General features: G+C 32.6%; 5 protein-coding genes across 5 annotated transcripts; 2 read left to right on the top strand and 3 right to left on the bottom strand.

Annotated features, from left to right (window-relative positions):
- The first annotated feature begins 13,557 nt into the window (after nt 1–13,557).
- Nucleotides 13,558–15,450, top strand: LOC8275132 (2-methylpropanoate--CoA ligase CCL4). The gene has a single exon (XM_025157910.2). It carries the CDS (start codon nt 13,608–13,610, stop codon nt 15,270–15,272), a length of 1,665 nt encoding a protein of 554 aa, XP_025013678.2. The 5' UTR covers nt 13,558–13,607; the 3' UTR covers nt 15,273–15,450.
- A 3,415-nt stretch (nt 15,451–18,865) lies between these two features.
- Nucleotides 18,866–20,842, bottom strand: LOC125370627. Its single transcript, XM_048376917.1, has one exon. The coding sequence runs from the start codon at nt 20,840–20,842 to the stop codon at nt 18,866–18,868; it is 1,977 nt and encodes a 658-aa protein (XP_048232874.1).
- A 5,780-nt stretch (nt 20,843–26,622) lies between these two features.
- Nucleotides 26,623–30,491, top strand: LOC125370626. The gene is made up of 4 exons (XM_048376916.1): nt 26,623–26,679; nt 28,173–28,782; nt 28,983–29,424; nt 30,308–30,491. The coding sequence occupies exons 1-4, from the start codon at nt 26,623–26,625 to the stop codon at nt 30,489–30,491; spliced, it is 1,293 nt and encodes a 430-aa protein (XP_048232873.1).
- Nucleotides 30,492–39,667: 9,176 nt separating this feature from the next.
- Nucleotides 39,668–41,392, bottom strand: LOC112535339 (terpene synthase 10-like). The gene is given in 5 exon segments (XM_048376915.1): nt 39,668–39,730; nt 40,523–40,771; nt 40,892–41,030; nt 41,126–41,261; nt 41,264–41,392. Coding segments are annotated over 5 exon segments (612 nt in total). The 5' UTR covers nt 41,289–41,392.
- An 11,049-nt stretch (nt 41,393–52,441) lies between these two features.
- On the bottom strand, nt 52,442–57,944 carry LOC8275136 (cytochrome P450 71B10). The gene is made up of 2 exons (XM_025157908.2): nt 56,961–57,944; nt 52,442–53,164 (listed from the first exon to the last, which is right to left on the bottom strand). Exons 1-2 carry the CDS (start codon nt 57,897–57,899, stop codon nt 52,541–52,543), a joined length of 1,563 nt encoding a protein of 520 aa, XP_025013676.2. The 5' UTR covers nt 57,900–57,944; the 3' UTR covers nt 52,442–52,540.
- Between the last annotated feature and the right edge of the window lie 14,145 nt (nt 57,945–72,089).

Here is a 72,089-nt window from a genome sequence, read left to right as displayed (position 1 = left end):
CAGGAAACAAATGAAGGTGAGAGTTGTATAGTAACACTTGATCCCTGACTTAAAACTCCTTATGTCCACGAATCCTTTGATCATGCCACTTCTTCGTCCTTGCTTTATAAGTTAACGAGTTTTCATACGCCTGCTGGCGCCACTCATCTAGCTCACTCAACTGCCACTGTCGCTCCTTACCTACAGAATCAATATCAAAGTTACAAGTCCTAAGGCCCCAAAGTGCCCTATGCTCTAACTGAACAAGCAAATGACATGACTTTCCATAAATAAGGTCATATGGCGTAAAACCTATAGATGTCCTAAAAGTAGTCCTAAACGCCTACAATGCATCATCCAACTTAAGAGCCCAATCTTTCCTACTAGTACTAACGGTTCTTTCTAAAATACGCTTAATACCCCTATTAGTTACCTCAACCTGCCCACTAGTCTGGGGGTGATAGGGAGTAGAGAACCGCTGAGTAACCTCATACCGCTTAAGTACCTTCTTTAATTGGGCATTGCAGAAGTGTGCTCCTCTATTACTAATAAGCACCCTAGGTGTGCCAAATCTAGCAAACAATCGCTTAAGGAATCTGCAAACAACCCTAGCATCACCAGTGGCCACAGCCTGAGCTTCAGGCCACTTAGAGAAGTATTCAACGACAACTAGAATATACTTATTACAATATGAAGAGGGAAAGGGTCCCATGAAGTCGATGCCGTAAACATCAAAAATCTCAACAACTTGCACACTAGTTTGGGGCATCTCATCACGAGAAGAGATATTACCTGCGCGTTGACAAGCATTACAAACCTGAACGAATTCTTGTGCGTCTTGGAAGAGCATAGGCCAATAGAATCCTGCCTCTAGCACCTTCCTCACTGTATGGTTTGCAGCTTGATGACCTCCAGTGGGTTCCTCATGGCAGTGCCTCAATATTTGGAGGGTCTTTTCGCTATAAACACAACGACGAATCACCTGATCTGCACACACTCTAAACATAAAAGGATCTTCCCAAATGTAGTATTTCAAATCAGCAAAGAATTTCTTCTTTTGCTGATAAGTCATATCCTTTGGTAGAACCCTAACAACTAAATAGTTAACATAATCTGAAAATTAGGGAGTATTAGTGTATACCTGAGTGACATATAAATGCTCCTTTGGAAATCGATCGTCTATGGCAATCTCATCAAGTGCATCCAAGTGAGGATTCTCCAATCTCGATAAATGGTCCGCTGCTAGATTTTCCGCGCCTTTCTTATCCTTGATCTTGACATCAAATTCCTACAACAAAAGAATCCACCGAATTAATCTCGCTTTCGCATCATTTTTCAAGAATAAATGCCTTAATGCCGAGTGGTCCGTGAAGATAATGGTCTTGGAGAGAACGAGGTATGATCTAAACTTGTCGAAAGCATAAACAACAGCCAACAACTCCTTCTCTATGGTGGTGTAGTGCTCCTGGGCTCCTGTCAAAGTCTTGCTAGCATAATAAATGGGTTGGAACTTCTTTTCAATCCTTTGTCCAAGCACAACTCCAACTGCATAATCACTAGCATCACATATTAGCTCAAAAGGCAGCCCTCAATCAGGTGAAACCATGATTGGGGCTGTAGTCATAAATTTCTTAAGTAACTCAAAAGTAGCCAAGCATGTATCATAAAAAATAAAATGTACATCCTTAACTAACAACTGAGTAAGAGGCCTAGCAATCTTAGAGAAATCTCTAATAAATCTCCTATAAAACCCTGCATGGCCTAGAAAACTCCTAACTGCCTTAAAAGAACTAGGAGGAGGTAGCTTAGATATAACCTCTATCTTAGCTCTGTCCACCTCTATCCTAGCCTAAGAGATCTTATGCCCTAACATAATCCCCTCTCTCACCATAAAATGACATTTTTCCCAGTTCAATACCAAGTTAGCCTCAATACACTTAGCTAACATGCGCTCAAGATTTGTCAAACAAAGATAGAAAGAATCACAAAAAACAGAGAAGTCATCCATAAATACCTCCATAGACTCCTCAATCATGTCCTCAAAAATAACCATCATGCACCGTTGAAATGTAGCCGGTGCATTACACAGTCCGAATCTATTCGTCTATAAGCAAACGTCCCATAGGGGCAGGTGAAAGTAGTCTTCTCTTGGTCCTCATGTGCAATAGGAATCTGGAAGTAACCTGAAAAACTATGAAGAAAATAATAAAACACGTGACCTGCCAAACGCTCAATCATCTGATCAATGAAAGGAAGATGGAAATGATCCTTTCGAGTTGCATCATTAAGCCTCCTATAATCAATGCAAACTCGGAAGCCTGTTACCATCCGAGTCGGGATCAACTCATCCTTCTCATTCCTTACCACCATCATGCCTCCTTTCTTAGGCACAACCTGCACAGGACTCACCTATGAACTGTTAGAAATGGGATATATCAAACCTGCATTAAGAAGTTTAATTACCTCATTCTTCACCATTTCTTTCATGTTCGGGTTAAGTCATCTCTGAGGCTGAACAACTGGCTTAAAACTATCTTCGAACAAGATCTTATGAGAGCAAAAACTTGGATTTATGCCTGGGATGTCAGCTATCTTGAAGGCAAAGGCCTTCTTGTACTTCTTTAGAACTTCCTATCAGATTATTACAGATTAGCATTAAGCGTGACTTAGATCTATTAAGAGTTGTTAATTCTTAATCCGGTGAGTAAATTAACCTTATCTCTAAGTGTTAACTACCAGTTCTTACTATTCAAATTCCAATTGTAACAAGCATTTCTCAATGTCAAGAAACAATCCAAAAGACAATTAATTCAACGTCTCAAATTAATTGAATCAAACTTTATTACTGAATAGCAAGAAGATTACAAGAATGGCAAATACAAATATAATAACTAAGCACAATCCATCAACAATAAAGACCTCAATGGGTTCGAAAGATCTAACTACTCATGTTCACAGTTAAAGCAAAGTAAGGAACAAATAAGGAAAAGAAAATTGAAGGCATGTACACCCTTCTCTTTCAAGTTGGATGAGAAACCCTAATTTGCCAATTCAAAATATCAAACCCTAAGTTGCCTCTTGAATGCTCCCAAATCTTATTTTGATCTTTAAATCGATGTTGAAACAAGTGTAATCCTCCTTCAATTGATGAATTTGATCTCCCAAAGTCGACAATGGAGGTCTAGAAAATAAGTGAATTTAGTGTGTGTATTGGAATTAGGTCAGAAAAATCAAGCCACCATTCCCCAATCGAATTTTGGTTATATAGTCTCTTGACACCGTGGTCAAGCTTCTTTGGTCGGCCGCAGAAGTGAGTCCGGGCCGTCTTGAACCTAGGATTCCGTTGTGTTGACCTCTTCCAAGCCTTGCCCAAGCCGGTGCTGAGCCACCACTGGCCGTGGTGGCTACGAAAACCATGCCAAAAGGCACTCTTGGAGGGCAGCTAGTTGGCAATTCAGCACGGCCAGAGTCCAGGCCGTGCTCAACCCTCGGGGTGCTAGTCCTCGTCCAATTTGATGGATTATGGTCCGTAATCACGCGTATTTCCCTGGATTGTTGATAGTGTCCTTCGAAAATGATTTGAAACGTGAAAGGAAACAAAAGACAAATGATTCTAGCATAAAACGAGATAATCATGCACAAGAATGTAAACAATTGGGCATGAAAACATAAGTAGTATGATGCAAATCACAATAATATCCATATCTCGAATCAATAAGAAAAGATATCGATAATAATTTAAAGTCTAATATAAAATCAAGAAAAATATAAAAAAATAAATAGTTCAATAGAAACCAATATAAACTAATAGATGTATCCTACTGATTCCTAGCAAATTTGGATGCTTAGACGTCTCACCTGTGTAAATCCTAAAGTGCAATCCTAATCATACACGCACAGACAGATATGCCCCCGAAAGGCAACCACCTAGCACATGCCTCAAAGGTAATGTATATATTAAGTGTTGTCCCAAAAATAATATATATTTACTAAGATATATGTACTAATTTTTATTTTATATATAAAATCCATTTTAATCTTTGTATACAACTCTCTTTTTCTCTTTATGATTTTCTCTATCATGTCATTGTTTCTCTCTCTTCTTTTCTTCCTCCTCCAGTCACCTTAGTCTTCTATTTTTTGTTTTATCGGAAATGGCCTAAATTTGACAAATTGGCAACATAAGGATTTAGGCCTTATTCCTCTCTCGTTGCCATCATCCGTTCAGCCATCTGCCGGCTTCTTTCGTCAAATTCGACGTCGAAAATGAATTCCATGCCCCAATAAATTTTTGAGCAAGTCACAATAGTACTTGACGTCATTATTTAAAACCCAACAAAAGTAAAAATGTGAAATAAGTACTTTTAAAAACAATAGTGGGTAATTTTAAAAAGTTAAAATATAAGAATGTATTTATAATTATTTCTAGAAATTAAATAAATGATACAATTTCCTCTAGAAAAATTATGGTATTATCTTATCTTATTTTAGTCATTTTTTAATCATTTAGTAGCCATTATTTCTTTCTATAAAATGAAATGTGAGCCCTGAGGCTACAAGGAAGCTTTAAGATGCATTTATTATGCTTTAAGATGCAGTTATATTTGATAGAAATTTATAAAATAATTTATTTTATTTAAAAAGAAAATATAAAAAATAAAGCAAAATAGAAATGATTAAATTGAAAAAGATTTTTTTGTATTATAAAATATATTGACTTACTAACATAGAATTCATTTAAAAATTATACTTATTTTATTAGAATTTAATTTAGCTATAGTCAATTCTACATAAATTTAATTATATAGAACTTTTGTTTTATTCAAAGTATATAAATTTTAGATTTACAAATAAATTTTATAAATTTAATAGATTTCAACCAAACACAATTTAAATATTTTTTCCTTTTCAACTCCATGCAACTCCAAATGGAATTTAAATATTTACGTTTATTTTTTTTTTAATACTTTTTCATTTTTCTTTCATTTTTAATTATGACATTTATTTTTTCATGTGATCGATTTTATTTTATTTCATATAAGAATCAATTTAAGGTAATGAAGTTCAATTTATGTTATAACTGAAATGTAAGTTTTTCTCTCGTAATTTTAGTATTAAAAAAATTTAAGTCTTTATTAAAAAAGTTCAATTTATGTTATAGTAACAAATTTCATTTCTTTTGCCATGGCAAAATTCAATTATTCTGGTAATAAGTTTTGTTCTATGTCATTCATGCCTTGTAAGACTGGATATATAGATTGATTAGTTCTCTTACTGTCTGAATATATATAAAGAGTTTGATCTTTTCTTAATGAATTAAAACGTGTTCCTATTAAGATTATCAGAATATGAGAATTTTATTTGGTATAGTATAATTAGCATTACAACTAAGGCATCAGTTTGTACCTATTAATAAAATGGGATAATCTTTTTAAAATAAGATTGTGGGTCCAAATTTGGCCAACATTACTATCATATCATTCATCTTAGGTAGTTGACTTAGATTAAGGTACTAGCACAAGCAGAAAATGATTAATTTTTTTTTTTAAACAATAAAATCTGGAGAAAAAAAACAAATTTTAGATAACAGATAAAATAAAATGGAGGAAATAAATAAATATTATATATAGCAAAATATTGAAAAAAAAAAAAAAAGAAGAAGAAAAAGCTTGACATGCGTACAGGAATAATAATCTTCGAAGTATATAATTTGTCAGCAGAGAAAAGAAGTGCCTGGTACGAGTCGCAGAATATATATATATATATATATATATATATATATAAATGCCTGATGGACATTCCTAAGGGCCATCAAATAGAGCATAGAAGCATATAATTATTTGATTAAATTGAACAAATATGAAGTACTAAAGTGAGTATATTTCCAAACATGAAGTACTAAAGCTATAATTTTTTCTTTATATATAAGAAAAAAGATTATTTACATTTAAGAAATAAATTGTAATCTTAATAAGTTTTTTTGTTAATAAGGACTTAGCAAGAACTTCAGAGATGCACGGCACCTTCTTAGCACCATACCACAAAGCTTGCTAAAAATAATATTAATACCAAAGAAAATACAAAAGAAAAAAAGAGAGAAAGGACTAAAGAAATCTATAATTCTCCCTTCCATTAACATCAAGAGGGAGAGAATTAGTAGAAAAAGCAAGGCACGAGGCCACTAACAAATCAAGCTAGCTAACACTGCCTTCCTAGCAAGACAATTTGTAGGTAAGTTCCCTTCTCTAAAACACGAGACACTACAAAATCCATAAAAGAAATCTAGTTTAAACATCTAGACCATTCTGCAAGTAAGAACCAAGGAACATATAGGCTCTTAGCTTTAAATAAATTCACCACGTAAGTAGAATCACTCTCAAGCCAAATCTTATTCCAACCAAAGTTGTAAGCTTTATCAATACCATATATAGCAGCCTTTATTTCAGCCACGAAAGCATAAGTTGTTGAGAGAGGGACAATAAAGCATCCCTTAACAACACCTCGACAATTTCTGAATAAACCTCCCACCCCCGTCGTGCCCGGAGCACCACGAGTTGCCCCATTTGAATTCAGCTTTATCCAAGATGGTGGTGGAGGATGCCATTTTATAGTAAATATCTTAGGCATGAACCGTATATTTAGACTTTTGAGAATTAACAACTCAATTATGAATTAAAAGTTGCTCCTATTTTGAAAATTTGACACTCCTTAACTGCTCGAAATATGGTTCGTAATGAGCTGGAAAGGGTAATAGCCTCATCATCGAATGCTCTTTCGTTCTCTTCTTTCTTTTTGATTTTCACTTGGTTGGCAGGGTCAGGGCCTCGATTCCTAACATACGAAAGGCACCAGAAAGTCGTGCAAATTGCTGTAAAGAAAATAGAGGCTTTATCTGTGAGCTAAACTTCTTTTTTATGAGAGCTTGAAACCAGCCAAGCGGAGAAGGAACAACTTGGCATACGAACCTGAAAAGTTTCACCTACTGCCATCCATAGCTGCTGAGCATAAATACATCTAATAAAAAGGTGATCATCCGATTCAAAATCATGACCACATAATCTACAAGCCAAGACCATGACTTGGCCATATAGATGCAGCTTCTCATCAGTGGGTAATTTCTTATTGAATAATCTCCAACAAAGAATCGAACGTCCGACATCAATCCTTACTAGGAGCCTTACACCTGATAGATTGATAACCTCTTTGCAAGTAATAACCCCTTAGTTGAACTAATCCATACCATTTTATCCTCGTCTAAACAAGAAGAGACAGAGTCATATATTTCCCGAGTAACACTAGGAAAAGCAATGTGCAGATAATCCGGCAAATGCCAAGCACCATCATAAAAGAAACCTGACACAATTCTTGCTAAGAATTTCCGGCGGTGAATGGTTAGATGATATAGCGGAAGCTTTAATAAAAAATATATCACGGAAAATTAAAGTTCAACCTTCTATTAGTCTGTGATTCATACAGGAATACCAGAGAAATAGACATTAAAATTTATTAATTCAATAGAATATCGAAAATTGGAGAATAAAGAGGAATCTATCTCTTAAAGAATTTTATTAATCTCAATAATAACTTAATACACTAGTTTGCTTACATATGCATTTATAGGATATATAAAATAACTTTGACATTTAAAGTTAATAAATTAAAGTAAAACTTAAAAAATAAATAACACTTACCATAAGTTAACTTTACAAAAATTTAAAATTTTTTACGATTTCTTTATCAAGTTTAATAACCTCCACTGCTAATAACTATTAGGTTGTAACCTTTATGTTTATTGCCTCTTATCCCATTATTCTAAGAATTCTAAGGCTTTTTGCTTTGCATCAGTCCCTCCTAGATAGACAAGATTCATCCTCGAATTGTTAGCTGCATCATCATCTGAAGAATCACCATGGAAGGGAACTAAATGTTTCACATTAAACACATCTATAGTGCCAAGAAGACTAGGTAGTTTAAGTCGATAAGCATTGGAGTTTATTTTTTCAATAATTTCCAGAAGGCCAATCTTCTTTGCTGACAACTTATTATAATATTCAACTGAGAAGCAATCCTTGGTCAGAACTTCTCACACAAGATCACCCACCTTAAATTCCACATGCTTGTGTTTCTAATTTGCATGTTGCTTATACTGAGTTGGCTAAAAACAAATTCTCATACACTGCCTTTCGAATACTCTGCAAACCATCCACAAAATCTGCTGCTTTGCCATGAATATTTATTTTGCTTGGTAAAGCTATAAAGTCAAATGGTCTTCTAGGCTGCTGAATAAACCACTTGAAAAGGACTGAAATCCATATTGCAGTTAGCAACATGATTATGAGCAAACTCTGCCTAACATAGTTTCTAATCCCAACTCTTGACATGTTCTCTAACCAAATAACGCAATAGATTGCCAAGAGACCTGTTAACAACCTTAGTTTGCCCATCCATTTGAGGATGATATGCACTACTAAAATTCAATTATATATTGATCATCTTCCACAAGTTGCCCCAAAAGTGACTAAGAAACCTGGTGTCTTTATGAGAAATAATAGATGTAAGCAACCCATGTAGACGATATACCTCATGAATTTGATTACCAGTCATTCCTAGGCCTAACACGAATTTGATAATACCCACTTTTTAAATATAGTTTAGTAAACATGTACCTAAAAATAATTTTTAAATAGAAAACATGTACTTGAAAATAATTTTATTGATAGCTATCTACACAAATACGCTAGGAACTATCTTTTTTTGGTGTCAAGAGAGCAGATACAACACACGAGCTCATACTTTCTCTGATATGCCTTTTAGCTAGCAACTCCTCAAAATTGTAAGTATTGGCTCGCCCATTGTGAACTACCTTTTTATTATACTGCCAAGGTCTTCCTAATAGCAAGTGGCGTACATCCATAGCCACATCACACCAAACAACATATTTATATTTCATACCAATAGAAAATGAAACAAGAGCAGGTTTTGAAACTATTACCTCACCACCCTTCTTAAGCCAAGCTAGCTTGTAAGGTTTAGGGTGCTTCTCTGTCTTAATGTTCAATTTGTGCACCACCTCCTCTAAAACTATATTCTCATAACTTTCTGCCTCAATCACAAAACAACATACCTTAACCGAGACGGTATATGTAGATTGAAAAATATTTCTCCTCAGCCAACCATCTATTAAAAACACATATAGCAGCGCAGTGGAAGCATTAAATATTTCATATTTCATAGAAATTAAGGTTACAAGCTGTAATTGAGGATTTAAGTTGAAAAAGGAAATAACTAATCTTTTATGAACATGAAAAATACTACAACCTTTGAAGAGCAGAACTCGATTCTTAATTGTTGATGATGTTTCTATTAGAGAATCAAATAGAGATTCGTAATTGTAAATCCTTTAGATTATCTCACACAATAAACCTCAAGCAAAGCTATTCAATCTTTGAGGATGAAGAACTTCTTCTCCTGTTTCAGATTTTCTACTATGATAACCTTGTTACTATAGTAAGTATGTTGATAATGATAATAGGAGTAAGAAACTCTATTATATAGTTTTAAGAATTAATAATCCTTAAAACAATTGTACAAACACATGTCATTATAAAATTCTTTTATGATAACATGTGTCAAGCAGTATTAATACATGTCATCATAAAACTCTTTTATGATGACATATATCAAGCTATATTGATACATGTCATCATAAAACTCTTTTATGATGACACATGTCAAGCTGCTGTTTTAACACATGTCATCATAAAAACTATTTTGATGACACGTGTCAAGCTACTTTCTTCATCGTAAAATCCTTTTTGTGATGACACGTGTCAAGCTGTTGTACAAACACATGTCATTACAAACTCTTTTGTGATGATGTGCTAAGCTTCTTCAGTATATAACACTTATATATTATATATTATCATTAATTAGATATTTATGGACTTTAACTTCAGAAGATGCTAATGTTCCTACTTGAGCTATAAGTCAAGTCTATCGCCATGCTTGAGTTGACCTTAACGTGTGTGACTTTCTAGGTTTATTATTAATTGACAATGGAAATATAATATTAAACTCTTTAATATTAATTAAAACACAATCAACTAACAGAATAATTAATCAATTGCCTCTTAATCGTTTCCGTAAATTATAAGCGACTCTGACAACATATTATAATTACCTAATTAATTATAAAGATATTGATTATCCATGTATCCTTTATTTATGGTTACCATGTAATTAAATCCTTCCATTGAACAATATCCTCATCAAGTAAGGATCATGGAGTAGTCAAATCCACTAACTCGATTCTATGACCAAATCCAAGAAACATCTTGACTAAATATGATTAATGTGTAAACACTTTTTTTCCACTAATAGTAATTACCTCGGCCAAGGATTTTTTAGTCAAGATGTTATCATACCGCATAAGATATTCTCCTTGTTTACTCAAGATAATGAATTCTTTATTGATGAACACCTGCCTCCATGCATATACAACTGGAGCCACTATCTACAAGTACCCATTCTAGTTATGGACGGATACCTAAAGCATAAGCAAATTCCAATTACATATACATGAGACAACTTTATCACCTTTGGTTAAAGGATTAGTTACACCATCATAACTTAATAATGAATCAATGACTTAAGTAAATCATCCATATAATTTATTATTTCTTCAAGTCATGTTCAGTCTACATGTCTCACAACTAATCCATGATGATAACATAATAACTCATACTAAATGGTGTGAGACTCACCATCCAACAAATATTAGTATCTCATACTAATTATAAGATTAAACACATATGTTGGTCTTTCGAATTAAAGATGTTCAATATTTAATCCTAGAAACCAAGAACTATTTATAATATTTATACTAAAGATCATTTATCACTTATTCTCAATTCTTAAGAAAAGAGTCTTTAATAAATATTATTGGACGCATTCAATAATTATATTACTACAAAAATGAATGAAACATAATCACCATTGCTATGCAACCATTGGCAAGATGTCTTTTTCTAAGTAACACACAAAATCTACCACCAACAACTTTTCAAGTAGTTGGCAATTACATTAGCAATCAAAAAAATTTTGTCACAGGAGAAGCAACAGGAAATCATGCTGATTGAAATATGAATATGTACTAGTCACCCTATTGAATGTAAATAGGGTTTGCATTGAATAATATTTTGTACTTTGTAGCATTTGGTGCCTTAGTTGTTTAGGTTTAAAAATGATACAATATTTTGTACTTTGTGGTACTAGGTGCCTTAGCTGTTTAGGTTTAATTATTAAACAATATTTTATATTTTGTGGCATTTAATACCTTACCTGTCTAGGTATAAAATTTAGTGCATTTTGGTTTCTGCATAAGCAGTGTGGCAAAATATTTTTTGAAACTAAGAATTTTTATGTATCTAATTTTGTTTGACTCAAGATCTTCTCATTTCATTCAGTTAAATAAGCATCACACAATAGGAAATCCCAAATTGTTTTTCTTTTGCCTACCAAGTAAACATGTAAAAATTATAATTGCAAGAAACACAAACACACAATGAAGTAAGGTAATTTTCTTTTTCATTTGGGCACATTTTTGAATCAATCTTTTATTTTCCAATTAAAAATTCATGATCTTCATCTTCAAAATTGCATTATTTTTCAAAATCCTTTTCAAGCTCCACTGAGATAGCATGATGCTCTTCTTCATTAAATTCTAGCTTTTTCTCTAGCAAATCATTCTGACGAGTTTGAATCTTTAGAGTTTCTTCCAAATATTTCTTCTTCGTCAAAAGATCAATAAGCATCTCCTTCACCATTCCATTGTAAGGTCCCTCAATCCATCGAAAGAAATTATAGTCACTTGTTGTTTGCCTTAAAGGACATTTGAAAAATCTCCAAAAAGGATTATCAAGGCTCCATGAAGTTAGCAAATCTGTTAGACCATGTCTGCACCTTGGTGTAGCCATGTAATTCACGGAATTATAACTCCCGTTAGTGTTTTGACTTGCCATTTTCTTTTTTTAATATGAGGATTTCTATATGGAGATAAGAAGAAGAAGACTATTTGTAAAATGAAATAAACCTTCAAAAACCCTTGGTTATAACTTGAAACTGTGTGTTCTGATTCAAACACTAAAACACAGTATTTTGCTTAATGGCCATGTCAATTTATCATTTTGCTTAGGTGGCTTGTGTTTTCTTTTGGTTTATTGTATGTTAATCGACTCTGGTGCCACATCAGCTACTCTCACCAAATTATCAATTTAAAACTGTCGGAATCCTATAATAGAAGAAAAATTGAAACCTTATGAGTTGCTATGGAATTTTTGAAAAGATTGGATAAATTAGAAAAAAAAATGCTCAAAGTTCAAGTTTTTTTTAGGTAATTAGGCCAAACAAATAAAAGATAATAAGTAAAAGAATATTAAATTTACTATCTTAATTAGATACTAAACTAACTTGTATTAAAAATAACATTTTATTTTAATTTGATAATAAAATTAATTTTGTACAAGTTTGATATTTAATAATAAATTTATATATCAAATTATAATCTTAAATTATCAGTTTAGTCCTTCAACTAATACGGAATGGGATAATAGTTAGTTTTATTAAAACTCAAGTGGGTTTTGATATAATAAAAAATGCAGGAACCGACTTATGTATTAAACCAAATCTCAAAGGATAAATAATATTAACTTTAATGTTAAAATAACTTCATAAATTCTATAAATATAAACATAAGCAAAATTAGTATATCAAATTATTATTAAGATTAATAAGTTTTTTTTAAAAAAATTGATTTCTTTTTATTATACAATTTTCAATATTTTTTGAATCTAACAAATTTTAATATTTATTTATCTAATATTCATATTTGAATCAAAAAACTAATAAAAATATGAACTTTAATTTGTATGTAATATCTTTTCATTAAATCTTTTGCTATATCAGTTTTTCTTTTGAATAATGCATAAGTTATACTTTGAGGGGTCTGCTATTATGAATATTGCATAAGTTAATATTCCATTGGTGCTTTAGCTATGAACTTGGCTTTTTTCTTAGGTCATCCTTCCAATTAAGCACAAGCTGTTCAGAGTCTTCAGAAGGTAGACGAAAAGGCATCTGCATGAGCAAAAATCTGAAGATAGCATGCCTTTGTTTTTTTCAGAGTGATTTAACATGCCTTAAAATCATTGTATCAATATTCCAATTTCTAAGTATTAGTTTTAGAAGTTAAAAAGAAATCATATATTCCACAATATCATCTACTGTTATGAAAATTTTAAAACATTTTATTATTAAATCTTAATAATTTTAAAAATAGTAGGTGTGGTGCAAGTTTCTTTAATAAGCTAACTACATCCGTATGCTTAATTAAGACGTTGGTCAATACAAATGATTAATATTATATTGTTCCTATTTGAATTGTTAACAACAATTTGCAATAGATATATGAATATAAATTCTCAACTACAATTTTTTAATATATAAATAAGAAATTCATCGTAATTTACAATCAATATATAAGAAAAGAAATCCTTAAGTTTGTATGGATACAATATAAGTTTCCTCAAACGTTATTGACTTTCTTCTTCTTCTTCATCGTCATCTCTACAATGGAGGACCTGAAACCAGGGCCAGCTAACACATCTCCTCTAACCCCACTTAGCTTTATAGAAAGAGCAGCGACAGTTTACGATGATTGCCCATCAATCATCTATGATAATACCACTTACACTTGGTCTCAGACCTACCATAGATGTATTAAACTTGCCTCATCTCTTTCCTCTCTAGGCATCAGCAGAGGCCATGTCGTCTCCGTTTTGGCCCCCAACGTCCCCGCCATGTACGAGCTTCACTTCGCTGTCCCCATGGCTGGTGCTGTCCTCAACACCATCAACATTCGTCTGGATGCACGTACAATCTCTGTTCTACTCCAACATGGCGAATCGGAGCTTCTCTTTGTTGACAACCTGTGTGTATCCTTGGTTCTTGACGCCATCGCTCTTTTTCCACCAGATGCCAAACCGCCAGCTCTTGTTCTCGTTGCAGACGACGAGGTCAATTCATCACCAGCCATTGACCAGTTCATTGACACGTACGAAGGACTGGTGATAAAGGGTGATCCTAGCTTCAAGTGGGTCCGACCAATTAGTGAATGGGACCCAATTGTGCTGAACTACACTTCAGGTACTACTTCATCCCCTAAGGGTGTGGTTCATTGCCATAGGGGTTCTTTCATTTCAGCCATTAATGGTCTTATTGATTGGTTTGTACCGAATCAACCAGTATTTTTGTGGACCCTGCCCATGTTTCACTCCAACGGATGGAACTATCCATGGAGCTTGGCAGTGGTGGGTGGGGTTAATATCTGTCTCAGAAAATTTGATGGACCTACAATTTATCGTTTGATAAAAAAGCATAATGTTACTCACATGTGTGCAGCACCTGTAGTGCTGAACATGTTATCAAACAATTATTCTCCAACAGATGACAACAGTCAAACTCCCACCCTTAAAAACCCTGTGCACATACTCACAGCCGGAGCTCCACCGCCGGCTTCTGTACTCTCCCGGACGGAGTCTTTAGGTTTTATAGTAAGTCACGGTTACGGAATGACAGAAACTGGTGGAACTGTCGTCTCATGTGCATGGAAATCAAAGTGGAATCAGTTTCCAGCAACAGAAAGAGCAAGACTAAAAGCAAGACAAGGAGTAAGAACCATAGGAATGATAGAAGTAGATGTACTGGATCCTGAGACAGGGAAAAGCGTAAAACGAGATGGGCTATCTCTAGGTGAGATTGTTCTGCGAGGTGGGTGCATAATGTTGGGTTATCTGAAGAATCCAGAAACCACCTCAAAGCAAATGAATGATGATGGTTGGTTCTTTACAGGAGATGTAGGTGTAATGCATCCAGATGGTTATTTAGAGATTAAAGATCGATCTAAAGATGTGAGCAGTGTAGAAGTCGAGTCCGTGCTGTATACACATCCAGATATCAAGGAGGCTGCAGTGGTGGCTAGACCAGATGAATTTTGGGGTGAGACACCTTGTGCGTTCGTGAGTTTGAAGGATAGTGGTAATGGCTTGATTGATCAGGCAATGATAGAGAAGAAGATAATTGAATATTGCAGGGCTAGGATGCCTCATTTCATGGTGCCTAAAATGGTCGTTGTAATTAAGGGAGAATTGCCCAAAACTTCTACTGGTAAGATAAAGAAATTTGTGCTAAGAGATATGGCCAGAGCCATGGGCTCCTCCAGAGTTAGTTGCTTGTGAAGCCATGTGACCTATCGGTCTTGCATTGAGTTTACTCCCGCCAATTAGCGCACTGCTCGTCAAACAATGTCACCTATTAAAGAAATTTTTAGCTCAAACCTTATTTCTCATGTAAAATCCTAATTATTTCTTTTTATTACAATCATATCTTATAATATATTAAGTTGATTTTGGCGAATTAGCATTCCTAAAGTCATGGTGATAATATATAAATATCGAAAAAAAAATCAGATAAACTCAATTCACCATAGTTAAAATTAATCATATGTGCCATGGCTTTCATTAATCAGTTTTTTATCATAGATATTTAATAATTAATTAATTAATATAAATATAATATTTAATATGTTCATGGTATAGTCCTCATGCTGTAAACTCAAGGCATGTGAATATCCTCAAGCTAAGACCACAAAGAGGCACCTCGCCATGGGGGGTCTTTCTGCTCTTTTGGATTTCTATAGCCGAGTTAGCCCTTTTGGATCATACCAGAAACAGATCGTAGCAACTATTAGTTCATTGCCATTGGATCGAGGAGAAGAGAGGGGAAGAGTTTAGAAGGCCATGAGAGAGTAAGAAATATAAAGAGTAAGAAATTGTTTAATGGGAACTTGCCTGATTTTTATTTAGAATGACTTCCCCTTATATAGGGAGGAGAGTCTCAACAAGAATACAAAAGGAGGCTAAGTGGGGATCCCACTCATTCCACTCATCCTCCACTCACATGCCTAATAGGACCATAAACAATAATTCACTCCACTCACATATCACATGCCTAATAGGACAATATACAATAATTCACTCCAATCACATACCTAATAGGTCAAATAATACATTCACATGCCTGATAGGACAATATACAATAATTCACTTAAAGTAATAAGAGTGGCCGACAGCTTCACATGCTCAGAAAATATCGTCATATTGATTATCATCCATTGGCTGGGAGTCTTGCATGAGAGCTTCTTGTTGTGCCCTGGTTAAGGTAGGGTCATCCAGTGGAGTTGGAAGATCAGAGGAACAGAAATGTTCAATGGATTGTCCAGTTGATTGATGTCCATTGAATGTACATACTAATGGTGTTGAGACATTAGTCATCCTTGATTCATTTCTGTATTGCAGGGCCTGTTTTAGGTCTTCTGTGATTGCTGGTGAAGCAAGATGTAGAGGACTATTAAGTGTTCTCCAATGGTAACAGATATTATGGGTTGCATATGTGTTTTCTGTCAGTCGGAGATAGGGCCTGTGTAATATGAAAATAGCATGGTATTCCGAAGCTTTGGAAATATTGTCTGAGAATAACCGATGCTCATGGATAAGTTTAAAGAGATCTCCTATCCATTGATATGGAATTTTGAACCAGGTAAGGAATCTCCATGGATATGACCCTGAGTTTGCTTCATTGTTGAAGAAGTGTAAAAGATTCATAATGAGCACTTCTATAACATGATGACAGACTGTAGATAGGCACCATAGAAACCATAACTCACTTTCATGCTTTGGATGTTCAGGAGATAAGTGATAAATCAGACACCAAGGGTAGTCTGGAAAGAAGAAGTTGGTTTGTATTGGGAGTGAGAAGGTTTGTTGAAAAGTTGCCAAATAATGGAATATCATGTTCCGGGCAAAGTGAGTGACTTGTTTGGTTGTCAGGTTGTTGGGAAGATCTGATGGTGAAGGAGGTTGCAGGTTGGTTCTGGAAGATGAAGAAGCCATAAAAATTATGGGGAGATTTATGGTAGAGGTGAGAAGGACTATAGGCTGATTCTGAGGTTTGGAAAATCTGGATAAGAAATCTGGGATTAGGTTTCTTATCCCTTTTATATGCTTAACCTTAAAATCATACCTGTTGAACCATGACTTTAAACGCAATAGTTGGGGCTCAGGCAAAGTCTTCTGGTTGGATTCAAGAATCTTTGGGAAGGAAGAGTTGTCCATCCCGAACCGGGGAAGTCTTTGTCAATCGGGAAGAATTCAAACTTTTTATCCCGTACTTGACCGCCAAAATTTCCTTGTAGGTCGTGTGATAATGTTTTTCTGAAGAGAAAAACTGACCCGATGCATATCCATATAATTGTTCCTTGTCGTGGAGCTTTTCTAGGAGGATGGCCCCCCATGCATAGTCAGATGCATCTGTTTGGAGAATAAGTTCTCCTACTGACGAGATTGTAAGAGGTAGCGGATTGTGAGCCAGCTCTTTTAGTTTTTTGACAGCTGTTGTTTGTTCCGCTCCCCAAAGAGGAGGGTTCTTCTTGAGCATCTATGAGAGGTGGCACGTGTAACTAGATAGGTGTGGAATGGCCTCTTGAACATAGTTTAGGATTCTAAGGAACTGTTGAATTTGTTTCACTGATAAATTCTCTTCCGGAAAATCATCAAGTTCCTTTGTCAGGTGGGGACCATATGTGTACTGGCCATTCTTGAAATGCATTCCGAGAAATTCAATTTCTCGTTGTGATAATGCTCTTCTTTTCCCGTGACATAATGCCATATTTCCGGATGATGGCAAGAAACTGTTGTAACAGTTGGTGGTGGTCCTCTGCTGTTTCTGAGAATAGTAGGATGTTGTCGATGTAGATCAAAGAAGAGTAAAGGATAGGCCCAAAAATCTCAATCATGGTCTTCTGAAATTGAGATGGGGCCGTCTTGAGCCCAAAGGGCATAACAGTCCACTGGTATTGGGCATTAGGGATACAAAATGCGATCTTGTATCTCTCCTGTTTGGATACCGAGTTGCCAAAAGCCCGCCTTTAGGTCAAATTTGGAATAGTATTGGGCCTTTTGGATATGGACTTTGAGATTTGAGATCCGAGGAAGAGGAAATTTATTGTCTTGAAGAAAATGGTTTAAGGGCTTGTAGTCTATGACAAGCCACTTTTTTCCTCGAATCCTTTCAGACCTTTTTTCCACATAAAAGGCTTGGCAAGCCCATTGTGAAGTAGTGGGTTCAATTAGGCCTTGCTGTAGCGGTCGGGCATTCCCGATCGGGCAAGGGCTAGGTCTGTGGGAGACATTCCCATGTGTGTGGCTTTAGTAGGGTTAATGTCTTCATTAAGTTTGAAGGGGAGGCTGATATAGAATTGTGGATTTTTCCATAAAGGAAGAGGATGTTGAAAATGTGAATGAGATTCTAGACAGAACTGAAGGAATTTTTCTGTGTATGGTAAGAATGGTGGAATAGTATCTGTCAGAGAAAATAGATTTGAAGTTTCAGTGTATGGCCGAAACTGTCTCTCGAACTTTATGCCAGTTTGAAGAATTTGGAGCTTTTGAGCTTGATGATAAACATCAAAACCTATCAAGATATCCTTATTTGGAAGATCCGAACCAATGATGTGCGTCCATACAACGTAATCAGGAAAAAACTATATTTCGATCTTCTGTCTTGTGATCAGAGTGGTTTTGAAGGTTTGACCATTGGCTGCCCTGAAGAACTGATCATGGGGCTTCCAATACTCTGATGGGAGAACCATTGGGTTCATCATGCTTCTTTGTGCTCCAGTGTCAAAGAAAGCTATTACTGGTACAAGCTTGGAGTATTTTGAAGATAGGATCTGTATGGGAATATATGGAACTGGAGGGGGTTTTGTAGTAATTTAAAAAGTTTCAAGAGGTGGGGAAGAAACAAAGAAAGAAGACAGTAGGGTTGGAGAGAGAGGATATTGTATTACATCTTCCAGAATATTCTCCTGACTTTCTTCATGCAGATCAATCATCAAGATTGGTATTTCACTATCGTCTGGGTCTGAAGAAGATTCTTGTGAGGACTCTGTGGAGTCTGAGAACTCCATTTCTAACCCAAATAAGCTTTTTGGGGTAAGATCCTCTTGCTCCGAAAGTAGAGATTCTATCTCCACTTCAAAAGAGTCTGGAAGAGATAAAGACATGCTGACTTGTTGGATCATCTTTGCTGACTTTTCTGGATTCCTAGGACAATTTTTTGCATAGTGTCCCTTTCTTTTACAGATGAAACACCTGTCAGACTTGTACCCTTGATTCCGTTTCTTACGGAAATATTTGAACCTCTTTGGGGTCTTTTCCCTGAACTTCTTGTTGCTGCGCGTGTATTTCTGGAAATGATGTCCAGGCTTCATCTTATAATTTGAACAGACGCAGTTGGCGGCTTTGCACTTAATCTTGAGGTGGTTCTTGTTGCAAGCCTTTTGAACTATCAAATCCCTTTGAGATAACCTTTTGAATAGCTCTTGTTGATCACACAATCTCTTAATGGAAGAGAGTGTGAATTGCCAAATTTCGCCAAGTGTAATAGAGGTGACTGGTCTCTTTGTTGCCGCAATCATATTGTTGACCTCAGGTTGTATTTCATCCGGCAGAGAGGTGATGAAGGTATACTTTAGTGTATCGTCACCATCATGTCCTCCAATGACATAGTAGAGTTTGGACATAGCCGAATAGTGCTTTTCCAGATCCTTCATTTTTAATGAACAGCATTTTCGATCAAAGAACTCTTGTTTCTGCTGTCTTATGACAAGGTCATAACTCCCAAGGAACTGGTTATGGAGGATTGTTACTGCTGCTAATGGAGTTGGCAGAGTGACAAATTGAAGCCTAGTGTATTCAGGCTGAGACTGAAACCAATCTCTTAAGCTTCCGGTAAACCTTGTGACAAATTCGGCAAGGACTTTTTTGAGTGTGGCCCCTTCAAAGGTCATCTGGAGATCAATCCATGCCAAGAATTCGGAAAGCTTGTCCTTCCATTTCGATGGTGGTAGGTCATTAAAAGTGAACCAAGGTACCGTGCTAGCTGGTTTTGACCTTGGGTTTGGAGCTCCAGTGGGAGCAAAGAATGACTGAGCATCCTCATCCTCAGGTTCCACTATTTCTGGACTGGGATCAGTAGCAGAAGTGTTCATGAGAATCTTAGTGATGTCCGCCATCTCTGAAGTATTTGAAGAGGATTCTGAATCATACGGACTGATGAGAGATTGCTCTGGAAGTTTGTCTTTAGAGGCTAAAGGAGGAGAGGTTTTCTTTTGCTGGGTTTCTGAGTTTTTTGGATAAAGGTGAGAGAAGGTGCCAAAGGGCTGATAAAGGGTTTCTTGTGGTTGTTCTGGTTGTGAAAGAAAAGGGAATGAAGAATAGTACGAAGGAGCAATAGCCGATGATGTGGAGGCTGCTGAAGTAAAGGATGGAATCATAGTAGACTGGTCTCTTCGAAGATCATGCTCAATTTGATCTATTTGTTTTTTCAGCCGTGTGATCTCCTTTTCCTTTTGTATAAAGGCGGATGTAATGGGCTGAGGTATCCGAAGCTCTCTATCCAGAGCCTGATACTTTGCAGTAAGTGATGAATGAAGCTGGAGTACTTCTTGTGAGAAAGTATCCAACTTATGATCCAGCTTTTGAGCTAGGTGTAAAGCTTGGTCCAGTTTCCCATCTATCTTTTTTAGATATGTATTCTGGACGATTGAGTTGGAGGTTTGCCAGTTTAGCACCTCTTCTAGTGGTGTCAGCGGTTCTAGTGATCTAGAGGGGGAAATCTTTGAAGGAAGGATTTCTGATCTCTTGTTATCTGTTTTCCCTAAAGGAGGGAAATCCTCTGGTTGGAACATATAGCACTCTTGAATTGCTGGTTGTACCGCTGATATGGAAGACAGAGATGAAGAACATCTAGAAATTCATGGCGTTGTAATCGAAACTGTGGTTTCAAACCCTGTAGGAGCTGAGCTCCTGCAAGTTTCGTTTTCCAGCCTATAAACTCCTAGATCATTCTGGATCTCTTTTCTGCAGGTTGCAGAAGGGGATTTTCCATATTCGACCTTAAGTTGAGCCAATAGTACCTTGAATTCATCGTAAGAGATATCAATGATTGTTTTTCCTTCTTTTGCAAGGAACTTGATAGCCTCATCAAACATTGGGAGTGGTGTTTTACTTGTCTGTTGCTTTTGGGAACCATCTGGATCCCGGTCATCCGGCTTTGATCTCCTTTCTGAACAAGGAGTGTCCGGTGACATGTCTCGAGGATTCTTTTCTGGATGCCGAAAATAAGGTTCAGCAAAATCTAAGTCCTCATCACAAGTGCATCCAGGGCGGCACATCTCTGGGGCAACATCCCAGACGAAGTGTCCTTTAACATGGGCGGCATAGATCTGGTTTCCAGAGGACTGGAATGAATGAATAGGGATCTTTTCCCTTGGCCTTGATACTGATTGTATCATGGATGCTTGAAAGATGGATGGAGCTGAAGAAGATTCCCTAGTCTTTGTGAAGATCGTTTTGACAGTTCCATCTCTTTGATTGATAAAGAGAGGATCTGTAGCTTGAACAGGCTTAGATTGAGATGCCTGAAGCTTTTCGTAGTTGGTGACCCACTCAGTCGGGATCAACTTTTAAAGATCTTCCTTTTCCAACTGTCTGGGAGCCTGGACAATAGTGGGGATCTGGCCAGAATCGGCCATGATGAACAACGCATCAGAAGAGGCTTGAAAGCCTGGGATCTGCAGGTTAAACGCATGATCCTGTAGTCTGTAGACTATCTGATGGTGTAGAGTTGCAGAGAGAGTGTTATCAACCTGATTTGCTCCTGTTATCTGGACTTGAACTTTTAAGGCAGTGGAGAGATAAGGATCATTGAGAGATAAATTAAAGTTGGGGAAGAAGGTCAGGACAACACTTCCTCTGTTGAGTGTTGTGACGATCGTTCCGATCACTGCATGCTCATACTTGAGATATCTTGTGTCCAGTAACGACATACGGGCTGTGACCGGTAAACCCATCCTTCCATGATAGGATAAGACTAGTCTAACTGCTCCAAGATGGAGATAGGTATAGCCCTGTTTTCTCCACTGTTCTATGAAGGAGGTTGGGATCTCGAGAGTAACGTACTGCTCCTATGTGGTAGCAGTAAGAGAACACTGAGAAAGAGAAGAAGATTGGACATATTCTTTTACTGTAAGGGGTTGTTTATGGATAAGCTGGTTAAAGGTTTTTCTGACAAAGTTTTGTTTCTTAAAAATATTGTAAGGGTTCATAATAGGTACTAAAGTGTTTTCTATTTGAACATTTTCTAGTATATGGGAGATTTCTACAAGATGATCTATCTTGTTAGATATAGTTTTCTTACATGAAGGAGAAAGTTGTAGAGCAAAAGTGTGAATAGTAATTTCTGTAGTCATGGTGTTTAGATTTCTCTTCTCCGTAATCAAGGCTCTGATACCAAAGGGAGCCGAGAGCTGTTCATGGTAACCTCACATCTTAGATCCCAACCTATTAAAAGATTTATTTTATTTCAATTTGTAACCTCACATCTTAGATCCCATTGCCTTTGAGAGTAAGTGAAAAAGTCATAATCTTTAGAGGTAATTACATGATCAATTATTTTTTTCATATTATTTATCTTTTGCCTCACATTTTAAAATTTTAATTTCTTATTAATTTACTTTTTTTCTCTTTTTAGACATCCTTTTACTTATATATACTTTTTGGACAATTCTTTTTTTACTTCTTGACCTTTCTTACTATCCTACGCTCTTTGAACACTTTTTCTTATTTTTGTACACTTTTTGAACTCTTTTCTTACTTCCGTAGGCTTTTTAAATTCTTGTTTGTTGTTTACTTTTGTACATTTTTTAGACGATTTTTTATTTATATAATATTTTTATTCTATATATTATTGAGTATATAATAAATTTGAAAAAGTATTATATATTGTAACTATAAAATTTGAAAAACTATTGTTGTTTTTCGGTGTTGAGAATGGCCCTTACATCAAAATTTACATATCTATTTTTTTTTTAAATATCCATTATAGTGAAAAAATAGATATTGTATTTATATTTATATATAAAAAATATAATTTTAAAATTTAAAAGAGAACTTGATATTAAAACTGTCTTTTCACTCTAAGTATCCTTCACGGCTTTCCAACATCTACTTTGTGCAGAGAACAAATTTCTGAAAAGCTATGGGTAATATGTTTTTATAGAAAACTATAAAAATTTTAAATAAAAATAAAAGTAAATTTAAATAAAAATAAAAAATAAAATTTTGTGTTCATTTATATTATTTTTTAAAATAAAAATAAAAATAATTTTTAATGTTTTCAAAATTATAATTAAACTTTGAAAAACTGTGAAAGTAATTTTTACTTGTAAAGATTTTTTAATTTTTATTTTTTAATTTTTAAGAAAAATAAAAATTTATTATTTTTATAGAAAATTTATAAAATATGTTTATTTTATAAAAGACTCTTATTTTCTATTTGAGTAATATTTTAAGTATAAAGAGTAGACTTGAAATAGATTAAGTGAAAATTTCTTATTTTCAATTGAAAATAAGTGACTTTTTATATAAAGAAAAATATAGAAAACATATTAAATATGTTTTTGAAATTTTAGTTATAATTTTAAAAATATGAAAAAATGTTTTCTATTTTTATTTTATGAAAATAGCACAAGTGAACATAAAGTTTTATTTTCTATTTTTCTTTAAATTCTTTTTTTAGAAAACTAATATAGTTTTTTATTTTTATTTTATGAAAATAGCACAAGTGAACATAAAGTTTTATTTTCTATTTTTATTTAAATTTTCTTTCTAGAAAACTAATATAGTTTTTTATAACTAATCAGACTCCGAGCTTTAATATATTTTTTATGTTTTTATTCATGTAAGAAACCATTTGTTTTCGAATAAAAATAATGAATTTTGAATTTATTTATTTCAAATTTAATTTTTAAATTTAAAATATCACCTAAATAAAAAATAAAAATTTTATATAATTGCAAGTATGTATTATAAATTTTATTAATTTTTATAAAAATAAAACTTTTTTAAAAAAATTGAAAATTAAAATAAAAAAATTCTCTGAAACTAAACATGGCCTTTATGTTTGAAAATTGAGGCAAAAAGAATACCACCTAGATTTGAACAAACCCAATTTACTTTTGCAATATCCTTCAATAACTTACTACCAATTTAATGTGCAACTAAACCAAATTATTGAGCCAAAACATGTCATTCTCACGAATGATTGATCTCTGCCTCTTGAATGTAGAGAGGTCCAGGATTGTTTTACGAAGGAAGCCAATCCAAATATTACTTGCTAATATGAAAATTTAATTTACGTAAGATATGGAAGGCGAATCCGTTACTCAGTAAAACCAAAATTTTTAATTTCAAAAAAATTGAAATCAACCGTAATATCCGGTGGAACAAATTTTGCAGTAGTAGGATTCCAAAAGATAATTATTCCCTCACCATCAACTAATCCAAGACATCCATACATGGAACTGAGAAACTCAATTTGATTAGCAATTAAGCCAAGAGAAGTCAAACCATTATGAGCTTCAATTGTGGACTTGGGTCCATTGAACCCCAGTGTGGTTCCCAAGGTGCCATTGAACTTGACCACAACAACCTTATAAGCTGCTTAATTTCTGCAAGATCATCAGAAAGAGGCGGCAGGTTCTCAAAAAGGAACAAGCAAATTTCATCCTTTCCAGAGCTTATTTTGCTTTCGCTTATAATGTCATACATACAAAAACGGAGAGGTCTTGGGGATTGTTTTTTAGGAAGGAGGCGCCTATCGTTTGACTAAATAATAGGAGTAATAGTGCTATTAGTACTAAAACTTTAGTCTATGTTTCCAATTCATATTAATATTTTAATTTTTTTAATACTAAAACTTTGATTTCTGTTATAGGCGACAACACCTATTAATAATCTGTTCAATTTTTGATGATATGGAAGGTAGAGTTCTACATCAACATTCTATTCACTCTCTATATCACGTTTGACTTTGAATAAATTGTCATGTTGGTATGAAAGCTTTTCTATTTATATCCAAATGATATAAATTCCTTAATTCGTTTATTTTTGGTACCACACCTATTATTTTTGTTTCAATTGAAGGTAGCTAATGGAGACTCGCCTAAAGGTGAATTCTCATGTGAGTTAAGAACTCACCAATACTCGATAATCCATCCAGACTACTAACATACTCAATAGGCGAACCACCATTTACATAACCATAAAGTATAACTCTTGAAAAATTGGAATTCCTAATCTTTAGGGTCATGCCAGACATGAAGATAACTAGAATTTTTCTTATGAACAATCACCTAAAACACCAATGAAAGACTAATGTTAATACAATGTTGTTACCTTATACTTTTGGTGACATCAGTAGCCATTGGAATTCCGATACTTTTTTCTGACATGGTAGCTAAGCTAAAAGTTCATCTAAGAATGATACTAATTAATACATCAATAAAAAATCACCTGAATTCTAATAGGTACTATCAATTCAAATAGAAATAATGATTGTGATATTAAAAAGAAGTAAATTGAAGAATTAGTACTATTTGTATATAAGTGGTAAAGTTTTATTACCAATAAGACAATTTATTCAAAGTCAAGTGTGACTTGGATGGTGAGTGGAATGCTGATATGGAGCTTCACTCTATACGTTATAAAAAATTGAACGGACTCTCAATAAGTACCGTCGTCTATTACGAAAATTAAAATTTTAATATTAAAAGGAAAAGAATTAAAATATTGATATTAATTGAAATTATAAGCCAAAATGTTAGTACTATCAGAGTTATTTATCCATAAAAGGTATGATAATTAAGTTGTTAGTTTTTAGTTTAATTTTGTCAAATTTTGAAGTTTAGGATATAAAAATTAGTTGACTTAAATGTTTTTAAGCATTTATGTAGAAATTGATGTTCAAATGATTATAATGTTTGGTCACAAAAAGCCACCGGTATCCAATTCAAAATGCCTTGTGCGGGCCCGCCCGATTTTTCCATATCATTTCCATTATCTCTTAATATTACGATTACTTTATTATCATTATCTTTGAAAACCTCAGCATCTGAACTATTAATTTTAAGAATACATGTATTTTATTTTTTATTCGTCGGCCTGAAAGTTAGACCTGACTATACAATGATAGTTTTCACTTCGCCTTAATTCTAATCCACGGAAATTAAGTAGAGTTGACTTCGCCTTAACTCTTTTTCTTTGTCAAATAGTAAAGATATTTTTAGCTATTAACTGAAAATATTTATCTCTTTCAAGAGAATTTCATAGAAAATTCATTGTTTATATTAGTATATTCAGATTAGAATCTTAAGATGCTTCTCAGAGAATCAAATTTCGATCGATGAACAAAAGACTATACTAATTAGACTACACATAGATATATAGTATACTTCAAAGAAACTTTCAGTTTAGTGATGAAATTTATCAACATAAATATATATATATATATATTTTTTTTGGTTGAAAGGGAGCTTTATAAACAAATGGGTAGAGTCAATAGTAAGAGCATTCTTGACAAGCCAATGAGCAATAGCATTGCCAGCCCTTTTAACAAAACTAAAAGAACATGAATCAAAGGAACAGCAACGAGAAAGAATATCCTCTAGAAGCTGGTGGAAAGGAAGTAAACCGTACACCTTGGATTGAAGCCCGTTAATCACAGTCAAAGAACCACTCTCAATTATGACTTGCTGGAAGTTTGAGTCATGAACGATAATTAACGCCTCAGTGACACTCGTTTTTGCAAAGAGAAGAGGACTGAACCCGCCTGATCTCGAACCACAGCACCAGCACCCACTGAGCCTCTATTTCCATCAATTCTTGTGTCTGTGTTGATTTTAATGAAGCCTGACGGAGGAGAGGACCACTTGAATGGTAAAGCAATCAGAGCACTACAAGAAACAATTGATGTTTGGAAATCATGCAGAAAAACAAGAGCACGTTTTACCACAGTAACAACATCATCTTCCCTATGCTCGAAAATAAAGTTATTCCTCAGATTCCAACAACACTAAAGTAGCATAGCAAATTTCTCAAGAAATTCATCATCACCCACACTGTGTACTTTACTCACCCAGTTTCTCATATCTTCCACAACTATTGTATCGACTCTCAACCCTAAAGGAGAGGTAAGCCAAATCGAACGAGCATATTGACATTCTCTGAAAACATGGGTCTGAGTCTCGACGCAATCACCATATCTACTTCACATCTCATCCACATCTAGCTTTCGGTTCTTAAAATTTGCCATGCTGGGAAGGAGATTATGATTAAGCCGCCACATAAAGTGCTTCGCTCTAAGCGGAACATTTAACATCCAGCATTTGTGTATCACTAGCGTAGTTCCATATGAGGTTGACGAAGGCGTAAAGTTCAATTACGAATCCCGTGCTATGAAATATGTTGAACGGATAGAGAAAATGCCGGAATTTGAGTGCAACCAATACCGACCATCAGGTGGCCTTCTGTGGCTTAGCTTGATTTGAAGAATTGCTTCTGCATCTTACTGCGAGAAACATGCCCTTATCAAACCACAGTTCTATTCACTGTCCTCTTGATTGATAAGGGAGCTAACTGAATTATTTGCAAGCACCGGTGCATTTTGGAGTAAACATGGTTTCCAGTGTATAGATTAGGAACCCAAGGATCATCTAGCAAATTAATTCGTTCACCAATTCCAAATCACCAACGCACTGTTGATTTGGTCTAATTCAAGCTACTGCCACCTGGTTTTGCACTTAGTTGTTGGCATGATTTTAGCTTTCCAGTTGTTGCTATTTCTTAGAGATATTTTCTTGTTAGTTGCTTATTTGTAGTCAAGTTGTTAAGATTTTATTAGCTATTTAAGGACCAAAAGTATTTTACGTTCTTTAGCACCAGTGAAGTATTCATCTTTTATTCAATAACATTCTCTTCATTTGCTCATATCTCTGTGTCTTTCTCTTTCTACATTTGGTATCAGAGCAAAAAAAAAAAAAAACACAAGTGAGAGAGTGTGTCATACAAAACAAGAGAGTAAATGGCAGCCAATAATAACTCATCCCATGCTCAAAATATTTCCATTTTCAACGGTACCAATTATCAATTTTGGTATGTGAAAATGCGAACTTTATTTAGATCTCAAAGGTTGTGGATTTAGTGGAAAGTGGATTTGAAGATCCTGATCAAGATCCAGAAGCCCCAAGATTGACAGTAGCCCAGAAGAATGAATTAAAGGAAAAGCAAAAGAAAGATGCTAAGGCTTTATTCTTCATTCAGCAAAGCATGGATGATGCAATATTCCCACGAGTGATGGGAGCAACCACGTCAAAGGAGGCATGGGATCTTCTACAAGAGCATTATCAAGGGTCCAGCAAGGTTATTAAGGTAAAATTGCACACCTTTCATCGTGATTTTGAGAATCTGTCAATGAAGTCTTCAGATTCAGCTCAAGATTACTCAGTAAGAATCTCTGCTCTTGTGAATCAAATTCGAGCTCTAGGTGAAGAGTTGACAGAACAAAAGATTGTTGAGAAGGTTTTAAGGAGTTTACCGCCAAAATTCGATCATGTTGTAGCTGCGATCGAAGAATCTAAGGATTTATCTGACTACTCTTTAGTGGAGTTAATGGGTTCTCTTGAATCACATGAAGCACGTTTGAATAGATCAACTGCAACATCTGTGGATCAAGCTTTTCAAATTAAAGCTGATGTTAACAAGTCTGAAAACTCAGGAAGAGGTGGATCCAGTAATAAGCTGTGGAGGTGGACGTGGGCAACATGGAAAAGGACGGGGTAAATCACATAGTCAGGTGAAAAATTATGGTAATGTTAAACCTACATGCTCACATTTGGTAAAAGTAATCATAATGAGGAAAATTGTTGGCAAAAATTAAACCTGATCAAAATGCAATTCGATGCTATAATTGCAAGGGATATGGCCATATAGCAAAAAATTACCAAGTGAAGGATCAGGCTAACTTTCATGAAGAGAAAAATAATGCTTCAGATAATTTGTTTGTTGCTTATTTAGCTGCTAATGTCGCTATGTCTTCTGAGGTTTGGTATCTAGACAGTGGTTGCAACAATCATATAACAGGGAACAAGAATTATTTTATGGATCTTGATGAGTCAAAGAAATCAAGAGTTACGTTGGGAAACAACAGTCAAGTCCAGGTGTGTGGTATAGGCACAGTTGCCGTGGATTGTAAATCTGGTAGGAAATACATTCATAATGTAATGTACATTGCTAGCTTGGCTAATAATCTCTTGAGTTTGGGTCAACTATTGAAGAAGGATTATTATGCCATCTTTGATAACGAAGAATGTATGATTTATGACAAAAGGAGTAGGGAATTGGTGCATTCGGTGAAAATGTTTGAGAACAAGATGTTTCCTATCTTGTTTTCACAAATTGATTTTAATTGTTTAATTGCCTCCAATGACGATTCAATCCTTTGGCACAGAAGGGTCGCTCATCTCAATTTTAATGGACTATAAATGTTGCATAATAAGAAGATGGTGAATGGTCTTCCAGCTGTGCAAATAATGAGCTCCATCAATTGTGAACCTTGCATTTTTGGGAAACATAATCATGACAAGTTCCCGGTGGATAAGTCTTGGAAAGCAACTAAACCTCTCATGCTTGTTGTCACAGCCTGCATATTTCTCCTTTTCGCACGAAGGTTCAATGGCCCAGGAAGCCTTCAGAGTTCGCTACAAAGCAAGGAAGGATTCTAGAATATTCTAGAATCATCTGGAAGCATCTGGAACATTCTAGAATAATCAAGAAGCTTGTAGAATGTGTAGATAAGTATGAAAATGTATAGAACATTCTAAATACTTAATTTTAACCATTAGATTGAACGTATCCTCACCACCCATTGAGGAGGTGGAGGCCTATATATAGCTTAGAGAATTCATTTCTAATCATGAAGTAGAACCAAGTAGAATTAAGCAATTCAAGCTTAATAGAAGAGCAAGTAGTTTCTCTCTCTAGAAGTTCTCTCTCTAAGCTTTCTTAAGCTCTCATTTGTTCTTTTTGCCATCCTAGCTAGCAATTTGCCTAGCATTCGAAGAGTAAGGCTGACTAGCTTACTTGTTTCCGCGAGAAAGTAGCTAGTGCCGCACGGTTCGTTGGTAGAAAAGACCAACCCCGTGACATTGTTCATGCGGATATTTGTGGCCCAATGCAAATGCCATCTCTAACTGGTAGTAAGTATTTTTAATATTTATTAATGATTTTTCAAGAATGACATGGGTATATTTTTGAAGAGAGAAAGCACAGGCTCTTGATTTTCTCAAGCAATTTAAAGCTGAAGTAGAGAAAGAATATGGAAGCTCAATCATTACACTGCGAACAGATCATAGAGAGGAATTTATGTCCAAAGAATTTGAATTGTTTTGCAGCGACAATGGAATTCAGAGGCAACTAACAGCAAGCTATACACCACAATAGAACGGTGTGGCAGAACGTAAGAATAGAACAATCATAGAGGCAGCCAAAAGCATGTTAAACGACAAGCATCTCCCCTCAAAGTTCTAGGCAGAAGCAGTAGCAACTGCAGTATATGTTCTTAATCGTTCACCGACACGAGTAGTCACAAGAAAAACTCCATATGAAGCATGGTTTGGGAAAAAGCCAAACGTGAGTCATCTTAAAATTTTTAGCTCTATTTCTTATGCTCATGTTCCATCAGAATTAAGAAAAAAGCTTGATGAGAAAAGTGTAGATGTATCTTTATCGGCTATAGCAAGGAGACAAAAGGCTACCGGCTTTTCAATCCTATCACTGAGAAGTTGATTACAAGCCATGATGTCATTTTCAACGAACAAGATGCTTGGGATTGGATAGAACAAAGTGCTGGACATACCACCCATGATGTAACACCCGGAATTTTTATATATTTAATAATGAGTTTTTATTTAAGTTAATTTTAGCTTCATTATTATTGGGTTTAATTTGAAATGATTATATTTTGGTTATTCAAAATTTTTCCAAATGCATATTTATATAAGTAAAATTATATATTGAAAAATTTTGGAAGAAATTATAAGGGATGTTTTTATAAAAGAATTTTGAGGAAATTGATTATTTAATTTAATTGTGTGTAGGATTTAATTGGAAATTTATTTTGGAATAAGGATTGAAAGTATAATGTTATTTTTATGGGGTTTTAATGGAAATTTGTGAGCTTGGTATTTTTGTAAATAAATATGTCGGTCAGGGGTATTTTTGTAATTGTGTATTTTCAATAATTCGGATTTGGCCCAAATTAAATAGTTAAGGGCTTAATTGAAAGGCTAAAAAGAAGTTTGGGGGTTAAATTGGAATTACGGGATGAAATTGTAAGTAATTAAGGAAGTTGAGGGACCAAATTGTAATAAGGAAAAGTTCGGGGGCCTAATGTCGATATTGAAAGAAAAAGAAGTCGGGGAAGGAAGAGAGGAAGAGAGAGAGAGAGAGTAGAGAGAAGAAGGAGGCTGCAAGTGGCGTGCGTCGTCGGATGTTTGGTGGCCGTGAAGTGCGTCGAAGCCACGGGCAGCTCTCGCTAGGAGGAAGATGGTCGAAGCTTCTTTCGCAGCGTCTTAGCGCTTCCGGCGGTTGTGGTGCCGATTTTGGTGCCGATCGACTCCTCTCGGCCCTCGGCTTTGTTTTGGCGGCGGCGGTATGTCGACAGTGGTGGCCGGAATCGGAGATTCACGGTGGAGAGAGAAAATGGTGGCAGCCGGCATTTTTGGGCTTTTCCCGTGAGCTCCCGTGGAGGATGGATGATCGGAGGATGTATCCCGACTCTCCTCAAGCTCGCGATGGCACTGGTTTCGTGGCGATCGGGCTTCGTTTGCAAATCGACGTACCGTGATCGTTCGCAAATCTCTCCCGGATGGTCGGGTGTCGGATCAGAAAATCGGGCGGGGATCGCCATCACGTCAGCTGAGTCCGATGGTGTGTTCGGATCGTCACGACCCGGCTGGAAGTAGTCGACCGGCGATCGAGCGTCTCGGTAATTTTCTTTGGCCTGTTATTTTTAGAAATTCTTAGTTTAATTGTGTCTTTTGGTTTATATTGTGTATTTGATGGTATTTGTGGGTCAAAATAATTGTCCGGTTACTGCCTTGTGTTTTTGTCTTTGTGTGGCGAGTCTGGAAATAGTGAAGTTTGGGGACCCGACTCCGTTGTTTTAATTGTAAGTATTTGGAGTGTTTTTCCGGCAGTCCTGGACCCGTTTTTACGGGGGGGTAATGTTCGTGTTGTAGGGAGGTTCTCACGAATTTTCGGTAGTTCCCAGTCGAGATTCTTAGACAGTCGATCCTAGGAATCTAGACCTAGGATCTATTGTAATTGTTTCATCGTTTTGATAAATTGTTTTCCGTGATTAGATGATCATGTTCGCTCGCCCTACCGAGGCACCGGAGCTGAGCTAGGAGGTCGCCAAACCTGTGAGTTAAAGTCATATATCGTTTACGCACGTGTCATGCATAAAATTTGATTTGCTACTGTGAATATTTATTTGCAATTTCAATTTTTCATTCAATTATTATTATTATCATTTGCATGATGCTTTTAATTACTATTTAAATATGTTTTTCCTTTATTACCAATTTTAATATTGCATGATGACTCAGGATGGGACGGCAGTAGAACATAGGAGTTGGATGAGTGTCCAATATAATATGAGAGAGATAAGAAAAGGGTAAAGAGGTAAAAATTTTAAGAAAGAAAGATTAGGACCTGCCCTGGTCGAGCATCGCTCTCTGGGCTTAGTAGAGTGTGGTTGCCGGAGTAAAGGTCCCTGGTCGAGCATTGCTCTCGGGGCGCCGGCTTATTTGGAAATTTAAGTGACGGAGGTAAGGTCCCTGGTCGAGCATTGCTCTCGGGGCGCCAGTCTTATTGGATTAAGAGAGTCGAATGGCTACTAGATTTCTTATTTGGATATTTAAGTGACCGGAGGTAAGGTCCCTGGTCGAGCATTGCTCTCGGCCAGTCTTATTGGATAAGAGAGCCAAAAGGCTAAGGCCGAGAGTTAAGTGACCTGGAGAGGTAAGGTCCCCTGGTCGAGCTTTGCTCTCTGGGAGCCAGTCCTATTGGAATGAGAGGTTTGAGATGATAGAGTTGAGGTTAGTTGAGACATAAGTGTTGAAATAATCGAGATTTTAGAGTTGGGATTAGAGTTCTACTGAAGTACTCTGTCCCGTTGCATGTGGAATAAATTTTGTTTAAGCATGGCATGACACGTATGGTTCGCGTGATTTACTAATTATTTTAAAATTAAATGAATGTGACATTGAGATATTTGAAACTGTTTTAGATATATGATTTTAACTCACTCTAGACCGGTCTCCATTTATGTTTTTTCAGGATTCGTATCTGTTAGTTCTCTCATGACTCTTATTGATAACCCGACTCCTTCATCATCGGGTGAAGTATTTGATTTGGTATGTAAAATGGTAAATCTTAGATTCTCCGCAGTAGTAATTAGTATATGTATCAGTTGTAAATTTTCTGAGCTTCGGGTCTCGCCTAGTTTTTCTGGTAGACCGAAGTAATTTTGTAAAGTGTAACTATTAAGATAAATTGTGACTTTAATAATATTAATTTGAGATGAGATTTGTTTAAATCAGTGAGTGTCGGGGCTTACTACGGGTTTCGGTGGCCTTAAGCCTACCCATTCCTAAGGCCACGGGCCCACCGTGGGGTCGTGACAAAGTTGGTATCGAGCTTAGGTTTAGATTTCCTTCGACCTAAGTTAAGATTTTCCCGGCATCGCGGAGTTAGGATCAAGTTTGTCTTGTTGTTTTCATTGACTCTAGTTGTCTCACCTTCATTAGAGTCGGTCTTTCCTTTCTTGTAAGCTTGTCTTTGGTCTTTGTCTTTGAGAATGAGCTTGTAGCGATGGGAAGATCGAGCGCGATAGACTCGTCTTTGTTTCTTCAAGTGATTAGTGCCCTTTAGAAGCTTTGATTGTTGTTTCGATAGTGGGCACCGCATGATCTGCTTTTAGTGTAGAGCGTGGTTGCGGTCATGTCATGAGCTCGCCTCGTCATCGCATCGGGCATCGTCTTATTGAGTAGCCGAAGTAGTGCACGGGAAGTCGAGTAGATGTCAGGAGCTCTATGGTTGAGTTTTGGTGATTGTAAGAAGCTTAAGAAAGGTGGCGGGGAGTATTTTCGGACGCTCGGAATCCGGAGAAACTTAAGCGAACATTATTTATTTTTCTAAGTAGAACAAGTGTTTTAAAATACAATATTGCTTGATCCCGTAAGAATGCATTATGGCATTTCAACGTTAGGCATGCATAAATTCATTTTAGGACATGCATCATACATTGTGCATTGCAACCCTTGGTGATAGGGGGCATCATCACCACAGCGATATTGTAGAATTTTATATAAAGAAAAATGGCTAGAGATTTTATGATTTTGTAAAAGTATTTTCAAGATAATAAAGTTTTTATCGTTGATGATTATAAAGTAAATAAATAAGTAAATTTTTCAAAGTAAATAGTGTTAGCTTGAGAATTCTCTCGGATGACGAGAGTCTGTGGAGCCAGGCCCCATGTTAGATAATAAAGGACGCTTTTGGATTTCGGTCAAGGAGGAATCTTGTGTCGGGGATGGCATGGTTGTGTCGGTTGATGCGATCGGATGGATGTTATGTCGAGGATGATGTGATGTAGATGTTAAGGATTTTTCCCGACGTGCGGGGGGCGCGTCATTAGGAAGGAAATTTGGTGAGTGGATTTTTGGCGGGGATCGAATTGGCCCTTCTTGTGTGGGAAACCCTTGGTTTTGTCGGCAGTTGGTGAGGTGGCATGTAAGTTGGACTTACGCCAAGTATTAGTAATGTTTTTGAGGTTAAATCCAGTTGTTTGTAAGTCTGAGCTGAGGAAGTGTATTTTCGATCTTGCTCGTGTTGGACCCTTAGTGTGTGGAAGCAAGTGAAGATTTGGTTTCCGAGGAGTAGTAAGTGAGGATCGCGGATTTTCAGTTCGCCAGTTTTGTTTAAGGGTTTCTTGATGAGTCTTGTGGTTTAGTTTAGTTTCGCCAGGAAAGTTCTCTGGCCGGGTTGGAGATGAGAGGTTCCTAATTAGTTTCAAATTGTAAGTGAAGCCCTTTTCTTTTAAAATTCGAGGACGAATTTTTTTTTTTTAAGGGGGGGAGAATGTAACACCCGGAATTTTTATATATTTAATAATGAGTTTTTATTTAAGTTAATTTTAGCTTCATTATTATTGGGTTTAATTTGAAATGATTATATTTTGGTTATTCAAAATTTTTCCAAATGCATATTTATATAAGTAAAATTATATATTGAAAAATTTTGGAAGAAATTATAAGGGATGTTTTTATAAAAGAATTTTGAGGAAATTGATTATTTAATTTAATTGTGTGTAGGATTTAATTGGAAATTTATTTTGGAATAAGGATTGAAAGTATAATGTTATTTTTATGGGGTTTTAATGGAAATTTGTGAGCTTGGTATTTTTGTAAATAAATATGTCGGTCAGGGGTATTTTTGTAATTGTGTATTTTCAATAATTCGGATTTGGCCCAAATTAAATAGTTAAGGGCTTAATTGAAAGGCTAAAAAGAAGTTTGGGGGTTAAATTGGAATTCTGCGGGATGAAATTGTAAGTAATTAAGGAAGTTGAGGGACCAAATTGTAATAAGGAAAAGTTCGGGGGCCTAATGTCGATATTGAAAGAAAAAGAAGTCGGGGAAGGAAGAGAGGAAGAGAGAGAGAGAGAGAGAGAGAGCCGAAGAAGAAGAAGGAGCTGCGGTGGCGTGCGTCGTCGGAGTGCCGGCGCGCCGCCGCGGCGTCGGCACCAATGGGCGACGGGAGCTCTCGCTAGGAGGAAGATGGTCGAAGCTTCTTTGGCCGGGCGCTTCCGGCCGGTGGTCGCCGATTTTGGTGCCGATCGACTCCTCTCTAGCTCGGCTTTGTTTTGGCTGTCGGCAGTGGTGGCCGGAATCGGAGATTCACGGTGGAGAGAGAAAATGGTGGCAGCCGGCATTTTTGGGCTTTTCCGGCGAGCTCCGTGGAGGATGGATGATCGGAGGATGTATCCCGACTCTCCTCACCAAGCTTCGCGATGGCACTGGTTTCGTGGCGATCGGGCTTCGTTTGCAAATCGACGGCCGTGATCGTTCGCAAATCTCTCCGGATGGTCGGGTGTCGGATCAGAAAATCGGAAGCGGATCGTCATCAGCGTCGTTGTGAGTCCGATGGTGTGTTCGGATCGTCGATTGGACTCCCATTTGAAGTAGTCGGCGACCGGCGATCGAGCGTCTCGGTAATTTTCTTTGGCCTGTTATTTTTAGAAATTCTTAGTTTAATTGTGTCTTTTGGTTTATATTGTGTATTTGATGGTATTTGTGGGTCAAAATAATTGTCCGGTTACTGCCTTGTGTTTTGTCTTTGTGTGGCGGAGTCGGAAATAGTGAAGTTTGGGGACCCGACTCCCGTTGTTTTAATTGTAAGTATTTGGAGTGTTTTTCCGGCAGTCCTGGACCCGTTTTTACGGGGGGTAATGTTCGTGTTGTAGGGGAGGTTAGAATTTTGGTAGTTCGGTCGAGATTCTTAGACGGTCGATCCCCAGAATCTAGACCTAGGATCTATTGTAATTGTTTCATCGTTTTGATAAATTGTTTTCCGTGATTAGATGATCATGCATTGGCTCGCTCCTACCGAGGCACCGAGTCGAGCTAGGAGGTCGCCAAACCCTGTGAGTTAAAGTCATATATCGTTTACGCACGTGTCATGCATAAAATTTGATTTACACTCGTGAATATTTATTTGCAATTTCAATTTTTCATTCAATTATTATTATTATCATTTGCATGATGCTTTTAATTACTATTTAAATATGTTTTCCTTTATTACCAATTTTAATATTGCATGATGACTCGGGGATGGGACGGTGAGACATAGGAGTTGGATGAGTGTCCAATATAATATGAGAGAGATAAGAAAAGGGTAAAGAGGTAAAAATTTTAAGAAAGAAAGATTAGGACTACCTTACGGTGAGCATCGCTCTCTGGGCTTAGTAGAGTGTGGTTGCCGGGAGTAAGGTCCCTGGTCGAGCATTGCTCGGCTTATTTGGAAATTTAAGTGACCGGTGGAGGTAAGGTCCTGGTCGAGCATTGCTCTCGGCCGATCTTATTGGATTAAGAGAGTCGAATGGCTACTAGATTTCTTATTTGGATATTTAAGTGACTAGGACTGGAGGTAAGGTCCCCGGTCGAGCATTGCTCCTCGGGGCGCCAGTCCTTATTGGATAAGAGAGCCAAAAGGCTAAGGCCGAGAGTTAAGTGACTTGGATCGGAGGTAAGGTCCCCGGTCGAGCTTTGCTCTCCGGGAGCCGATCCTATTGGAATGAGAGGTTTGAGATGATAGAGTTGAGGTTAGTTGAGACATAAGTGTTGAAATAATCGAGATTTTAGAGTTGGGATTAGAGTTCTCTTGAAGTACTCATCCCGTTGCATGTGGAATAAATTTTGTTTAAGCATGGCATGACACGTATGGTTCGCGTGATTTACTAATTATTTTAAAATTAAATGAATGTGACATTGAGATATTTGAAACTGTTTTAGATATATGATTTTAACTCACTCTAGACCGGTCTCCATTTATATTTTTTCGGATTCGTATCTGTTAGTTCTCTCGCGACTCTTATTCAAGAACCGACTCCTTCATCATCGGGTGAAGTATTTGATTTGGTATGTAAAATGGTAAATCTTAGATTCTCCGCAGTAGTAATTAGTATATGTATCGGTTGTAAATTTTCGAGCTTGGTCTCGCTAGTTTTTCCGGTAGATCAAGTAATTTTGTAAAGTGTAACTATTAAGATAAATTGTGACTTTAATAATATTAATTTGAGATGAGATTTGTTTAAATCAGTGAGTGTCAGGCTTACTACGGGTTTCGGTGGCCTTAAGCCTACCCATTCCCTAGTGCCGGTCACGGGCCCACGGGTGGGGTCGTGACACATGAAATCATAGAGTTTGACCAAGAGTGCACTATTTCAGATCCTATTGCAAACACTTCCAACGAACATGTCCATAATTCAGACTCTCCTCCAAGAAAAGTAAGAACTTTATCATATATTTATGCTTCCCATGAAATCATAGAGTTGACCAAGAGCGCACTATTTCAGATCCTATTGCAAACACTTCCAACGAACATGTCCATAATTCAGACTCTCCTCCAAGAAAAGTAAGAACTTTATCATATATTTATGCTTCTTCTAATTTTGCTTATCTTGCCATGGAACCTACTTGCTTTGAAGATGCAGTTACTAAAGAAGAATGGGTTAAAGCTATGAATGAAGAATTGACAGCCATTGAGAAGAACCAGACCTGGTCGTTCGTTGATTTGCCTAGTGGGAAAGTTGCAATTGGGCTTAAGTGGGTGTTTAAATCAAAATTCAACCCAGACGGTTCTTTGAAGAAAAACAAAGTGCGGTTAGTAGTAAAAGTTTATGCACAAGTACCAGGTACTGACTTCATTGAAACTTTTCTCCCGTAGCATGGTTGGATACAGTTAGATTACTTTTAGCTGTTGCTCCTAGAAAAATTGGTCCATTTTTCAGTCAGATGTAAAATCAGCATTTCTTAATGGTGATTTGCTTGAGGATGTCTATGTCGAACATCCAAAAGGTTTTAAAGTAAAGGGGTCCGAACATAAGGTGTACAAATTGCAAAAAGCTCTTTACGGCAGCGAGCTTGGTACAGTAAAATAGATTCCTATTTTAGCAAAAATAATTTCTTGAGAAGTGCTAGTGAACCAACCTTGTATGTTAAAAGTTGTGGCAGTGATTTTTTGGTGGTATGTTTATATGTGGATGACATTATTTATACTGGTAATTCTCATGGCTTAATGAAAGCTTTTAAGGAATCTATGATGAGTGTTTTTGATATGACTGATCTGGGATCTCTACATTATTTCTTGGGTTTAGAAATTGTTCAAAATACAAGTGACAAATTTCTGTGTCAAAGGAAGTATGCTACATATTTGTTAAATAAGTTTGGTATGATGAATTGTAAAGCTGTTAAGACTCCTCTTAGTGCAAGTGATAAATTGCTTTTGGAAGATGGAATTGAAAGAATAGATGAGAAGTATTTGAGAAGCTTGGTCGGAGGTTTGATGTATCTCACTCATTCTCGTCCAAATATTATGTTTGCAGTGAGCCTTGTTTCCCGCTATATGCACAACCCAAGCAAACATCATCTTAGAGCTGCAAAAAGAATTTTGAGATATATTCAAGGCATTGTAAATTATGGAATCAGGTATATGAAGGGAGAAAACAGTGATCTTATTGCTTATACAGACAGTGATTTGGCTGGTTCATTGGACGATAGGAAGAGTACAATAGGTTTTGTTTTTTGTTTCAATGGAGGAGCTGTTTCGTGAGTCTCAAAGAAGCAACAAGTGATTGCTTTATCCAGCACAGAGGCGGAATACATTATTGCAACAGCAACAGCTTGTCAAGCTATCTGGTTGAGAAGGATTTTGGAAGACATAAAGCAAGAGCAGAAGGAGCCAATACAGATTTTCTGTGACAATAAATCTACTATTAGCCTTTCCAAAAATCCTATTCATCAAGTTAGAACCAAACACATCGAGACTAGATTTCATTTCATCAGAGAATTGGTCACAAAAGGAGATATTACATCATTATTGCACCGAAGAGCAACCTGCAGATATGATGACTAAAGCTTTAACAGAGAACAAAGTGCGGAAATTTTGTAATATGATCAATGTTGTTCCTCTAGCTTGAATTAGAGGGGGGAATGTTGATTTGGTCTAATTCAAGCTATTGCCACCTGGTTTTGCACTTAGTTGTTGGCATGATTTTAGCTTTCCAGTTGCTGCTATTTTTTAGAGATATTTTCTTATTAGTTGCTTATTTGTAGTCAAGTTGTTAAGATTTTGTTAGCTATTTGTAAGGACCAAAAATCTATATAAGCTCCAAGTATTTTACGCTCTTTAGCACCAGTGAAGTATTCATTTTTTATTCAATAACATTCTCTTCATTTGCTGATATCTCTATGTCTCTCTCTTTCTACATGCACACCCTTCTTAAGCACCTATCGAGCCCCTAACACACTGGACCAAAAGTAAGAAGGCATAAAGGACCTATTCACTTGCATGAAATCATTCCTCGAAAAGTACCTTGCCTTAAGAATAGAGGAACACAAGGAATTTGGATACTGTATTAAACACCACCCTTGTTTTGCAAGAAAAGCATGGTTAAAAGCTTGCAAATGTTGAGTCCTTAATCCGCCCTCCTTTCTGTTCATGCATAGTTGTTGCCATTTCGTCCAATGGGTACCCTGATCTTTACTCCCCGAGTCCTATAAGAATCTCGTAATCATAGCTTGAATTTTATTACACACTGATACAGGTAAATAAAATATATAAGATCAACAATGAAAGTAATTTGAAAGAATAAGAAATTATAAAGAAGAGGAGAAAGGTATCCGTACCGAAGATGTTCCAAGGTCATTTGCAAATCTAAGAATTATAGCCGACCATCGGATTATATCAGGATAATCCTTCATGCATTTCAAAGCTTCATTTGTGATTGGAGATCCTTCAAGAAAATAAGTATGGACTAGGTTTACAGGAGCTGATATAGAAATCCATGCATTGTCCATATATTCTTGCAATGTTGGTGTATATCCACTATAGTACCATTTGGCCTCCACTAAATATGATTTACATAAATCTGCCCACTGAAATAATTTACCAAGTTAATACATGAATGGCTCAAGCAATGAGATACTAAAAAAATTGGAGTACATTAAGAACATATTAAGATTATAAATGTATTTAGAAATAGCATCAATACGTACAGCTTTCTTCAAGTAGGGAATGATATAAAAACCCTGTTTCTTAAGGACATCATAAGCCATTTCATTGATTGAGTTATGGAGGGCTAGAAAACCTAACTTCATATAGTCAGGAAGTTGGTCCATTGCATCAACATCCCATCTGAAATTATAACATTAAATAAATATTAATATTTATTATGCAATAATCTAATCATATATAAATTATGAGATGTAATAACACTATCCAGTTCCCACCTTTCAATAGCATCTGTAAACAACTCGAGTTCATCCAAGGTGCCATACACCTCATAAATATCATCAATTATTGTTATTAGTGAATTAATTTTGGTAGACATTCTTCTAAAATATCCAAACTGTAGCTCAGAATTCTCCCTACTGTCCATAAGAAATTCTCCATTAACTTGTCTCTTGCAAAGCTTAACTTTTCACCGAGACCCGTATTTCTCCACCACCTTTATACCAGACCAAAACAAACTAGTACCATTAGAAGCCATGTGCATGCAAACTAACTGAAAACTGTCTTTTTTAATTTCCTTTTTTAATATAACATAGTGAATAATCCAAAAGTCACCTATAACATTATGAGAAATAATGAGTAGCATAATTGACAATTAGATTATAATTTGTTATTTTTTTGTTTATAAAGTACTGTTTTGCACTTTGTTTGGACCATGACAAAAATATAGGATTTTCATTTATTTTAGCTTGAATGGCAGAAAATCATGACAATTAGTATTTTTAAAGGATATTAGTATTTTAAAAAAAAATTAATACTAATATGTAGATTTTTTTATTTAAGAAAACTCCTTTTAACCCCAACAACAACAATGTCAAACGCTTCCTTAGAGGAGAAAGAGGACCGGGTTCCTTATTAGCAATTTAGCACATAGGTGCTCAACATAGCTATTTGGTCAGTACCAATTCTTAGGATGGTAAAATAGCACCAATTTCTCTTCACTATTTTGCAGTTTTCCACCAACAATGACATTTTTAAATAATCAACTTATTTATCCCTTAATTTATTTTAAAATATTAGCTAGTAAAATACAATGAAAGTTTACTCAATAGAGAAATCTAAAAGATTTAAGTTTGTGACTGTTGCTAGGTCAATTAATTTTGAAGCTCATGAAGATACTACTAATAGTTGCACTTTGTGGCTAGTTTCAGTAATATCTTTTCATGGATGAGTTTTTAATGAGACTATATTGAGCTTTTTCCTAAAAAGAAATAGAGAAATCTAATTAAAAAAAATTAAAACCGTATTTTCTTCTTAAAACTTGCATGTACATGCAAATTCTTCAAATTATTAGAACTCAAAGCAGCTAAAATAATCTATCTAATTTTTTCTAGCATGACACTATTTTTTTTCTTTGACAAATTCCAGCATGATACTATTTCTGCCATTAATATTATATATTATAAAATGTTGGTTAGATTCAGTAGTTTAAAAATTGAATTGAAGGCAAACCAATCAAGGTATTATTTACTGGTTCAATTAGTTTGATAAGTTGGACTGCCGATTAAACCGGTCCAATAAAAATTAATTATATTTTATTTTATATACTTTAAAATAGTAATTATAATAAGCTAATGGTAAGTTATCAACTTTTAGTATCTAATAAAGTTCAAGGATTAAGATCTAAATAATTAAATAATATAATTAAAATCTAAAAAATTTAAAATAAAATTGTAAAAAAATATTTATTCATATTTTATGAAGAAAAAAATATGTTAAGCAATTAAGATTGGTCATATAAAATCCTGATATAATTATTGATTAATTATAAATTTTATAGATTATGAATCATAAAAATTTATTTTAGAACCTACTTATTCTTTATAATTTTATAATTAAGTTTCTACATAAAATGACAATCCAAAAATTATAAATGATAAATCCTCATTAAAATGACAATCATTAAATCTCACAGCGAAGACATTTTCCCTCAATGGCTCAAGACATTTAATTATAAATGAATATTCATATCCAATATATATTCTTAATCTCCTATGAGGTCCTATTTTTGTGCGATGTGGCGTGTCAATTAAGACATAAACAACATATCCAAAATTCTCAAAGGAAAGATATTTAGCTCCTAGCCAGAAATCAACTATAATGATGAAAGTTTATAATAACTAGTTGACCTGATGTGAATAATAGTTATTGTATGTAAAATTGCATATTCCCAGGCAATTATTGGAAAGTTTGTTTTAATAAGCAATGGTCTAGTTATTAATTCAAAACGTTTAATAAAAGATTATGCTAGACCATTTTGAATATAAACATAAGCTACTGGATGTTCAACAGTTATTCCAACTGATATGTAATAATCATTAAAGGCCTTATACGTAAATTCACCGGCATTATTAAGACAATTTGTCTTAATAGCATATTCTGAAAATTATGTACTAAATCAAATTATTTGAGAAAGTAATCTAGTAAATACCAGATTTTGAGTTGATAATAAACATATATGTGACCATCTTGTTGATGAATTTATTAACACCATAAAATATTTAAATGGTCCACATGGTGGATGAATTGGTCTATAAATATTACATTGTATACGTTCTAGAAATTTAGATGATTCATTTTGAATTTTGCTTGGTGAAGGCCTAATAATTAACTTTACTGAGAGCAAGCCGAATATGAAAATTCATTAGATTAAAGAATCTTCTGGTTCCTTAATAATTTTTTCCATCATTGTTGATCCAGGAAGATCTAATCGATCATTGCCAAATAAAATAAATATTTGGGTTAGTGAACTTCTGATTTACTACCATATTTATTTCAACAGTACACATATATGTGTAATATAAGCCAAAGGAGAGAGCCTGTAATATCTCCTATACACTTTTTTTTTTCTGTTGTGAGGGTTGTAATATAGAGAGATATTCAATATTTTCCATATTTGTAGTTTCAATATGATATCCATTTCGGTGAATATCTTTAAAGCTTTATAAATTTCTATGAGATTTTGAGGAAAATAATAAACATGTAATATAACTCAAACAGTTTGATATTATCATAACATCAATCATATAAATCAAATTATTTTTATGTTCGATTGAGCAACAAAATTATTCTAGCTCATGTCTTGTTTTCATATCAATCATGATTTTGGTGCTTGACAAGCATTGAATTATCAATTTTTTTACTTGCAACTTGTCGAGTGCTAGCCGTCCGCACAGCGACATTGCAAATACGTCCTTATAATGGAAGATAATGATTTATATCAGCTGCCATCTTGTTTGATAAGGCCTAATAAAGGAACATTAGTAATGAAAAAAAGTAAAATTTATAATTTATAATTTTTTAATGCTATAACAATTATATTACTAGTAGTTTATGTTGAAATTCATTAACAACATTAACAATTTTAGTCATTAAATTTTATTTTTGCTGCAAAATTAGTCATATCGAATAAATAGCAAAACATAGAATTTTATAATATTGCCATATTATCAAAACTTATAGAAAAATTATTTTATTTTATTACTTATTAACATTTTAAATTTTTGATATATATAATATATATATATATATCTATGAATTGAAGTAACTATTTTATTTAATAATTAACAATTTATAAAACAATAATTTAAAAGATATAAATTTAAAAATGGGATTGTAAAAGTTATTTCTTAAAATCATAATTAAAAATATTATATATTAAAATAATATTAAAAATTATTATTTATGTTCATGATAATTAAATATTATAAAAATATATTTATTTTAATAAAGAATATATATTTCATGTCATATAAAATTTTTAATTGAGTTGTATTAGATTTTGAATCGTATCAGTTTCGGATTTAGATAATTTTAAATTATATATTAAATTGAAAAACAATTTAAATCATTTTGCGTTGAAATAGTTTTATTGAATTATACTTTTAGACAGATTTCGCTGAATCAAGTCTCAAACTTTGCCATTCCAATATCAAATTTACAAACTCACGTTTCTTAAAAAAGAAAAAGACAAATTTACTATCAATAAATGTGAAGGGACCTTATGCCCTGGAAAAAGAAAACAAAAATTTGCAGGAGAGATACTTGGCTAGCATCAACCAACATGTTTTACAATTTTTATTCTTTAAAATTCTATGTTTTACATGTTTTTGATATGGCGTTGGTTGAGCTACTCCATATAGACGTTAGATCAAGAATTCTATTTTGCTCAATTACAAATAAAATAACGAACTTAGATATTTTTTACAATTTTGTCACAAATTTTTAATTTTGGTAAATTAGTACATAAATTTAAATTTTAATTAATTAAATTATATTCAAATTAAAATAAATAAATAATAAAACAAAGAGGGAAAAAGGGTTAGTTGTCCTGATACTGTCCGAATGCTCAAAGCTAACTAGTAACTAGATTTACTTCGTAACGTTCGGTTTGATTAGTTTATTCCTTTCAAATTAATTAAAATTTATCATTATATTGAAGAGAATCTTTCCTAAATCTATAAGTTAGTGTCAAATGGGTGCTTTCTATTTGTATTAATTTTAGAATAATGTTTGAATACCTTTTAGTTCACATATTGTTACTAAACTATACCTATCTCATATGAATTAGATTAGTGACCATAATTTATTAAAATTGATTAGTTAGGAATAATTATTGGCGGTCAAGTATGATTATTGTGATTCAGCAGTAATGTATTTGATTATTTTTTTATCTGATTTATTATTCTTTATTAACAATTTTCATGTATAAAATATTATTCGGTGGTCAAGTAGGATCTCTATGTCGTTGCCATTTTATTTGCTACTCCGATGTAGTTAGTGTTGTTATGGTCAAGTAGGATCTCTGTGTCGTTGCCATTGCATTTGCTACTCCGATGTAGTTGGTGTTGTTATGTGTTGCTCGCACGTGTAAGTTTCACTTAATTTTTTTTAAAAAGATTTATATCTTTTTTAGTTGTTTCAGGAGTTTAATATATTGAATATATGGTGCCTTTGGCGTTTGATTTTAATGTATATAGTGTTTGAAATTATATTTGCCTATTTAAATTAAATCATTAAATATTATAATTGAAAAATTATTAGTATTAATAAAATATAGACTTCTAAGTTCTTATTAGTAGAATCTAACACGAGCATAAAACCTTCTAGGTTTTTTTCTATTAATCATTGATATATGTTAATTTTATTATGGCTAATGTAAACTTTGTGGCTATAAGTAGGTTCTGACATAATGGACCGTAAGTGCTCAGTTATAATTGTTGTTTGGTGAAATGGAACATATTCAAGTTGAGTATTTGTCCATGAGTTGGCAAAGATGGAACAAACTGACGGTAAGTAGGATAAGGTGGTTTAGTTAATATTTCAGTACGAGAATCCTGGTATTTGGGATCAAGATCTCTAGCAAATTGAAAAACTTTTCTAGTATCATAAAGAGGCTTTTTGATCGTTGCAAGGCTATGACAAGACTTTGAATTTCTTTAGGTATTTTTTGTAAAAAGAGTCACCTTTTCTAAGGATATTAATGCATCATTGAAGACCATTTCTTTCGCAACAGTATTAGGAAGAATTTGTTCTTCAATAGATTTCCATACCTTCCGACTAGATATTGCTCACAATTCATATTGTTAGAATTCCATCGGCCTTGCCCACAAGGCATATTTCATATTTGTTTTTCACTATTCTTTGTCATTTACTATTCCCTTTACTGTTTCATTGCCTTCGACTAAGTGACATGCCATGTTACTTTGAATCAAGCGAGATCTACGATTGCCAAAGCAAATAGTTGGAGTTGTCTAACTTTAGTGATATGAGACTAGAACATTGATTAGGTTCAAAATCAACTTTAACAAGAGCAAAAACGGTCATATGAATTGAAATTTTTGATCTCTCGTACAACTCTGATACCACAAAATGTTTAGAGAATAAAAATAATTCTCATTCCTTTAAGTTGTACAAGAAATACAAGCAACTATATATTGTATACGAAAAATCAAATAAAGAAAACTACACTCCTAAAATATTACAAGATTTAAGGACTAGAATTAGTAAGTAATTTGTTTGAATTTTTTTGAATAAAACGAGCTAAGAAGAGAGTATCAATGGGTGCACCTGCACATATCTGCTAGGCATAAACTTGCTTAGCATCCTCGTCATGTACCCCCAACTAATAAAATTAAAGAAGCCAAAAAATACAAGAAAATCCAAACACCAAATCCAAAAAGAATTAACAAAATCTAAAATTGTCCTTTTTAGAAGCATCAAGAACTAAAAATTCATTAAAGAAACTAGGTGCATCTTACCACTATTCATACTGACAGATGGTAAGAACGTGCTTAGATAACTTGTCTACCACCATGTTGCCTTCCCTAAAGATGTGAGAGATTTTAAAGTCCACTAAAGAAAGTTATTGCAATTATTTCAACTATTTAAATAGAAAAATCCATGGAAAACAAAGATGCTTACTTTGGAATAAATTAACAACATAAGTAGAATCACATTCCATCCAGTTTTTAGGCCAGCCATAAGTAGCCGTCCTATCAATAGTGAAGATGGCTGCACGCAGAGTTACTGTAGCAGTGGCACGTCTGAAATGGATAGGAACTCCCCCTGCCACAAAAGTACCCTCTACCATCTAGTCTTCTACATATTATCATTAGAACTACCATTTGCTTTTGCATCCTCTTTTTTTGAGTTTTTGCCAGTGGCTCAGGAGACCTTTTATGTTGTAACCTATGTCATTGATAGCTTAGCTGCAGCATTTAAGGTGCAATAAACTGTGGTTGCCCTTGCTGAAACCTTAGCCTTGGGAGTGAGGCATTCTCCTTGCTAGCTCCTTAGAAAAGCCTAGAACAATAAACCTCCTTCCCTCTTAGCGCTCTTTGTTCACTAGAGTCTTCTTGAGGACCCATACCTTATGAAACATTTTCCTTGACTATATCTCAAGATCACTTTTATGTTTTTCTTCAGTTTTCTTAATCAAAAGGGATCTTAGGTCAAAGATAGCAGGATTGATGGTGCTAGCAGTGGAAATGAGTCTTCATCAATAAGCATAGCCTCCTCTAGAAATTTTAAAAACTCCTTTTATTTATCTTTTTTTTGAACCATATTTCTAAAAGCCTAGCAAGAGTTAGTGGAATTGTTAAGGGATAAGATAACTACTGTGATAGTTTTCTTGTATTTATCTTTATCATATAAGATTGGTATAATTGTGTATAAATAGCTCTTGTACAATATGTTTACTGCAATACAAAAATACAACTTTTACATGGTAGTAGAGTATTATGGCTTCCCAATCTTCTCAATCCTTATCCTCTTTCTCTTCTTCTTCTTCTTCTTCTTCTTCTTCTGTATCAATCTCACAAAACTCTATTGCTACCTTAGCAATTGTCAATCCAACTATAACTGATGCCCACTGAATTTTACCAATTATCTAGCTTAGAAGACACAATTCATCCCTCTTTTAAATTATCAAAACCTTATGTATCTTCTTGATGGAACCCAATCAGCACCACCAAAAGAATCATAACTGAAACTACTCCAACTATTTATGTCCCTAATCCAGCATATAATGATTGGTTCAAAAAGGACCAGATGCTTACGTCTTGGCAATTATCATCCCCTTTTGAAGAGGTGTTTTCTTATGTTATTAGCCTCAATTCATCATTTGATGGAATGCTCTTGTCAATGCATTCGGATCTATTTCTCAGAATCGCTAACATCAGCTTCACATTGATTTGCAAGAACTCAAACGTAATGATCTTTCTGTATCACAATACCTCCGAAAGGCAAAAGCTCTTGCGGATGAGCTAGGAGTGGCTGGTAGGCCTCTATCTTATGCTGAGTTTAACGCCATAATCTACAGAAACATTGGCAATGAATCCCATCTGATTATTATAGCTCTAAACCTTCATTCCCAACCAGTGCAATTTCATGATTTGAACGGGCAGCTAGTGTCACACGAGATCCTATTAAGAAATAATCAAGACAGCCTAGTTGCGAATCTTGTTCATAAGGCACCATTATTTCTCACTCCAAGGCCGGTTGTGGAGCAAGCTAATTTTAGGAATGGATCAAGCAATGTTCGTCGCAACAACTACAGAAATCCTAGTCAGATTTGCAAGCTTAGGAATCACACAGCTGACAAATGTCGAAGACGGTATAATCCAAGACAAAACTACTCTCCCAATCCAAACTATTATGGAGCTCCAAATTCTCACCAAGCAAACCTTGCTTACTCACCAATAATAGCATATCAAAATCAAATCTAGTAGCTTGTCTACCTTGTTATTCTGACACAAGTGCCACGCATCATGTAGTTCCTGATCTCTCTACACTCCAAATAAATAATGATTATAAGGGTCAAAATCAACTTCAAGTTGCTGACGGTAAAGGTCTGAAAATTCTTAATACTGGTTCCTCTTTCATTTTTACTCATAAACGATCCCTTAAACTTAAAGATGTTTTGCATGTACCATAAGTTACTAAACTACTATTATCTATTCAACGATTTTCTCATGACAACAATTGAAGAACTAGGAAACAATCTCAATTTAAAGTTTGCAAATTTCTCATAGTTAGTGAGTTCACTACACTGAATAGTAAATCTAGCTATGTGTTCTAGAGTAGACTGACCAATTTCTCTAGAGAACAGTCCAAAGTCTGGAATTCTATAACCCCTAGGATATGGATTGTCTTTGTCAATGACATTGGGATATGGCTTGTGGAACTCTGGCCTTTCCACTTGTCTCAGTTCTGGCCTATAGTCCTTGAACCACATATCTCACAACTTTCGTATATATCCTCTGAGGTGGTTGAGGTTGAACAAGAGGTCTTGACGTGCCCTTGGTGTCCTCTCTTGTTCATTACTCCTTGAGGCATGCCCTCCAAACATTGGATTATGCATTTCTTTATGCTTATACAACATTAGTTAGTTAACTGAATTAGTTACTTATAAATTTAGTGTGGTAGCATAGGTCTACCAAGATGAGGGTGGTCATTAGGCATAGCTTCTCTTGGTAACCCTCCATCCCTTTTGTGTAGGGAAACATACCTCTCATTTGAAATTGATGGAGCCTGAGGTCTTGGAGCATCATTCCCTTCTTAAGAACTAGTAGAAGATTGCCCCCTCTTGCTCTACATTTTATCCCATTGTCTGTGACAAGACCTCCTAGCCTCTTCACTGATGACTTAGTTGAGTTAAGTTTGAATTAACTCTCTCGGCAATGTTAGCCGTTATTGTGCTAAACTACTACAATAGATCATCCATTGCTTTCTTTTGGCTATCCATAAGATTATTGTGAGACTTTTCCATGTACTTGCGAGTAGCCTTCACTTGCATTCTAAAAGTGTCAATCATAGGATTATTGGTATCATAAATCTAAACTAAAGGTAAAACATCATTCAATCCCCCAACAATAACATTTCCTACATGAGGTACTAGCACCTCATGTGACCGCACATCTTAAGGTGTCATGCTTCTTTCAATTTGTTCCATAATGTGAGAATAAAACCTCAACGACTCTAGCATCTTGAAACCCCATAAATTCTTTTTTAATAATACTTCTTGATTTAGGTGCTATGACAACTAGTATCACCGAGCATATGGCATAAATATATTCATAGAAAAAAGAATGTTGAGCATGCTACATGTGTATGTGCATGAACTAAATGTAATTAATGCATTTTTAATGACTTGCTTCGATCTTCAAATGACGCCATAAGAATTGATTGTAATTAGCAGTGAATAAATTCAAATAAATAAGCTGAAGAATAGTTGTATTAAAATTTACTAGAGAGTTGCATAGACAACTGGTGTTTGAATAAAACATGAACAAATAAATATAAAAAATTAAAATTTACAGTAGTTTGCTGGACATTAAGAAAAATATTTGCAAAGATTAGTTTTGATTTTTGCTAAGTGTTATTGTTGATTATAGATTCCCTCTTAGCGAGTTTACCTCTATTTTTATAGGGTTATGCTTCCATTTTTTTGCTGAGTGTTGTGCTTTTCTTGAGGATATGCTTCCATTTCTTGCTTTTAGAGTCCATTATCTCATTTGTTTGTGGAATTGGAGCACAAAATGGTGCTAACTTAGTAATAATTGTCACCATAACTCACTTTTTATAGCCACGTACTAACTATCTTTTAACTGTTTGCATTTAATATGTAACTAACTAATTAATTAAATTAATAATGTATTAGTGGGTCTGAAAATTCTTATAGGCATGAATATATATAAATATATATAATGACATTAAAAATCTAAATATTTGTCTCTTTTTATAAATCTGGCCTATTTTTTAAATTTTTATTTAAATGACCTGATTTTTTAGCTAATTGATTGCAATTATAGCTAAATTAAAATCTCAGTCAAAATTAGATATTATCTTCTTAACTCTAGATATTAATTTCTTTCTACTTTACCAATATCATTTTCCTCTTAAAAAAATACATAAAACTACGAAGAAAGTGAAAAAAGAAATGAATTCACCCTTCATTCTTCTTCTTGATTCATGGTTTTCATTTGTCACTCACTTGCTTGTTTATCTATAATCTGACATTAGTAACTCGTGTGTGATGTGTGAATATATGTGGCGGTAATATGTAAATTATTGATATTGACATATCACTCTATTTTGAACGAGATTTTAATTTGACTATAATTGCGATTAATTAGCTAAATCGAACCATTTAAATAAAAATTAAAAGGATGGATTAAATTTACATAATTGGATGTAAATGTTTGAATTTTTAATGTCATTAGACCATATATATATATATATATATATTAACAACTCGTCATTAAAAAAATGAGCTAAAACTTATTTGTATAATTTATTTTTAGCCTATTAGTTTAAAAATCTAAATCTTAAAATGTTTTTACTATTATGTATAACATTATTTTTAAAAATCTTGATAATTTATTTAAAAATATAAATATTTTGGCAATTTTATATAAGGTAATATGAAACACCTATTGACATTAGTATTAAAATGGAGGGGCACACATAAGACTTCATTTGCCATTCGATACAATAAATCATTAAACTTGGAATGATTAGGATTGGGTAAATTTTGATATTACTAATGTTTGGTAAACTATATTTTTATTCAACTGTGGTTAAATAATTTTAGTTTTCAAGGTAACAAAGAAAGTGTCGGCCTTACATTTAGTTTTCAATAAATGTAGATTCCTTACATTTTAAACACCAACGCAAACATGTGTTTCACATCATATTACATAAAACACATCAAGTAATTTGGGTCGGCCTTGTCAATTGGCAAAAAATGCAAAAATGTGTTTCACATCATATTACATAAAACACATCATTTTCTAATAAATTTGTCAAAATTAGAATAATTGGACAATATTGATTAAAACAATAATTGCATTTTCTGATTTTTCTTTTTATACCAATAGACCTTTACAATTTTAGTTTATGTGAACTTATACTATGGGTCTTTTCTTTCATATTAACTCCTAGCTAATTAAGGTGTGTATAATTCTTAAGTAAACTCTTTAGTCTATTTTATCTCTTTTTTATATATGTTTATAATATTTAACATATATGCATTTAGTAGCAACATTTTCACAAATAAGGTAAATCATATATTGGTACATTTCATCTACATTATTAGTGTACATAGCAAAAACTAATTAGCTAGTGTATAATTAATCTCTTGATACAGGTTGATATGCAATTGGTATAAGCAACAAAGGTTCTTTCATATGAATAGCAAGGCCAGGTGCTTCTTCCATGTTGATATCTTCCATCTTCATGTTATAAGGCAATTTCCAATCAAAACAAAACAGAAGATTTGCAAGTGCAAGTTCTACATTAGCTATTCCCATAGCGATGCCAGGACAACCCCTCCTTCCACCACCAAATGGTAACAATTCATAATCCATTCCTTTATAATCAATAAGACTGTCTATGAATCTCTCAGGATAAAATTCTTCGGGATTTTTCCATATCTTTGGATCTCTTCCTAACGCCCACACATTAATTTGAATTTGAGTTTTGGGATAAATATCATAGCCATTGATAGAGAATTGTGCCATAGTTTCTCTTGGAATTACTAGGGGGCCTGGTGGGTGTAATCTCAAAGTTTCTTTCAATACCATCTTTAAATATTCAAGCTTTTCAATTTCACTTTCACATACTTTCCTTTTATCTCCAATGCAACTTCTTATTTCCTTTTGTACTTTCTCCATTACTCTTGGATTTCTAATTAGTTCTGCCATTGACCATACTACGGTAATCGCAGTACTGTGCACTCCACCTAGAAAGAGATTCTGATATAACATAGGATTTTTGTATCATAATAAATTCAGAACTAAAAAGGAATAATTATAAAAATAGTATATAAACTTGTTAACATTTAATAATCAAATGTTTAAACTTTTAAAAGTTACAATTCAGCGTGTAAAACTAAAAATTATTAACATTTAAGTATACGAAACATGTCACCTTTATAAAAGAAACTGAATAATTATAAAAGTGATATATGAACTTATTAAAAATTAAAAATCAAGTATTTAAATTTTTAAAACTTATAATTTAGTATGTGAATCTAGTAAATATTCATAATTAAGTATATATAGCAGGTCAATAACAATTATGGATTTGTAACTTTAGAACACATATTATGAATTTAGTAGATTATAAAGAATAAAATGATGAAAAATTTATTAAAAAGTATCTATTTTTAATATACTAATACACTGCCTTTTACTATTACCATCATTACATTGTTATCACTATATTTCTATCGATGTTTTTTAAAGAAATCTCTATCCAATTTGTGCAATACCTTATCTTCTTCAACTCAACACTACAAAATCAGTTATTATTGAGACAATCTAGACTATAATGTTACTGCTAATATTTATACTTATGATATATATGGTATTTATCATCCTACATATAAATATTATCTTTCATTATGCAAATTTAATTAGGTTTGATTTATCTACATTAAAGCTCTTTTATATACTGACCAGTTCCACATATTCAAATATTAATAATTTAGTTTTATACACTAAATTATAACTTTTAAAAGTTTAAATACTTGATTATTAAATTTTGACAAGTTTGTAATTTTTTTGTAATTATCTTAAAAAGATAGTTGATATAGATAACTTATAACCTATTATTGACCAGTTATAAATACTAAATAGTAAATATTTACTAAGTTCATACATTAAATTCTAACTCTTAAAAATTTAATACTTAATTGTCAAATATCAACAAGTTCGATTCTATATTTCTATTATCCCAACTAAAAGTCCCGTGGAGTCTAACAAACATTCTAATCCCTAAAATATAGTTTCTCTAAGTGGGAAACCTATGCTACAAAGAATTTATTTTTATGTTCATGCATTTCTATAGTTAACTCGTTATTATTCATTATTAATAAATTAAAATAAATATGGTAATTTATTTAATAAATTATTATTATTTTAAAAATATCATTTTTATAACTAATTTTTTTAACTTATAATGTTAATTGTTTTGATTTTAATTTTTAATATATGTTTCCTTCCACCTTATTTTTATATAAGATTATCTTTTTATATAAAAGAATATTGTAATAAATTGAAACATATTTAATTTCTATATTAATATTTACATATGTATGTTTTTTTTGTAAATGCATTTATATAAATATAAGATCCTATAATTACCACAATTCTAATGTATCACTATTAAAATAATTGAAAGGTCATAAAAATAAAATTAATTATTGTTATATTAAATTAAAGAATAATATATTTAAATTAAGTTAGTTAGTTGATTAAAATATAAAAATATAATCAAATAATTCTTGTAGCACTCATATTTATTATTAACATGTGAGCTTATAATTGTCTCTTCTATTTGTTATTTAAAAAGAAACTACTATTCTAGTTTTGAAATTTTATTTATAAATTTAATAAAATTATAATTCACGTATAAATTAAAAATAGATTATTATTTTATGATAAAAATGTAATCTTTTTATTTACATGAGTTATATTGAATATTAAGTATTTAAAAACTATTATCACTTAAAAAAATATTGTATATATTCTTAAAAAATATTATCATCATAAATATTTTTAATATTAAGATAACGACATCCTTAAATTATTATAATAAAAACTAAACCAACCTAATTAATTAAGAAATTAGTAAAGTCTGTTACTAAATTTCTGTATCCTCCATTGATTGATTTAATTCTAAAAATAACGTTGTACTATATGAATTAATAATAATAAACATTTTATTATATTATTAAATTAATAAATAATTAGATCAAAATAATAAATTTACACTATATTTTAATTAAAAATTAATACTAAATAATTTACATAATTTGAAATAATTTCAATTAAAATTAATATTGAACCAATATGGACTAACATATATTAATTCCTACACTGCTATTATTACTATCAAGTTTATTTATTTTTATTATTACCATTATCTTTTATTTTATAATGTGGTTGATTTTTGTCCTCTAGTGGAAGTAGGAGGCTGATTCCTAAGAATGGCTTTAGCCAAAATCCCACAACTTGTTAATAATTTTATTTTCTATTAAATTAAATTACTAAAAAATTAATAAAATCTTCTAATAAATTTATAAGTTTTTTCTCTTCTCATTTATATATATTATAACATTACTATCTTTACAAATAAAATATAAAATTAAAAGATGATGGGCTAACAAGTTATTATATAAATAGCATTTTAATAATTAATTAAATATTTTATAAAATATAAAATGATAAGTGACTAAAATGACGGTATGACTGATGAAAGAAATTTATTATTAATTAATGATTCTATAACTGTTTATATAATAAACAATTTAAGGTTATAATAATTTGAAATATAAATTAAAAATGGACAAAACATTAAGTTCCAAATTTAAAAATTTAATTTGAAGAATTTCAGATTTTTACTATGTAAGAGCTAAATTATATAATAATATGTATACGATTTTTTATTAAGTGATAATGCTTAATTACTATTAATTATATATAATTAAAAATTAATTAATTAATATAAATATATCACTTAACTTAAAGTTATTTAATATATCTTTATATAATTAAATATTTTTTTAATGATATGATATACTAAATTTGTAGAGAATTTCTCATACCATTTATTTTTCCGTGACATTCACATTAATTATGAAGATTTGTTTTGAGTTTCATTCCATGGAAGCAAATTATTTTTAAGGATAATTACATATATATTGTCTTAATTTTTTAATTTTTCCACTTCAGTATTTGAATTATTTTTTATTCAATCAAATATCTAAATTTATTAATATATATATTAGTGTTTCTTACAAATTTTATAGGTTAAAGTAATAACTTAAGTCAATTTATTCATAAAATGACCTATTACTTACAATTTCTCCTATTTTTTCTATTTTCTGTTTTTAATATTTTTTGGTCTTCGTTTTATATTTTATTAAATATTCTCTCAGCACTTAAGATACTGTTGAACTAATTTTAAAATTTTTTTATTAATTCTTTTATAAGAAAATTTACTCATCTTCTTTATTTCTAAAAATTATTATTTTTTAAAAAAACTAATGCCTTTCTATTTCTTTTATTATTTTGAGATGAAAAAATATGTTTTATTCTAAGTGAATGCAAGAAAATAACATCTAAATTTTTTTCAATGTTTTATTTGAATGAATGTGGAAAATTAAAGAATCTTGTTATTTTTTCTTTCAATTTCTCGAAAAATAAAATAAGTTTTTAAAAGTAATACTGAAAATGAATAGAAAAAAAATGTTATTTCAAAATAGAGTATTTAAATTCAATTTACTGTTAAAAATAAGATGGCTAGAGATATTATACTGTTTAACAGGTTTAAACATTTAATCAAATAAAAAAATAATTTAAATATCAAAATAAAAAAAACCAAAAAAATTAAAATACTAAATTTGTAATTTTTTCTTATTTTTATAACATTTTTTTCTTTTAAAACATAGATATATGTAACTCATACTTAACTAACCCTCTAAGAAATAAATAAAAGTTATATTATAATTAAAAAAAAAAAAAACTGAAGAATCACTGGACTTACCATCAGAATAGCTTTAATATGATTTTTGGAAAATTGAAAAGCTCCAGACTCTTCACGGTGAGATCTCTCCAGTTCAAGCAAAATATCAGTAATATCTTCTTCTTGTTCAGGCTTATCTCTTGTTCCTTTTTGGATGTGATCATCAATGATCTTCTGGTAGAAAGTATCAAATTCTTGAAAGTTTCTTTCAAGTCTTGCATGGAGACCTGTTATTCTATCAACAAACCAACCTACATAAGGAAAGAAATCAGCTGCATAGAAACTCCCCATCAAAGCGAAAGCTTCACGAATAACTTCCTGAAATCTTTCATGTCCAAATCCTCTTTCTTGAAAACTTTTGCCAAAAGCTACTCTACATGTTATATTAGCAGTAAGAAAAATAGCCTTTTCACTGAGATCTACAGGAGAACAAGAAGATTTTGAAATGGAATCAATTAGCAAAGACACCTCTTCTTCTCTAACGAATTGAAAAGACTCCACTCTTTTAGTACTAAAGAGTTCAAGAACACAAAGCTTTCTCATATTTCTCCAGTAATCACCATAAGGTGTAAAGGCTATATCAAGATAGTTGTAAGAGAGCTTTCCAGTACTAGTTAAAAGCGGTCTGCTACAACTGCTGAGATCATGAGTTTTCAGGAGTTCTTTTGCTGCTTCTGAAGAAGAAATAATAACAGTAGGAACACGACCAAGTTTTACAAGCATGACAGGACCATATCTTTTAGAGTATTGCCATAAAGATTGATGAGGCAGTACTCCAAGTTGGTGAAAGTTGCCTATAATTGGAAGGCTAGGAGGGCCTGGGAGATGATTCTTGGTATGTGTCTTAGCTTGTAGTTTCTTTCTCAAAGAGAAAAAGAATAGAGGGAAGAGTAAAAGAAGAGAAAGTAGCCAAAGAGAAGCCATGGATTTTGATGTTTCTTCCTGGGTTCGCATTTTCATTCATTTAATTTAATTTATAGTGGCTATTAGCCAACACTTCAAATGATATTTTTAGTTTGGGTGTTGTTGAAGGTGTATATGGTACACCGCAATAAATAATTCAGTTACACCACGTGAATATGCTTTAGTATTACTATTAGGTGATATTAGTTGGATACTAGTACATTGTATTAGTTGCTTTTATTATAATTATAAATACTTTTTTAAATTAAAAAAGTATATAATATATATATAAGATTTAATTAATAATAGATTAATTACATATAATATAAATTTAATTAATAATGTAATTAATAATTTTATAATTAAATTTAATATTTTAAGATTATTTCCTTATAAGATTGGCAATATATTAGAATTCTTTCTCCTTTCTTTTGTTACATTGTCTGTTAATATATTGACTACATTTATATTAACGATAAAATATAATTAATAATTCTATTCCTTACAGTTCTAATCATTATTTAATTAAAAAAAAAGTTTATTAGTTAGTATAATACTTTCAGAGTGTTAGGCTTTTTTTAAATTTTACTTTACTATATTAAACATCATTTTCTAATTCTTACTTTTATTTCAATACCTTATTGATATTTTTAAATTGTGGGCTCTTTAAAAATATTTTAAGTTATTAATAATGAAATATGTTTTTCATTTAATATGATTGAATTTATAAAATTGAAATTGAAATTTCTAAGATTTTTATATTTTTAATTGATTAAAATATTATGTTCAGGAAAACTTTTGAATTTTAAGTTTGGCTTCTTAATATTATTCATACTTTTTTGAATTAATATATATTTATATTTTAAATTTTAGTCTAATATATGAATTGATTTTCATTTCTTTTAATTATATTAAAATTCTTTTGAATTTTAACGAATTCAATGTTATCGAAGACAATGTTATTGCTTGATTTTTAGCATGGCGAGATTTGTCCTAATAATGTTTTCTGCGACTTCTTTTGGTTTTGAATGGTAATCTGATGCTTTGTTTTATGCAGTTTGTAGGCATGTACGTGGGACCGACGATGGTATTCATGGAATTGATATTGCGATTGAGAAACTTAATAATCTTTTAGTCCTAATTATAGTTTTTGATGGTGCTTGTTTATATGTAGAGTAAATGGATGGATATAGATGTATAGGTAACTTTTAAATAATACATTTATTTATATATAACTTATTTAAAATTTATATAAATATCTAAATTTATATAATTCATATAAATTTTATTAATTCATTTATTCAATTAGTTAATAAAAATTATTTAAAATATATTATTATTATTATTATAGATTTTATTTTCTTTATTATTATTAAATATTATAGTATTCAAATTTGGTGGATTTTTTTTTATTTTATAATTGTTATTGTTACATTTAAATTTAACCGATATAATTTTTTTTATTTCTTTCATTTGTTTCTATAATTTTATTGCATCACTTTCTTTCGAGTGAATTATTTTATAATTTCTTTATGTATTATTAGTTTAATGTTTTATCTTTCTGTTTTTACTTTAAATTTAATCTAAAAGAAATATACAGAATTCAGAAAAAAAAAAATACATAGAAAGAGTTAGAATCTTTTTTCAGAATTGATAAGAGTGGAAGGAGGGTTATAAAGAATACAATAAATTTCTCTTATTTCCACATTTTTTATTTATTATTAAACTAAAGTTTTATAAATTTAATTAAACTACTTAGCTAGTCATTTTCTCTATAAATTATAATATATTACTTTCTTTATTCTAAAACAAGTATCATTCCAAAGAAATTTTACCTTATTTTAAATTAAGAATTGTTTTAAGCAATTAAAGAGAGAGTAATTTTTCTATATATGTATACATATCATTCCACTGATTGTAACACTTATTTATATGTATAGAAATTTACTAAAATAAAATTATATATACAAAAAATATATATCCATAAATATAATAATAAACATGTAATATAACTCAAATACTTTAATATTATTATTACATCAATCGTATAAATCCAATCATTTTTCTATTCATTTGAGCAACAAAATTATTCTAGTTCAATTCTTGTTTTTATATCAATCATGATTGGTACTTGACAAGCATTGAATTATCAATTTCTTTTCCTTACAACTTGTCGGGTGCTAGCCGTCCGCATAGCGACATTGCAAATATGTCCTTATAACGGAAGATAATGATTTATATTAGCTGTCATCTTGTTTGACAAGGCCTAATAAAGGAACATTAATGATGAAAAAAAGTATAAAATATCAAATTTTTAATTTTTAATACTATAACAATTATATTACTAATAGTTTATGCTGAAATTCATTAACAACATTAACAATTTTAGCCATTAAATTTTATTGATAAAGTTTGGTAGTCATATCGAATAAATAGCAAAGTATAAAATTATATAATATTGCCATATTATCAAAATTTATAGAAATGTATCAGAATAAAATTATTTTATTTTATTACTTATTAACTTTTTAATTTTTGATATATATATATATATATATATATATATGAATTGAAGTAATTATTTTATTTAATAATTAGCAATTTATAATACAATAATCTAAAAGATATAAATTTAAAAATGAGATTGTAAAAGTTATTTCTTAAAATCATAATTAAAAATATTATATATTAAAATTAATATTAGATTTTTTTATTTATGTTCATGATAATTAAATATCATAAAATATTTTTATTTTAAAAAAATATATATATATTTCATATCATATAAAGTTTTTAATTGAGTTGTTTTAAATTTTAAATCGTGTCGGTTTCAGGTTCAGATAATTTTAAATTGTATATTAGATTGATTCAATCTCTAATTACTCAAATTTTAAATTGTTTCATATCTAAATTATTTCGTGTTGGAATAATTTTATTAAATTATACTTTTAAATAGTATAAAATTTCTATGAATCAAGTTTCTAGGTCTAGCTCAGTCTCTGTCGTATCTAACATTGCCCTTCCATCAACTTTATAAACACACGTTTGTTTTAATAAGAAAAAGACAAATTAGCTACCGATAAATGTGAAGGGACCTTATGCCCAATAATTGGAAAAAGAAAACAAACATTTGCAACTAACCAGTTAGATTTCTAGCTTTTGAAGGAGAGATATCAACCAACATGTTGGGCCCTAAAGTTGTTTCACATTAAAGGAAACCACGTGACATATCTCATTTCCTGTATAATTTACTTTTATATATTAGCTTTTGAAATTTTATTTTCTATTAATTCATTTTCTTTTTTTTTACACCTTTTATTCTTTAAAATTCTATTTTTGCTATTGGACGTAGTTTGAAGTCGCTTTTGAAGTTTATGGTCCTTGTTCTCATCCTTATTATTTTCTTCTTTTCAATAATGTCAATCTATAAATAAAAATATATTTAAATAAAAAATAAAAACAGCTCACAAAAACCTCAGAAACAATTTAAAAAAATATTTTTAATAATATCAATGGCTAATTGACTCTCACCTTAAAAATTATTTTTTAATTATTTAATAAGATTTATGGTTGCAAATTATGAATAAAAATATGATTTTATACTTTGTAAAGTTTTGTAAGTATCAATTTTTTTATCCTTTACGTCGATGGATCTGTATAATTTTTTTTCTAAAATTGAGTTAGTTTAGTTATGACTATAACCAGTTAAAATTTTTTAAATTTTTTAACTCTATGAAAAGAAGTTCAAACCTTTTTAACAAGATTAATTTTTAGTATTAATATTCTAATGTTTGTCTTAAATAGTTTGTTATTTTATTCAATTATAGAATTTTTGGTGCTTTAGTTGCAAGGAGTTGATTGAATTTGTACTTAAATTATTCTAAATAAATTCCAATTTAGCAAACTATTGGGATACTTTTACTCCTTTTAATTGCTTTTTTTATGATAATTCTAGTCTTACTATTATGTTTACTTGAAGACTATTGCTTAGTAAATTCTAATTATTGATTAAAAATTTAGGCAATAAGTCTAGTTTTTCTATTCATATAATATGATCCTGATAGATTATGTTAATTCATGCTTAGAACAGTTAAAGTTTTGAATTTTTAAGAATAAACATGCAAATCTTGTTCCACTTTTTTTAATTAGCTCTTGAAAAAATAGACTTTTTTTTACAGATGTAGGATTCTTTTTTATGGAGAAAAAATAGGTCTAATTATGGCGCTTTTAAACAAGAAGTTGATAAATATCAGAAAAAGCTTGCAATTATATTATCTACTTATGCAAAATCCAAGAAAGCTGAAGGTTTTGCTAATGAGTCTAAATCATGTGGCAGACTTAAGGAGGTGGATAGGCCAAAAACATTTAGAGGAAGAACTTTAATGTAATTATTATGTGATTTTTCTATTAATGTACTATACATGATGTTAAATATTTTTATGGTTTTACTAATAGTATTATATACTTTGAAGCTAAGTATATATTATTTTCTCTTAGACATATTTTAAGTTGTAGATTTTATTTGTTTGAATTTGTTATGAAGGGATAATGACTCTAACGGTCACTTAACTTTTCTCTAGGTCTCATTTTGGTCACTCAACTTTCATTTCAGTAGCAATGGTAGTCACTCTATGGTGAATATATAAAATATGACGTGTTTAAATTGTCTTATGATTGTGTGATATAAATCTAAAGCTTAATCCTAATCACTATCCTAATTATATTAGTGATTTAACTCATTATTTTGATGAAGGTGTAATACCTTCATTGAATTATGTCATTTATTGAGATGTGGTCCTTTTATTTGTAATGAACCCATTGTCTTAAGATTAATGCAATTACATTGTTTTGATCTAATCACTAATATGACTAAAATAATGACTAGGATTAACCTTCTGCTTTGTGTCACACAATCATAAAGCAATTTAAAACACCTCATATTTTGTATATTCACCGCGGAGTGACCACCATTGCTACCAAAATAAAAATTGAGTGACCAAAATGAAACCAAAAAAAGATTAGTGGCTAAAATAAAATCTAGAGCAAAGTTAAGTGACTGTTAGAGTCATTATCCCTTGTTATGAATGATTGTATATATTTAAATATTTTATTGCTTTAGTTTAAATGTGTAACTATTAGTCTTTTTGTCATTGAAAGAATTTCTGGATATAAACATGTTTGAGTATATTTTAAATATGCTCAGAATATACTATGATGATACCCTTTGTATATTCAAAATATACTTTAATAATACTCTTCGTATACTCGAAATAAACTTGGTATAAATTATATACGCAGAGTATATTATGTACTATTACCTATGAGGCTTGAAAAGCTGTACTTTGGTATGAGAATGCATATTATGTGACAGTCTGACCTAGAGAGCGGTCCGATAAGAGCGGGAAGTGGACGCCGGGGCAAAAGATAGGATGCTTGGACAAGGAGCGGCTTCTAGTAGGCTTCTAGGATGGCAGCACTTTAAGGTATGGGGTACATGAATGAATCGAATTGCATATCGAAATGGGATGGAAAATGGTTGATAACCTGTATATAAAGAGTTGGAACTAATCACATGATGCGCCTTTTGGTTGTTTGGCTGTGGAGTTATAGGAATTCCAAAGTTAAACGTGCTTGGTTCAGAGAAATTGCAGGATAGGGGACCTCCTCGAAAGTTCTCGAACCCGCCAAAGGGATAAAACCGTGAGGACAGTGAGAGGCCAAAGCGGAAAATATTCATGTGATCTGGTTCTGAGTTATTACAAATGATATCAGAGCAGGACCCCTCTAGTAGATGTGTGATTTGAGGATGAACCAGGTGGAAGCTGGTGGGCATGTGACAGGCTAATCTAGAGAGCAGTCCGATGAGGCTGGAAGTGGATGTCGAGGCAAAAGATATGATGCTTGGACAAGAAGCGGCTTTTGGCAGGCTTCTAGAATGACAATACTTTAAGGTATGTGAGTATATGAATAAATCGAATTGCACATCAAAATGGGGTGGGAAATAGTTGATAACCTATATGTAAAAAGTTGGAACTAATATCATAAGGTACTTTTTAGTTGTTTAGCTATTGAGTTATAGGAACTCATTGGTTCAGAGAAATTTCAAAATAGAGGACCTCCTAGGAAGTTCTCAAACCTGCCTAAGGGATAAAATCGTGAGGCCAGTGGGGGCCAAAGCGGATAATACCTCATGTGATCTATTTCTGAGTCATTACATGTTATATTAAAATTTATATACCTCATGTTTTCTTCCCAGTATCCATTGTGATAGCATGAAATATGTGTGTGTGTATATATATATATATAGATATATATATATGTGTGTGTGTGTATTTTATCTTTTCTAATTGTTTGGGATGTGAGAAATATATGTGTGAATATATATATATATATATATATATATATATATATATGTGTGTGTGTGTGTGTGTGTATTTTATCTTTTCTAATGGTTTGGGATGTGAGAAATATATGTGTGAATAAAATCAAAAGAATAAAAAGAACTTTTAGATATAAACATGTTTGAAAGTAAGTTGGATATGCTCAAAATATACTGCGATGATACTCTTTATATACTCATAATCTACTTCAACGATACTCTCTATATACTCGAAATTAATTTGGTGTAATTTATATACTCATAATATACTGAGAGTATACTATGAATTATTAACTACGAGAGTTGAAAAACTGTTGTCCTTCGGTGTGAGAATGTATGTTATATCAAAATTTACATCATGTTTTCTTCCTAATGTCAATTATGATGGTAAAATTTAGAGTATCATCTAGATGAAATAAACTCATTATATACTTAATATATATTATTTACTATAAACCTTGAAAAATGTTTTATATGTTTATGTTTCTTTTGCTACATATAGTATAGATTTTATATTCTTTTAGTTATATAAACTTGAACTATACAAATTATATATATATATATATAATTAAAATTAAAATTACCGACTCAATTTACTTATTTTATCAGTTTAAATTTTTTAGTTTCTTTGCTTTTATTATTACTCTTATTAAGAGAGTAATTTTTCTATTTTATTTTCTTGTGTTAAATACTATGAAATAATTAATGAATAGTAATATATATCACGAATAAATTTTATATATTTTTTTAAAATACAATTTAATATAATTTAAATTGGTACTTGTTATTTGAAAGGTTAAAGTTTGAAATTAATTAAATAATTTGTAAATTAATTAATAAAAAATTATTATAACTCTTTGAAATGAACATATTATTTTAAATTTAAATGAAATAGTTGGATGAGATTAAATTTAGAACTTAAAATTATTTGGTTTTTATCTAATCTTAAACTTTTTATACTATTTTTAAGAAAATGCATGTTAGTTTTCATGGTATTTTTATATATTTAAGTTTTTATTTTATTTTATTTATCTTTTCTATTAGTTTGGGATAGAAAAATATGCGTGAAGAGAATTAAATGTTAACATTCATTGAGTGGGACAATCAATGAGACTTGATACTGTGCGTGTATTTGCTGATGGGCATAAAAGTTAAATTTTTATATTATAAACGTAGCTTTGTTTATTTTTAGAAGTGTGGGTATAAAAGTTAATTGATTTAGTATTTAAGGTATTTATTTGAAAATCCCTTCATATTATTAAATTGTTTCACAGTACTATTTGGGTTCATTACTAAGAACTTCTCTATGCTAATAATAATGTTAATCATATCTTCATTATAAATAATATGTAAAATATCTTTCACATGTATATACAGAAAAAGGAAGAGATTGAGGACCATCAGAAAAGGTGTGAAAGAAAAAAAAAGGAAAGAAATTCCAATAATGAGTAAGATTCTTAATATTCATGAATAAAATTTTTATTTTCTTAGATGCTTGAAAAATATATCTATTATTAATATTTCTGAATAATTTAACTTTTCATTACTAATATGAACAAATTTATTTAATGTAATTTGAAACAATTAAAAATATTGAACAATATCATAACATATATAAATGTGTAAGAATGGAAAAATGAATAAATTTATAAAAAAGGTTTACTGATGTTTTAATTAAATTAATTATTTTAGTCATTTATTAATAAAATTAATTAGTTATTATTTACTAGTAATAATAATGATAATTATAATTAGATGATAAAAAAGAAGAAGAAATGTATTAGACATAAATGCTGTTTTGTTTTTAGTAAAAGATTTTATTTCGATCTTTTTCCTTTTAATTTAACATTTTCCTCAACTTCTTCAATTAATAAAAAATTAATTGGAACAAAGATTAATTTAATCACTAACCTTATCATGTGGGCTTAATTAACTTTTTTTCTAAATTTATGGTTTTTTTAGCTCAAATCTTTATATATTTAGCTTAAATTAATTTTATTATAAAAAAATAAGAGAGTGAGAGTCACTCTATCTTGAAAATAAAAAATAATTAGAAGTTTTATAATATTATTTTATAATTTTAATTCAATTAATATAATCAACCAACAAGTAGTTATTACCACCATTATTCTCGTTGAAACCGCTTTCACCTCTACCGTCCTCGGCACCACCATCATTGTAACATTTTCCCTCACCGTTATTATTAAGAAAAAGACAAAAAAGACATTGTAGCAATATTTATTTTTTTATTATAATTGTTTAACTATTAATATATATATATTTTTAATTTAAATAATTTAATGTAAACAATTAATATTTTTTATTTTTCATTGTATATGTTCTCTTTCTAGAGAGTGTAACTTGCTTTCTCTTTTTTATAAAAAAAAATAGAGTAAATTTGAGCTAAATATGTAAAGATTTGAGCTAAAATGCCCATAAATTTAGAAGAGAGCTAAATTGAATCTTGAATAATACGATCAGTGGCCAAATTGAACTTTATTCCAAAATAATTTTGTATTCTAGCCCAATTTCAGTTTTGGATATCCAATTTAGATGTTTATTGGATATATATAATATTTTATCTTTTTGTACAAAATTTTAAATTTTATAAAATTATTAAATTAGTTAAAAGAAAAGAAAAGAGGCTATGGCTAAATTGGATAAAACGGGAGGAAATAGACACTACAAGAACAATATAATTTATAGACGAAAAAATTATTGTCACTAATTACCCGTAGATTATCGACAGAAGAGCAACAATCTGAAATCCTAATATTTAGCGATGGAATTGAAACAGATTACCAATGAAAACTTAGTAATAAAAATATTCCGTTCCTAATTTCAGAAATAAATTTTGGCAATAAAAATTATCGACGGAATAAGGACGATTTATTGACTAATATTATCAATATATTCACTAACCATTGCTAAATAATGGTGCATATTTAGTGCTATTCAGTACTAACGATTTTATATAATTCAACAACAGTTTGGTAGTCGCTAAATTACCAACAGATTTATCTATTGTTAAGTTATTTATTTAGAACCTAACTTTCCAGTTAAGCAATTTACCAATAGATTTGTCCGGTCTTAAAAGAAATACGACCATTATGACAATTAACCAAATTAGCTCTAACCAAAGCATTGATATTCAAATTTTCCGTGGAGGGTAATTCCTCAAACCCGTAGCAATGTGCCATAAATCAATATAATTTTTAGGTCTAGCTAGAGTCTTTAGTAGAGTTTGCGTAATGAAGTATTGTTGAAGAGATAGACTTATGGGTGTCTAAAAACCAAAAGAAATTAAGCTCTTGTTTAATCCCCTTATTAGTCTCTTTCCTACCAAATATGCCATCATATATAAATTTTGAAATAAGCAAATAAATAGTTATCATTAAACACATTATTTGGCATATCATTAATATCATGTTTGTCTTGACCTGTTAATTTTTTTTCAAAACTTCTCAATCTCAAAGCTATGATGTTGTTCAAAATGCTTGCATAATTGTATCACATGTTATTGTATAATTGTGCATAAACAACGTAACTTTGATCTCTTTATCTTTAGAAGGATTATATTATAGAGTTGTGAAAAACTCTATATTTAATTCATTATAAAAGGGTAAAGCTTTGAAAGCAAAATCCTTCCAACTTAATCTATCGAAGAGAATTATTATTCTTTCAAAAATATTCAATTTAATTAAAATAGGGATATCCAAGAACTTATATAAAATTTGCTCTCTAGTGGCAAGACTAAAAAATCTATTACCCTACTCATGGGTATAGTTGTCAAATTGAGCTCCATATGTTGCATCAGATTTGTTTCTTCTTAATGAGAGCTTGAAATTACTTCATTTTCCTTTTCTTTTCTTGTTCTTGTTCTAGAGGCCATTCTTGAGTTATGTAGTAGATGCAGTAAATATTTTTAGATAGAAACTCTTGACAATTAAGAGAAAAATTAAGTTTATTGTAGAGAGAGAAAAAATAAGGAGAGAGAAAATTGACAGTGTTGTTAATGGAGGAAAGTGATGTAAGAGAGAGAAAGATATATTTATATGAGATGGGTTAACATTTTTTAGTAGTGTGTTTTAATTTAAATAAATGACTTATTTAATTATTTATTATTTATTAAAATTATTTACTCAAAGATATTTTTTATTATATTATTTTTGCCTAGAAATATCTAAAAAGTAAAAAAAAATTCAAATTTTAGCATGTAGTAGCACTTCTCGCGAGCTGGCGGTCGTTGGATTGGTGCTGCTGCTACCCTTCTCGCGACTCGCAGCTAGTTCGTGCTTACTATGATCCGCGACCACATAGCTGGCTTGCAACGTCGCTATTGGCATGCATGTGTTCGTCTATTGCTTTGCGTCTGTCTCGCTCGTGGGTGGTTCCACGAGCCCACTAGTTGCATCGAGTGGCCCACGTCCTAGGCTGCTCCGTAACCTCGCGGCTCGTGGTAAGCTTCTGCATCTGGCTTGGTCACTGATGGTTTCTTAAGTCATAGTGTGATGTTGGCTGCTATTGTGTGTCACGACCCGATCTGTGGACCCGTGACTGGCACTAGGGAATAGGTAGGCTTAAGGCTACCAAATCCCATAGTAAGCCTAACAATTCACTAACTCAATCAAGGTATAATCCAGATTCTGTCTGTCACGACCCCACTCGTGGGCCCGTGACCGGCACTAGGGAATGGGTAGGCTTAAGGCCACCGAAACCCGTAGTAAGCCTGACACTCACTGATTTAAACAAATCTCATCTCAAATTAATATTATTAAAACCATAAATTATCTTAATAGCCACATTCTACATAAATACTTCGGTCTGCCAAAAAAAACTAGGCGAGACCCGAAGCTCAGAAAATTTACAACTGATACATCTACTATTTACTACTGCGGAGAATCTAAGATTTACCATTTTACATACCAAATCAAATACTTCACCCGATGATGAAGGAGTCGGGTTACTGAATAAGAGTCGCGAGAGAACTAACAGTCACGAATCTGAAAAACAATAAATGGAGACTGTCAGTCTCGAGAGTGAGTTAAAATCAAATAATCTAGGGACTATTGCTTCTTCTCAGAAAACATAGATTATTCAAATCATACTATAATCATACCCTACTATTTCCTTCACATAAAATATTAATCATTCGAATCAAAATATCAACCATGCACGTAAATACAATCCATATTATAATCATACCACAATAAATTAATAAATGAATAAATAAAAATATATTTTTACTTTTACGGGACGAGTGGCTCGGTAGAACCCTAAACCCCAAAATCTAGTAGCCATTCGGCTCTCTTAATCCAATAAGACTGGCGCCCCGAGAGCAATGCTCGACCAGGGACCTTACCTCCAGTCTGGTCACTTAAATATCCAAATAAGCCGGCGCCCCGAGAGCAATGCTCGACCAGGGACCTTACCTCCGGCAATTTACACAAATCAGCCCAGAGAGCCATGCTCGACCAGGGCAAACCCATAAATATCTTATTACATGTCCATGATCATTACCGGTGCGCACGCGGTCCTGATGTAACCCATCAGGCGGCATGTTCTACAAGCCACATTTCCCAATTCGCAATCATCACATATAATAAATATCATTATCTGCTGAACTCATCCAACACATATCGAAATAAAGATTAAAGATTTAAGATAAAATAACGTGCAATTTGTGAGGGGAAAAATAATAACGTTTGTCTTATTATAACATACTAATAATCATATTAAGCACAAATTCTAAATAGCATATTAAAATCAGACTAGCAATAGCGCAAAGATTAAATGATTTTAACTCACAGGATTGGCGACCTCCTAGCTCTGCTCGGTAGGAGCGAGCCAATGTATGATCATCTAATCACGGAAAACAATTTATCAATACCGAGACAATCCATCATTAATCCTAGGTCTAGACTCACAGGACTGTCTAAGAATCTAGACTCGGGAACTACCGAAAATTCGGCAGAACCTCCCCTACAACACGAACATTACCCCCCGTAAAAACGGGTCCAGAACCTGCCAGAAAAACACTCCAAATATCCAACAATTAAAACAACGGGAGTCGGGTCCCCAAACTTCACTATTTCCCGACTCCGCCACACAGCACAAAACACAAGGCAGGCAACTGACAGACGATTATTTTTGACTCATAAAATCATCAAATACTCAAAATAATCTAATAGACACAATTAAACCAAGAATTTCTAAAAATAACGGGCTAAAGAAAATTACCGAGACGCTCGATCGCTCGGTCGACTCGCCTCCAGCCGCCGGAGTCCGATCGACGATCCGAACACACCATCGGACTCACAATGACGGCCGATGACGATCCCCGCCCGATTTTTCGATCCGACACCCGATCATCCGGAGAGATTTGCGGACGATCTCGACCGTCGATTCGCAAACGAAACCCGATCGCCACGAAATCAGTGCCATCGCGAAGCTTGAGGAGGAGAGTCGGGATATGTCCTCCGATCATCCCTCCTCCACGGATCTCTCCGGAAAAGCCAAAAACGCCGACCGCCACCATTTTCTCTCTCCACCGTGAATCTCCGATTCCGGCCACCACTGTCGACACCAAAACAAAGCCGAGGGCCGAGAGGAGTCGATCGGCACCAAAATCGGCGACCACCGACGGCCGGAAGCGCAAAGAAGCTTCGGCCATCTTCCTCCTCGCGAGGCTGCCGTCGCCACGGCCGGCCAGCGCAGACGGCCCCGACTCCTCCTCCACGCCTCTCTCTCTCCCCCCGACATCTCTCTTCCTCTCTCCTCCTTTCTTCTTCCCCGATTTCTTTCCCTTCAATATCGACATTTGACCCCTGAACTTTTCCTTATTACAATTTGGTCCCTCAACTTTCTTAATTACTTACAATTCCATCCTTTATAATTTCTTCCAAAATTTTCAATATATAATTTTACTTATATAAATATGCATTTGGGAAAATTTTGAATAACCAAAATATAATCAATTTCCAACTCAAAATTTAATACTACTAATCAATTATAATACCAATTTTTTTTTTTTTATAAAAACATCCCTTATAATTTCTTAAAATTTCAAACTAATTGGGTATAGAAAATAACTCATTTATTAAATATATAAAAATTTCGGGTGTTACATTCTCCCCCCCTTAAAAAAAAAATTCGACCTCGAATTTTAAAAGAAAATGGGCTTCACTTACGACTGAAACTAATTAGGAACCTCTCATCTCCAACCCGACTTTTCGGAAACTTTCCTCGGCAGAAAAAAAAACCACAAGACATAACGACAAAACTCCGAAACCAAATCTTCACTTGCTTCCGCACACTGAGAATCTAACACGAGCAAAGATCGAAAATATACTTCCTCAACTCAGACCTACGAACAACTGGATTTGACCTCAGAGAACATTACTAATACTTGGCGGCAAGTCCAACTTACATGCCACCTCACCAACCTGCTGACAAAACCAAGGGTCTCCACACAAGAAGAGCCAATTCTGATCCTGCCAAAAATCCACTCACCAAATTTCTTTCCTGATGACGTGCCCCTTGCACGTACAGAAAAATCCTTAACATCTACATCACATCATCAACGACATAACATCCATCTGATCGCATCAACCGATATAAACCATGCCATCCTGACACAAGATTCCTCGACTGAAATCCAAAAGCCTCCCTTATTATCTAACATGGGGCCTACAGCTCCACATATTCACTCTCTCAGCAACTCAACTCGTCATCCAGAGAATTCTCAAGCTAACACTATTTACTTTGAAAAATTACATCTTTACCTACTTTATAATCATCACTGATAAAAACTTTATTATCTTGAAAAACACTTTTACAAAATCGTAAAATCTCTAGCCATTTTTCTT

The sequence above is a fragment of the Ricinus communis genome, chromosome 7 (assembly GCF_019578655.1).
Source record: "Ricinus communis isolate WT05 ecotype wild-type chromosome 7, ASM1957865v1, whole genome shotgun sequence".
Taxonomy (NCBI): Eukaryota; Viridiplantae; Streptophyta; class Magnoliopsida; order Malpighiales; family Euphorbiaceae; genus Ricinus; species Ricinus communis.
Note: the sequence above shows the minus strand (reverse complement) of the source record. Positions and strands in the feature narration are given on the sequence as shown.

What these genes read in the sequence shown, in the direction of transcription:
- LOC8275132 (XM_025157910.2), top strand. Translation starts at nt 13,608, where the DNA reads ATGGAGGACCTGAAACCAGGGCCAGCTAACACATCTCCTCTAACCCCA.
- LOC125370627 (XM_048376917.1), bottom strand. Translation starts at nt 20,842, where the DNA reads ATGTTCCAACCAGAGGATTTCCCTCCTTTAGGGAAAACAGATAACAAG.
- LOC125370626 (XM_048376916.1), top strand. Translation starts at nt 26,623, where the DNA reads ATGAATCAAAGGAACAGCAACGAGAAAGAATATCCTCTAGAAGCTGGT. An exon ending in TAGAAGCTGGTGGAAAGGAA is followed by an intron (nt 26,680 to 28,172) that starts GTAAACCGTACA and finishes AACTTTATTTAG; the next exon opens with ATCTCAAAGGTTGTGGATTT. An exon ending in CTCAGGAAGAGGTGGATCCA is followed by an intron (nt 28,783 to 28,982) that starts GTAATAAGCTGT and finishes ATGGCCATATAG; the next exon opens with CAAAAAATTACCAAGTGAAG.
- LOC8275136 (XM_025157908.2), bottom strand. Translation starts at nt 57,899, where the DNA reads ATGAAAATGCGAACCCAGGAAGAAACATCAAAATCCATGGCTTCTCTT. An exon ending in ATATTAAAGCTATTCTGATG is followed by an intron (nt 53,165 to 56,960) that starts GTAAGTCCAGTG and finishes ATGTTATATCAG; the next exon opens with AATCTCTTTCTAGGTGGAGT.